This window comes from Cygnus atratus, chromosome 1 (genome assembly GCF_013377495.2).
Source record: "Cygnus atratus isolate AKBS03 ecotype Queensland, Australia chromosome 1, CAtr_DNAZoo_HiC_assembly, whole genome shotgun sequence".
NCBI lineage: Eukaryota > Metazoa > Chordata > Aves > Anseriformes > Anatidae > Cygnus > Cygnus atratus.
The window spans coordinates 37,654,393-37,726,481 of record NC_066362.1 but is presented as its reverse complement, the minus strand read 5'-3'; the positions used below and the strand labels follow the sequence as shown (position 1 = coordinate 37,726,481).

Genomic DNA, 72,089 nt, shown 5'->3' with positions numbered 1-72,089 from the left:
TGTGGCTGTAGCCTTAATGCCTATTAATGCTTGCAAATGATACAATGAGGCCAAACTGCAATTTCCTGAAAGCTGAGTGTAATAGATCTTTAAATACTATTTGTTTCTGTGATATCTGATGAAGCTTTTCCATACAGATATTACATATATCAGCAGAAGCAGGGTCTGAGAAAGGTGGGCTCTTTTTCTCATCCACACAGAATCCATTTTTGGATAGCCCACTTCAGAAGAGGGGGAGAGTAATGGCAAAATTTCATGAGGAAAGCAATGAGAATGATCAAAGCTGAAAAAATAATCACGAGAACACAGACTCTGAGGAAAGGCAGGAGGAACTGAGCTTATTTTGTGTGCAGAAATAGAGAGGAGTGACAAGATGCCAGTCTTCAAACATGTTTTTTTCAGAGACATCAAGGCCTGGCAGAGACAGGAGAGGAAACAGTCTGACCTCCATGTTCATGTTGGATAAGACCAGTAAAAATGTGTTAAGGGGGATAATGCAAATACAACACACGTTTTGGGTATCAGCGAAGATGTTTAATAGTAAGGGTAGTGAAGCACTAGAGTAGTCCTAGGAAGCAGATCTCTAAGTTCTTGAGATCTTTAAGAGGAAACTGGAGAAATGCCTGTGAGAAATGGCATAGGTATGGCCCATCCTATTGCGGGAAGCGGGATGGACTAGAGGACCTCCTTGAGGTCCCTTCCTGGCTGCTGTTTGTGAGTCCAATGCTATATATAAAGATTTCCAGGGTATTTCATATGGAAATATATTTTAAAAATCTGGGACATAACTGAAACTACTCTTAACTCTTTTTTGCACTGAATTTTCTTTCTAGTCCCATCAGACCCAAAACACTTACAAAACCCTGAAAGCTGAATGAGGGACCAAGAAGTACCTTGCCACCCCATTGAAAATGGTGGGAGACCTTTCAAAATGCTGGGAGAAAGAAGAGATTTGTGTCAGCCAAAGCAAGAGCTGTTTTATGAATCTGAATGGTCTACTACTTTCTTTCTGTGCTATATTATGTAAAAATAATAAAAAAAAAAGAAAAAAAAAAGAAAAAAAAAGGAGAAGCACAAATGTAATGGAAAATGCTTTCATCTCCCTAAGGTTTAAATATGTTCAAACTTTTTTCAGAACTGGGGAATAGTTTTCCCCAGGGAAACTGTTTTCACCATTTCCTCACCATTTCCCCCTTGTCTCATTTACTGAAAAAACTCAGTGCTTTGAACTTAAAAGGAATCACACAGAAATGATGATTTTATGAACATAGCAAAGAGAATTGTGTCCGATTTTTTTTTTCCTTTAGAAGTATGGTCACGTTTTCCCTTTTTGAATTTAAGTATGCTATATTCTCCATTTCTCTTTTTTTTTTTTTTAAACCACATACAGAAAACACCACCTTTATATATTACATCTACATAAAATATAAGCCTATTCCTTGTAATACAAGCAGAATGTTTCTGTATGTTAGAGCTTTATGGGAGTTTAACTTCAGGAGAGTGAGATCTCAAAGGTGAATTGAAAACACAGAGAAATTATGCTTTTGTGTCCTGTAGTGAGCTAAATGGGGAATGGTGGGTTGCACAAGATATTCTGGAAGGAATGAAAAAAGCCACAGGGAAATTCTGTAAGTCTTTGTTTCTTCCTCTTTCCTTTATCTTTTTCTCCTCCTTTTCCCCTATGCTTTCTCCCTGCTCTGTAGCCCTCATGAAGGGTGGAACATGAACATCTGAACATTTGAGACAATGAAAACAGTGACAGGAGATGAGCAAAGGGAACAGTTTTGGCTCAGGCTGGGTTTTTCTGTGTGCAATATCTGCATATTTTTTTTTTTTTACCCCCCTAGAGCAGTTCACCTTCAAACAGTTCCTGAAAGTGAGTTTCAAATGGCCTTGGGCATTTGGGCTTGAAATTTAGAGTGCATTTTGAAAAAGTGAGTATTTTAGCTTCATTGCTAAACTCAATTATGCTCTCAAATACACTGGACTTTCCTTCAGAGTTATTTTCATTGTTGTTTGTAATTTACATATCTTTGTCTTCACCTTCTAGATTTGAAGACCAAAAATGTCATGAACATTTAGAATCACAAAGAAACTGAAGATGATATTTGGTACACCACTCACTTTTTTTTCTTTCTTTTCCTTTTTTTTTTTTTTTTTTTTTTTCACCCTAGGTTGATAGCACTACATGAACTTAGTGTCTTGCTTATTATTGCATGAAAAATTCAAATTAAAGAAATCAGACAGTTGTAAATTGCTGGCATATGTAGTAATAAATTAAAGAGAAGACATCAACAGAAATAAAAGCCTGAAATGAATTGGAGTTCTGAAGATGCACTGGGAAACTGAAGAAAGACATCAAAGCCAACAGAAAAAAAAAATTAACAACTTAGCAAGGAAAACTGGCTTTTAAGAAAAGACATTGGATTCAGCAATGTGATTCATGGCCCATAGAGGATAAAAATAATGAAGAAGAACAGCAGGGACTGCAATAGAAATGGTTTGAAATGAATATACCATGAAAAGAAGTAGGTACATTCTTTGCCAACAAAACTGATAGCAATTAAGCAATAATACATTCTCAGGAATTGTCTGAAGATTAGATGATTTGCTATTTCATGTTGTTATAGTGTTGCTTACATATAAGGGAACAACTGGACTTTTAAGCTAGTCAGATCATAAGATTCATGAACCAGTTTTTAGAGCTAAATCACAAAGATTTCTCCAGTAGTTTTTAATACATAGTGTATAGAATCATAGAATCACAGAATGGTTTGGGTTGGAAGGGGTCTTAAAGCCCACCCAGTTCCAACCCCCTGCCATGGGTTTTGGACACCTCCCACCAGACAGGTTGCCCAAAGCCCCATCCAGCCTGGCCTTGAGCACCTCCAGGGATGGGGCATCCACAGCTTCTCTGGGCAGTCTGGGCCAGTGCCTCACCACCTTCTGAGTGAAGAATTTCCTCCTTATATCTAATCTAATTCTACCCTTTTCTTACTTTAAAACCATAACTCCTCATGCTATCACTACACTCCCTGACAAAGATCCCCCACCCAGCTTTCCTGCAGGCCCCCTTTAGGTACAGGAAGGCCACAATGAGGTCTCCCCAGAGCCTTCTCCTCTCTAGGCAGAACAACCCCAACTCCCTCAGCCTGTCTTCATAGGAGAGGTGCTCCAGCCCCTCTGAGAATTTTCATGGCCCTCCTCTGGACTCATTCTAACAGGTCCATGGCCTTCTTGTGCTGGAGGTCCCAGAGCTGAACGCAGGGCTCCAGGTGGGGTCTCACGACAGCAGAGCAGAGGGGGAGAATCCCCTCCCTCGCCCTGCTGGCCACGCTGCTTTTGGTGCAGCCCAGGACACGGTTGGCTTTCTGGGTTTCAAGCACACATTGCTTCTCATTAACCAGCATCCCCAGATCCTTCTCTGTAGGGCTGCTCTCAATCCATTCTCCACTCAACCTGTACATGTGTTTGGGATTGCCCCGGCCCTGATGGAGGACCTTGCACTTGGCCTTGTTGAACCTCAGGAGGTTCACACAGGCCTACCTCTCAGGCCTGCCCAGGTCCCTCTGGATGGCATCCCTTCTCCCCAGCGTGTTGACCACGCCACACAGCTTGGTAGCATCAGCAAACTTGCTGCTGAGGGTGCACTTGATCCCATTGTCCATGTCACCGACAGACGTTAAACAGCACTGGTCCCAGTACTGGCCCCTGAGAAACACCTCTCATTACTGATCTCCACCTGGACTTTGAGCCATTGACTGCAACTCTTTGAGTGTGAACATTCAGCCAACTCCTTACCCACTGAGTGGTCCATCTGTCAAATCCTGTCTCTGCAATTTAGAGACAAGGATTTCATGCAGAACGGTGTCAAAGGCTTTGCACAACTCCAGGTAGTCCAGTTACACAGGTTACATACAAATTGCACACCAATTGCACAAGTTCACGAGTCTAGTTATATGACAGCCTGGTGAGTCAGAAAAAAATGAGTGTAAGGCATTAGTAGAATGATGGCAGGGATTATCTTGTCACCCTTACTTATTATGCTTTTAGCCCCATTAACATTATGGAGTGCAAGTATCAATAGTGTATTTGAATGACTGTCATACATAATACATTAAAACAAAAGCTGTTTCTCAGGTCATACTGCAGTGTGTTCTCCTGTGTGGATTTGGACTCTTGTCCAATTCCAACAACTGTGATTGCCACTGTAGTGATGTATAAGGTGAGGGCTAACTTCAAAATACATGTATCATCAGCAAGAAACCCTGCACAAGTTTGTGAGGCTGATTCTGATCCCACTTAGCCTAGTTTTATTTCATGAATTTCAGCGGAGTTACTCCTGGTTTGCTGCCTTATAAGGGAGATCGAACCCAATATGACCCAGCCCCTAGCATGCCAATCTAAGACTATAATAAAAACTTCCACAAAGAAAGCCTGTTTTCCTAATATGAAAAAAAAATAAAAAAATTAGGAGAAGTGCTTCTTTAGAGACACTTGTTCCACTTTTTCTGGCTTTTGAACTGGATATGTCTACACAGAATATAAACATTTGCTCAAGACAGATTTGAGTATGAGCTACCCGTGTTAATTTTAATAAGATACGACAGCAGAGGCTAGCAACTAGAGTACAAGCAGCCTGAGTACACATAGTAGTCGTTTGCAAATGCCACTACTTCTTGTTACACTTGCTAACTAGCTTAATGTTAGTCTGGATGTGTTTACCCATTCCAAAATTATTTTTCCTGAAGAGTAGCATGGCACACAGAAGCACACATGAAGAGAATGTTCAAGTGTGAGGGCTGCAATTGTCTGTTTCTTTTTCTGAGCCAATAAAAAACAGTTATTTCTGAATGGTCCCCCGATCAGGAGAGAGAATGGCTTCTTGCTTGAGGAAAGCATTCCCAGTACACCATTATCCTCACAATATGGTCCAGAGAAGCATTGGTTTTTTACCCCAAGTTTGACAGCAAATATACATTGTTTGTACTATTTTATTCTTGTAAAAGCTAATCGGAAATACAAGCTATAAAACGACTTCGACAGTGGCTCCTGCTGTGGGGCTACACCCAGAAAATGTCTTAGACATACAACTTTACCTATATGGGACAGGTTTTGCTCAAATGACAGTTCATACTGCATGCATTTCACAGCAGTATGTCCTGTAACTGGAGTGTGCTCTACAAGGTCATGCTATTTGCATTGCACGCTGCTTTTAACACTAAAAGACACTTTGAACGTTAGAAGATGGTCATCTATTCACGTAAGAAGTCATTCTAAAAGTAATACTTTATCCTGCAGAATATTAATCAAGTTAAGTGTACGTATATTTTCTCTTCTAAGAGGATTATTGCAGCTATTGCCTTAAGGAGTCACTAAGGCCACTGCTCCTTTCACTCAAATTCCTCACTGAAATGTACATCTTTTAGAAGGCCTGAAAGAAGCAAGACTATGTCTAATAGGCAAGTAAAGGAGATTTGAGGAATACATAGAGGACCAGCCATCATAAATTTATACTTCTTTGCTTTTCTTCTATTGCCTGCCTTTTTGAGCTGAGGGATGATGAGTAAAACATCAGCTTCACTGAAAAAAGAATTTAAAACAATTTTAAAAAGATACGGGTTCTTTCAATTGGATCTTTTTAGTCAGCCATAGGAAAAATGGCAAATGCACCATGATGATTACTTAAAACTTGGACAAGAACACCATCCACTTCTAGCCCCAGGCTGCCTAAACTGTGAGCCACGGGTCAAACATAGGGTACAGTTTTATAGTGTTGCTTCTAGAGGCCTTATTTCAGCTGTGCTTCTGTGGCTTTTTAATAAGCTTTGTGGACAAGCAAAAATTTCAAAATTATTTCCTCCTCATTCGGCATTTTCAGTCTCTAGTCTGTTTTTGCTTAAGTTCTTCTTTTCTGCACTTCACCACAGTGTCTCGGAGTAAGATCCCTCAGTTGAAATCATAAAAGCTTGTAGCATTGTTAATCCCTTCTCTGGGACTTCTAGGTTCTTCCCTATACAAAATGCAGGAGTAAGAACTTGCCTGGAGTCCCCTGCCCAGTGCCATAGGGTCTTCTGTGTGTAGCTCCACTGGTGGCTGCTCCTCAGAGTGGCACTGGCAGTATCCTCCTGCTGTTGTGGTGCCTCCAGCAGGGATGTGATAAATGGGAGGAAGTGTAGAAAGCAGCAAAAACATGAGGAGTAAGGGTGAAAGATCCTGAAGGTTGAAGATGGGTCCTTATGATTTCTTGGATCACCTCCCCTGACTAGTGGTGAAGTTACTGGGGCCCCTGAGTATGATACAAGGCATGATTAGCCAAGTTCATTGCATAACCATTTCTGGAAAGTGGTAACTGATAGTTCACCGAAACTGTACAGAGGTATGCAGTCGGGTTGGACAGAGTCTTCTCTGGGTCTGGTACTATTTAATGTTCCCGTTAACATCTCGAATGACAAAATGGGTTAATAAATTTGCAGACAGCACCATTTGAGGAGTGACTGCGAGTTCACTGGAAGAGAGGATGAGACTTTAAAAATAATATTGAGATTTTGGAGATACAGGAGAAAAAAGAAAAAAGAAGCTAAATGTCAAGTACTCCAGTGAGACAAGAAGAAATGGGTTTCAACTGAAGCACGAAGGAATTTTTTCTCAATTGGATATTTGAAAACACTTCTAATGATGACATCCTTTCACACATGGTGCAAAAGGGCTCTGCTGGCCAAAGGCTTAAAATGACAGAGAATATATCAGGAATAATATTCAAGTATCTGGCTTAGACCTTTCATTTCTCAGTCTTCCTCTTTCCTCCATACTCCTTTTGAGGATGCAGCCAGGCAGTGTCACAGCCAGTGTTAGTCTTCCCAGAAAGCCTTGTCCCAACTTGGCTCAGATGTACTTCATTGAAACGGGGAGCAAAATTTAAGAACAATGCCTTAGGATTTTGCCCCTTCTTTTCCTGTCCTTTAGTTTAGAAGCTTTGGCAGTGACTGAGCTATTGCTGGTCACGTTCAGCTGAGACATTCCCAGTCTACCAGCTACCATGGGACTGCTGGAGGCTGGGCACAGATTACGGGTCATGGAAAGTGGTTCAGATAACAGTTTCTTTTCCCTCCAGCTTTCCCATTGAAAGTTTGATTGTTGTGTGTTATACTATGTCTGCTGAGTAATCTAAGTAATGTTTTGATTTGGGGGCTTGCCTGAATAGAGGGAGCATTGTGTCTTCTGTGATGAGGCTCAGTAGTTCTAGGGTCTAATGTTCTTGGCTTGGTGGATGAAAAAATATTATTTAGAGGTCCAAGCCTGAAGACAGAAAAATAGGAACAGTAATGTTTTTGGACTCTTCATGGCTATAGCATGTGAGTTATTTGATGACATGGTCGCCTGGCTTACTGCCAGATTCCTCTGGGAATTACCACATGTCTACACACACAGGCAAGAGCACGACAGGTCCCTCATCCTGTCTGGCTTTTGCCATGCCCTTGTGTGCCCTGACCCCATAATTCTTGGTTTATCCCTGAGCACACATGGGGTGGGAAGACAGGAGGGGAGCCCACAGGCCTCGCTAGGGCTAGACCCTAGACCTAGACCTTGAAGAGGAGGACCCTTGGCCCTAGACCTTGGTGAGGAGCAGCATTGCCTCCCAGGTATGGCAAGGACAGCCCTGCACTGGAGGAGGGAGTGGAAGAGGACGAGGACACAGCTGTGCAGATGGCCTACCCCTCCAGTCTTCGGCCACCGAGCTGAAGGGCTGCTGGGAGAGGTGAAGGTCCTGAGGCTGCTCCGTATGGTGCCAGCCCACCTGGGGGTGTAGGGCCTACAGGGTGGATGTGGGGCAGGAGATGACAACAGCAGCCTGCCAGAGCACTGCCCTGTGTGCCCTGTGCATTTGTCTGCAGCTATTCCTGAGCTAAATAAAAATAGCATGTGTGATGTCTAACGTCCCGGTATTTATATTGCACGAGGCAGAGCTTAACATCTTCATTAACCTGAGTAAATAATTAAAATTGTCCCCAGCACTTCAAAGGAAAAAGCATTAAACAATTACCTTAGTGCATGGAAACAAGATTAAGTTAAAAAATATGAATCTACTTATGTGCATCAGTGTTTGTTGCTATTACTATCTTGTCTGTCCCTTGCTAACTGAAGGGAACATTTTTTCCTTCCTCTAAGTCTATATGGTTTTATGTTTATTACATCTTGTCACCTTGTGGCACATACAGCTATATTTGCTAGAATTAGATGTTGATATTAATAATTACTTGTCTGAACTAAATGAAAGTGCTAATGAAGTCAAGGACCCTCTGGGGGTAGGGTCTGGGATTGCATTCCTATGGAGGCATATCTGAATTTTTGGGAAGAAAGCTAACACTATCTCCACAAAAACACTTCTATTGAGTGATAATACACCATATCATCTCCTCTAGCAAATAGTAACACGTGCTACAAAGTAGCAAGCAATTTGTGAAACACTGAAGAAGAAAAATAAAATTGCTGCAAACTACCCAAAGGCTATGGATCTTAACTCAGCATGTGGCTGAACTGAAGGCAGAGCTGTTTTAAATAATTGATAGTGCTGTAAATGTACATGGTGCGGTACAGGAAGAGGTCAGCGCCTAACACACAATAAGCCCTCGCCCTGACGGTTTGATGGTCTGATAGAGCAAATGGAGGAAAGCCTCAGAACCTCATCAGAGGAAAGGGATGCAGACAGCAGCATGGCCTGTGGAGCATAGATGCCTCAGGGAGCGTGGGGGTGCACATTCAGAGAAGAGGCCTGCAGCTAGAAACAAGTGAGCGGGATTGGCAGAAGGTCAGATGCAATTTGGAGGTGGCAACCAGACAATTCAGAGCTGTGCCATTTTAAGCAGGCTGACTAAGACACTTCGGTGATTCAGCGGTGATGCTGGCACGCCAGCAGAGCTTTGGGAACTCGTGTGAAACAAGATGGGTTACTCTGAACCTAAGGTCTGGTGTGAGCTGTGCAGACAGAGAACCCTGCCGCTGAGACTTCCTCCACTCAGATGTAGGGAGGTTACGAAAGTGGGTGGATGGCTCTGAGGATGACACTAGTCATCTGAAGTATTAGGATGTAGGGAATAGTATGATGTGGGAGCAAGTGGGTAGGATATTTCCGACCACATTACCTCCAGATGATGTTCAGTACAACCTGTGCGACCTAGTCCAGAGGGAAATGGCAAGACTCAGAAAGCTCCTGTAAAATCGACATATTCTTCTGGAGCAATGTAGATGTGGCTCCTGTCGTTGCCATCACCCAACACATGGATTGCCCTTGGGCAGCACCACATTTCTGCAGAGCCTTCTACCCTACCCTTGAGGGCAAGAATTTGGTCCAGAGTGTGCTGAATCTGAACTAGAGAGACATTTTTTAATTTTTTTTTTTAACTCTCAATTTTCCCTCCTCCCTCTGATCTCTCTTCTGCTGGCTTTCACAGCATGGGACACCTACTGACTGTATCAAAGCCTCAGGGGGCAGGGAGACTGGTGCCAGTGAGACAGCTGGTTGCTATTACATTATTTACTCCTTACCCTGAAACACAAAAATAATAATGAAATGAATGTTACTTGAAAGATGGAGAAAACTGCAAGCAAAGATTATTTTTTTAGACTTGACAGGTTCATCTCTAATGTATTTGCATCTTAAACATCTGTCTATGTGTAAAGAATTTTCATGCATTTAGTTGCACAGAATCAAATCCTCAATATAATACTCAACAACTGCCACAAACATTTTCTAATACAGCTAGCTCATACTATGTTAAGTAATTTATCAATATTTTAAGAAGAGGTGCTTCTCATAAAAAAACATATCTTATCCTTTCCCCCATTTAGCAGAGATTTTTTTGAGGATAGATCCTAACAGCAATTTTTAAACAGAATTCCCCATTGCTCTCCATAGCATCCCAGTTCTGAAAAGTGGCATGATACCGCCATATGTTAGCTTCTTAAAAATGTTGTATTTAACCAAGCAATAAGAAGTCAATTTTATGATACAGAATAAATGTAAAGACATATGGTGAGTAGACCTGCCTGGGGAACACCAAACTTTCTGGTTTTCAGAACAAAAATGTCTCAGTATTTTCACTGCCTACTCCAGGTTCTGCTTCCAAGAGAGCCTGTAAAATCAAGAAGACATATGGGGCAGGATTCATCTCACCTAGCTTGAGTCATCGGCAATTCAAACATCTACATTTCAGCTAGACACCTGGTCCTCAGACAGAGTATAGTCCTCTGTAGGTTTATCTAATAATCTGTACCTTGCAATTGCAGGCCTCCCTGTTTCAGAAACATTCACATTACTTCTTGAACTTTGCAAGACACCCTAACAACAAGATGAAATATTCGTAGCATGAGCCGACTTTGGAAAAGCCTGGAAAATGTATTTACAAAGTATGTTATATCTTTGCCAGTATAACATTTTATGACATAAATGCAGTTGCTAAATTAGAAACACTCTTTATTCTGTTCAAATGTCACAACAGTTTCTATACTTGATCATCATTCTTTTGAGCGCATGCAGACATGCACATTGTTTTGCTGCTGTTGTTCTTCTTCTGATGGTGACGGAAGTCTAGCATTCTTGGTAAAGAGGAATGAAGGACTTGTCTATCGCCAAAAATAACTAATGAGGAAGCAAGGAGGAGGTTGATAATACTTTCCCCCTGCAGGGAACCATCACAGGCACAACAGTGGCTTAAGCTGATGTCATTTGGTATATAACACTGCTTAGCTCTCCCAATTCCCCTTGGCTTCTCTTCTTTAAGGTCCACCTAGTTTCCAGTTTCTCAGACAATGAGGAAATGCTAGGTGCTGTGTCCTTCCCCCCGAGCCTTCAATGTGTTCTGTGTTTTGAAATCGTATTTCAGCAGATCAGGGAGGAAGAAGCCATAATATTGATTTGGAAAACTGCATTACATTAATCGCAGCTCCTTTCTTTTGGGTTTAATTATAAAAAGCAGTCATGAATGTAGATCTGTTCTTGTGTCTGCTGAAAACTAAAACTTCACTGAAAGCAGAATTAAATCCCTGATTGCTTAGATGGGTGATGGAATATCCATTTAGAACTATACTTCTTGTACCAGGAGTAAGGACTTTTATAAAATAAATGCAAATACAAAATGTTACACTTTCAAATAAACTATATATCAACAAATTTTAATATTTCGATCAAGAAAGTTCAGGGAGGTGAAAGCATCTCCACCTGGGAAAGCATGTGCTGAAGCATGTGCTGAAGGTGCAAAGATAAGGCACACACCTGCTAGGTTTTTCTGCATGTTTCCCACTGCCTCAGTAGGATGTTGGTATGAGGACTGTGGGTGAGGAGTCTAGATTGTGTGTGTGTTCCCTGAACTTCACTTTCTTACAGATAACTTTGTATAAAACCATATAAATGGTTTATGGAGTCATGCGATCACCATCATGAGCATCAAGAAACCCACCACATTAGGAGTGGCTTGTCTAATGATTTTTGCATTTACTTGGAGTCAGAAACATGAAACTCAGTAGTGGTTCAATATCAGTAGATTTATTTTTTCCCATTTAAAGCATCCTTAATATTCCTTTTCAATTCTAGTTGAATCTTCAGGGTTTTGAAGTCAGGAAACAGTCCACAATCTATCTACAAAAACATATACTAACATATAAACTAAACAAGCATAAGGAAATGACTGTACAACAGCCCTGGAACATATGGACAGAATGATTATCGAGCAGGTTATTTTTAAGTTTGAAAAACCTTTATTTGTCCCTAAAGTTCCAAGTTGTTCAGAGGAACATTTTCTGGTGTTGCCGGCTTGATAGTCTGCACTTTTTTCTGGACAATCCATGTGACATTCAGAAATGTGTACTCATGAGTAATGAAATTGCCTGCTGACTACATCTGACACACATGATTCTTCAACATAACAAATTCAGCAATAAAAATACAGCAAAGCAAGTAAAAATTACACAACGAACTCTTTAGCTCCAAATATGAATCATTCAGATTTAGTAAGGAAAAGAAACATTTAATTGTTTCCCAAAGTATCAGCTACAAATAAAACACAAATGTAAATATTTATTTGAAAAACAGTGGCTTTCCTAGCAGCTAAGTCAAGGCACTCCCAAATGCAGGGAAAATTTTGATTTCAGTTTGCAGTGACATTATTGCAGAAGTCACTGGGAATCCTGCAGGGGAAAAAAACAGGACTTTCACTCTGTTAAACAAATGTTGTGTGCAAAGCTGCACTTCTCCAAAGGTGGAGGGTATAACAAAGAATCTAGAAAGTAGTAGTTTCTACAAAGAAAAAAGTCACCAGATCATCTCTTACAGGAAAGGCCTATATAAAATCGATGTGAGGCCTTCTGGCTAACAACTTTGGAAGAAATACATGTGACAGACAGAAGTACCAATAACCCTCTCCTAGCCCAGCAAAAAAAAGGAATAAAAAGGGGGAAAAAAATAAAGGCAAAGCTTGAAAAAGCTGTGAGGAGAGCCTAGCATGAAGATCTGTTCTTGGACTCATGAGCAGTGAAATGGAGGCTGGTTGTTTGGGCATGAAAATAGGTCTTTTTAAGGTCCTGTTTCCATGGACAGGAAACCTGGGGCCCACTACAAGTCATCTTGTCAAGTCAGCAAATAAGACATCTAACCCTGTGTAATGGCTCTGTTCAAAAAGTCATAAGAATAATCAATCAGGTCATTGCTTAATATTTCAGTGAAGATAGCCGCAGACCACATGGGACAGTAATAATGCAATGCATGCTCATAGCTTCTGTCATTCAAGTATCTAAATGACTTTCTTAGAAATTATATAAGCCTCTCAGCAGATTGGCATTATTATTTAAAAGATGAGCACGGCAATGTGCATGTATGTTAGGTGAGTGTTACAACCTCTTATAGAGCCATTTCAAAGACAGAGCCAGAACATGACCCAGCAGTTCTTCCTCCCAGTCCCATGTTGGACCAGCTGGACCATTCTCATTCTCATTTCTGTTCTCATTCCTGTTCTTATTCATGTTCTCATTCTCATTCTCCACAATGAATAATTCAGCTGTTTGTCAATCTTACATAGCAGTGTTTTCCAAATTGTACAGGTAAAATTCTGTGCTGCATTTCCAGATATACAATATATATACCACAAGCCTGGGGGCTCTCTCCTGATTTCATGATAGCGCCTAGGACTTTTCAAGCATATTGAAACTTAAACCCAATTCTTTTATAGACAACATAACCCAGAGACACTCTTGTCCCTGGTGCTTTTCATCTCCTCATCAGTGCCCTTCCTAGCATTTCCTGCTGGCAGTTGTTGGCATAAGTGTCCAGGTTTTTCTACTGTCTTCAGCAGTGCTTGAACGAAAGGAATATTTGCTGCTGTCAATTTTGTAGACCTCTTTCACTTTGATGTCAATCCTGTAATCGGCATAAAGGGACTGAAATATGGTGAAGGATCTTGGTGTCACCTACATTTGAATCTTGAGTTTTCTCCTTTCAGATATTTGTAGGTCCTACATAAAACATAAAGCACAATTAAAAACCATGAAATGGCTAAACCATTTAAAAACACTACTCTTTGAAATGTTCTTTCTCCTGTAGTTAAAGCAATGTTAGCTATATATGAGCACTTAGCTGCAGAACTGTGGAAGTGGACTTCTTTATGAGCCATTGGATGTACACTTCCCCAACAGTTCCTAAAACCCACTATGTGGTGGACTAATGGGATAGAGGTTGCAGTCATGTCACCAATAACTGTGGAACAGGACATTAAAAAAGGGAGCTATGGAACTTTAATCTGCATAGTATGGTTTTTAATAGAGGACAAATACACTGTTGATGTAGGTGATTTATCATGAATATTCACATTGCATGTGGTTGACCCAAATGGTACAATTTCAGATTTCAGATGAAATACAGTAAACTGCATGTTTCTGGCCCATCAGTATAGTTTACAATAGTTAAAAGTATTGGTGCACTGCACAGATGGTAGAGATCAGTCCAAAAGAATCATGAAGGAACAAATTTTAATGATAATTTGGGAAATTTTGATTGCACATTCCAATAGTCTTTTAAGGTGAATATAATAAACAGAAGGATGAAGAGAGAAAAGGGTCAACAATATTTGAGTGTAAGGTAGCAACACCACAGTGGTAGATTTTTTTTTTTGAGATCTATCTGTGTCTGAACTTCAACACATATTTCTTCAGGATAGGATCTTGCCTGAGTCTCACCCTCCTCATTCTGAAGACTGGCTCAGAGCAGTGACAGCCCTTGGCAATGTCAGGTAGAAAATTTGTTTCTGAGAGAGGGGTGGAAATGCTCACTGAACACGGTGTCCCTCGTGTAAAAAGGTAAGGTTGTCTCTTCTTTGCAACTCTAGTTCCCTCCTACTTGCACATCTAATGGTCTGGGCTGTGCAAAGCAAAAACCTGGACACCTTGCAAAGAATGTGATACCCAGGCTGGCACAGTCAAATCCAGGCAAATGTCACGTCTGACATTATGGTTGTTTCTGGAGCAGAGAGAATGCAGAATACTGATGACACTGACACAAGTTTTGCTTTATAAAGGACAATAGAGATAATCATCAGAAGAATTATGCAAAACTCACTAAAACTTCCAGGAATTTACAAGTAGGTACTGGGAAATATTCAAGTAGCAATTGGTGGGATTGCAAGTGCCTGTCCTTCCTTTTAATCTAAACAAAGCAGAGAACAAGCACCAAGAGACCATGAAAAAAGTGGTTACGCTGATATAAAAAATTGCAGCTGAAGCCAGAAGTGGATGTTAGATGTTAGCAAACACAAAGAGTGTGGTAAGGAAGAACTATAAAAATAAGTGCAAACAAGCCAAAGTATAAGTGGAGGAATAAGACTTTACTCTCAAAGTGTAGAAAATTCTTCACTAACTTCAGAAGGTACATCTAATATTTTCATATTGAATCATAAGCAAAGGAAAAGCTGTTTGAAAAACAGTGTGCATGTTTATAATGTTTCTATGATGTCTGTTTCCTCAGCATTTATCCATCCATTTGTTTCCATTTCAGCTTTTTAGTTATATTTAACTCATGGCAGGTCAAAAGACGGGGGGCTTTCTGTTGTCAGGCAGTGTGTGTAATGCTCTAGGGGAGTTCCTCTGTGGGTACCATCCCTCCATGCCGGCTTGGGGATGGTGGGGAAAAGCATAGCCTATCCTCATACCATCTACCATGTCCTCCAGGACTGAGAAGCTGAATCCTGCCTTTCACCAGATCACTACATCAATGCTCATTGCCTCTTGCTAGCTTTTACCTCCACATTCTGTTTTATGCTATCCCCAACACTCGGGAGAAGCTCTCTGTAAATATCAGCAAAGCTGCCTCACAATTTTTTCTTCAGTCCTTCCTTAAGACTCTCCTTTTGCCACAGTGCCTCCATGGGTTCATGTGAGACCTATTAGACTAACAAATATTTGTTTCATTACTTCCTTGGACTTGCTCTCCTCTCTGTTTTTCTGCCTATCTGCCACATATTTTCCTGACCTTAAGCTATAAGTTTTTAGGGCCTGGACTGTATTTGCATTTGGTGTCTAAGCAAGGCCTCGTACAGAGAGTACCATTCCTGGCCTGGCCATCTCTTGGCTTTCCAGAACAATACAAATCATCTGTGGCAGTTGTTCACATATTCAGTTAAGTTTAGGTCTAAGAATTTAGGTTTACCCCTAGAAACATCCTTAAGATCAGGACCAATGTCCTAACAAGGCCTACTGAGGTCCAGGGAGAAGAGATGATAGAACGGCTTGATGTACTTGTAGCCCAGATATATATGTGTGGTGCATTCATGTGCCCAGATGATGCAGGAGGCAGATCTGTCTTGCACAGAATCCTGCTCAGCACCTTCATACCCAGCTTCAGGATTAATGAATTTAGCAGTTTGGTTCTGAGGTGGCAAATCCATACATCCCTGTGGGCAGGCCACTATTTGGTAAGAAACTAAGGACTACACTGTAAATGGCATTTAGGCTCCTAACTCCTATTTAAATGTCCAACACACCCCAAGTCCAATAGGAAGGAAGGCTCTCAGATACGAGTTACCTTTAAAAATTGTGACTCCCTGGTCACTCAGGCAGAGTACAGTCAGACAGTAACTTGAGGATTTGTATCACTTTCATGAATGGATAATATACGGCTTTCCTAAAAGACCATGAAGCTTCGTAGCTACATTTCAGCCCTTGTGCTAAAAGGGTTTACCTGCCCTTCTTCTGAGGGGTGCATGAGAAGATGCCTACAGAAGCAGCCAAAACACTGGCTGTGATTGCTTCATCAGTCCTTCCGTAACCCAGCTTTAGATTTAGATAAGCATTTGAGTCATAGAAGTCAGCAGCTGCAGAAACTGTGGTGCCTTGTGGGCAGAAGACAACAGAAAAACAAAACTGTGGGTGAGTGAGGGTGGGAAGTAGAAGCAGGATATGGTCACCAGGGAAAGGACTCGTTAAGTCCTCACCAAGCACTGCACAGGCTGAGCAGGTTTTGGTGGATGGGCAGAGTTTCTGTCAACACCACAGGCTCTAATGTTATTGTCCACCCTGTTTATCAGACGCTGCACACTAATATAACATAACCATCCTCAGATCAAACACACACAGCTGAGTGGCTTTGCTAAAAGGGAAAAGGTCCAGCTGGAGCAATTTCCTTCTGAATTACGGCTGTGGTGGGAAAGCGTTTCAGACAGGTCTAGTAACAAAAGTTGTGAATCTCCACACTAGCAATTCATCTGCAAACAAGGACATAACCGATCCGTGAAACTACTCAATTAAAATATATCAGCCATATTTATCGACCTGCCTGATCAGGTCACTGAGAGACAGTTTAGAGGTACTGCACACACTGCTTTAGGCTAGCAGCAGCACCTGCAGCCAAGCCCTGACGGCTACGAAACCAGGGGGTCAGATTTCCCAGGTAAAAACAAAGACGTTCCAGATTACCAGACCACTTGCAAAGATAATACTTGTGCTTTTTGTATGCACAAATTCACCATTGAAACCTGACCCTTGAAATGTTGCTGTTTCTTACTATCCGAAGGGCTGGGTGTAAAGCAAATAGAAATAAGACAGTATCTAAGACTGCCTGGTTCTAGCTAATATTTTTTGTGGTTTGGTTTAAGCTTTGTGAGCCTATCAGCTGCTTCCCATTCAGGATGAATATAAAAAAGCCACCAGACGTGCTGCAGGAGTGCTGTCTCCAGCGCTGCCAGGCCATGTCCCCTCGATCCTGGCCTGACTTCCTGGCCCCACCTTGGTCCCAGGCAGAAGCACAGGACTATGACTGCCTTGTCTGATGGCAGCTATGCGCTCAAGGAAGCAGAGCTGGTTGGATCTTTGTAAATAGAGAACTCTTGTAACTACAAATGTCTGGTTTTGTCAGGAATTTCTCCGAAAAGACAATGAATGGGACCCTGAATATTGTCCCATTTAGGGTCAAGAAAGCTATGCAAAGCACGTGACTGATTTCACCGCGGTGCCGAACATGTGTGTCAACAAGAATGCAAGAGGTGCCTGTCTCGATGGGAGCCCTTATTCTTTGTCTCACAAAGCCCTTGTTCCGTACAGGCTCTCGGGCCAAAGGGATTTTCTCTTTTGCAATCTGATCCTTAGCTAGATGCTTGGCATGGAAACCTCCCCATCGCACAGCACAGGACGACTAGGCACCAGAACAATGGAGCTTTGTCACCAGTCTGTCCTCACCAAAGAAACTGAGACCCCCCCCCCCCGCTCTCTGCCTGGCATGGCTAAGAGTTGGTTAAGAGCTCATGCCATAATGAGGTGGATCCTGGGCCTTACAGAATATGAAACGCAGGCAGGGACCAATCTTGAGGTTGGTCCCTCAACATCCCCTTCCCTAATTTGGTTTGATTACCAATAAGTTATACCTCCTTTTCTTTGCATGTTTTCGTATGGAAGTTCATGATGTTTTGCCCAAATCTGGCAATTTTGTGTGTCCCTCTGTAGAAAAAAAAAAGTAATTTTTGACAAATCAGCTTGTATTTTTCTTTTTTTCCCAGTTGGAAGTGACTTTTGTATTTTCATGTATTCACCTTACAAACTCCTATAGTACTGAGGGTCTCCTCAGAGATTTTCTGATGCTGCTCACTGTAGAAGCAATTGCATTAGTTCCTCAAGGCCTTCCGCCATAATTTTACATTTGGTGAACGGACTTCTTTCAAATCATGCTATGGGTGTTTTCAAAAACTTCTGGGAGCTGGGAAAAAGAGTAGGTCAGCAACAAGGAGCAGCAGCGGAGATGACGATGCATGTCTGTTGTATTGGCAGATAATTCTGAGATGCAAACCAGAAGCAGCAGATGCTTAGTTGACAGCTGTCCCCAAGATACTTGGAGCCAAAGAAGTTGAGAGGAGGAGGGACAGGCAGGTAGAGGATGAAAGAGAGGGTCCGAGCTGCTCAGTCAGGCAGTAATAAAAGAGAAAAAGGGGGATGTTACCACTTCATTGCTGCTGCCTACAGCATTTCATATCCCCGACAGGGTGGCTGAAAGTACAAGGGAGCCTGCTGAACTCTGAGCTGCTGCTGAGCAATTCTTAGTAGTTATTTACTGCACAGTGTATTAGCTGGATTAAGGCATTGGACAGAGATTTGTATGGGGCATTGTGTCAGAAGAGTTTTGTTTTTTTTTTTTAATTGGTCTAATTATGTTGATATTAACTCTACAGGAACTCATTTCTGCAATTTTTGTTTGAGGCAAATGGCCATAACTCTAGGTGAGAATTTTGCTTACAGCCTTAGGCCAGATTTGCAAAGGTATTTGGGTGCTGAAAGATAGAGATAGACTGCTACCAGGGTATTCAGATTTTTTTTTCCCCTGCTTCATAAAATCCTTCTTGGCACAAGTCTGATTTGTTTGGCTCTTAAATATCTTGGAAATCTGGCACTGTGTGGGTAATAAGGATGTGAAAATAATGGGAGGTCAGACTTAAAAAAAAAAAGATGCTGTTTTCTACAGTATGAGGTCTGGCACGCTATTAAGCTGTTATTACAACAAAGTCAGAATCTCTCACAAGGTGAGAGCAGAAACAAAAAATCATCATCTAAAAAAAAAAAGAAAGAAAATGAAGAAATGCAGAAAGTCTACTTTTTAACCCCCTTGTCATGCAGATTTAGATGATTTACTTTTGCATTCACTTTTTCTTTTTTTTTTTTTAACCTTTTCTCTAGAGAATTATTAGATGAGTGTAGAATTGTAAATCGAGCACATAGATCTTTCTACACATTTGCAGAAGGAGAGATCTGAAATAACATCACCGACATTCTTAAAGCTGGTAAGGACAGTCACTTGTTCAGGAAGGTTAAATATATCCTGCAACACTGAGCAAATCAAACAGCACAAAGAGGGGTGTCAGGAGATTGTAACATGTCCTAATCATGAGGATGATCCTCCATCTTTCTCTCTCTTTTTTTTTTTTTTCAAGGGTGAGAAATAGAATGGTTCTTGAATATGTAGATCAGTATAATTTAATTAGCTTTTATGACCAGGACTCCTCAGAGATAACCATAAAAGTCAATTAGACTGTATTAAAATGCAGCCATTTCCCTGAAGCTTCTGTGAAACAGCCTTTACTTCTTCAGCAAAAATGGTAGAAATCTTGATATATGTAATCTAATAAAAAGAATAGTCACATAGAAAGAATGCTGTTGTCTTTTTTAATATAAGAGATTTCCTTCTGCATTTTCCCAGTTCCTGAAATGCATTGTAACATGCAGGTCATACCTTGAGTTTATGTATTTATGTGCTGTACCAGTCAGTCAGCATCACAATATGATCTTGCAGTCCATTTAAAATTGGATTTGAAGAAGATGGTTAGCAAAGTGTAGTGCCTCAGGGCACAAGCTGATTATCTGCAGGAATCAGGAAAGGGATGTGTCCCAGCTGTACTCCCCCTCCTAATTCCAGATGTTACACACACAGCTGGCTGAGCACACAGGAAGATGTGCAAATACCTCACCATGCGGCCAGATGATCACATCTCAATTGATGCTTCCCTTCCTCACCCTTGCCTCTCTGTATTGTAATCAAACTGCCTCCATATAGGATGCATTTTAAGAGCAGCTGAGGCGACGCTCACTGACCATACCGTATTTTCCTGCTTGGCCTGCCTGCCTCCAGCTCCCTCCCACATGGCCACCATGAGTCCAGGCATGATGGCCCTCGTCCTCGAGGTGAGGCTGGCTGTCACTGCTGTGGGTTTGGTCTCTAGCCTGCCCTGAACTGCAGGTTGCTGCAGGAGCAGAAGCTTTTTAGGCTGGGAATCACAAACACCCTTTTGGTATCTCTAATGAACGTTGGATACCTTACAAAATATTCAACATTTAATGTTTGGTTTTGCTCTTTTTCCGCTGAACAGCACGGTCCGGCCATTACTAAGAGCAGGATTCTAATTTTAATTGCCCTGATCAAGCACACCCTCTCTTAATCACCAGTCAGGTCTGGTTATGCCAGGCATGGCTCATTTTATTCCTGCAGGTATGGGTCGGCCATAGCAGAGGTGGGGAGCGGTGAGCAGCCTAAAGCCGTGGTGCCTGGCCCACCAGTATCTTGGCGCTCCCACGGCAAGCTTGCAGAGAAGGAGCAGGAGAGCAGCTGGGCATTTTCCCCATCGCAGCCGCAAGCATCCGGCCCAGAGTTCCAGCAGAGCCTTATTTATTTCAATTAGCTCATTAGGCCTTTCAAGCCTCTGTGCTTATCTGAAAAATAAATATTTGCTGTACAGCATGTCACATTGCTCGGTGTTATGTTCTCTGCGTAAAGAAAGGCCTTGCAAAGAATACCACAAAGAGCTTGTTATAAATTTATTGTGAGGACTTTCGTTCTGATTTTTATTTTTATTTTTATTTTTTAGGATTAAAGTCTCAGGGTTGATGCTGCATTAGTTTGACATTTCTGCGGAAAATACTGCATTTCACACTAATGTGCTCAAGTTCCACTGGAGAGAGACAAGTATGCAGCAAACAAAACTCATATCAAACTTGGGGCAGATAAGAACAAGTATTGTTTTGAAATCTCAAGTTCTTCTCCCCTTTGTTATGGCATAAGGAGAAATATTCGAGTGTTAGCAGCTGTGGCACTGAGGTGACGGCCCTTGCATCGATGTAGTTAATCTGTCAGCAATTCCATCAGCAAATCTGTTTTTCAGACCTGTTAGCTGAGGTCTGAAAATCAATTCCAGACTTAATCAGGGACAGAGGGGTGTATTCCGGTGTCCTGGTGATACACATGCATTGCTGGGGAGAAGAGATTCCAAGGTCTCAGACCATGAGAAATTTTATGCTCACAATATTTATGGCAGAATATCACAGCTGTGCTACAGACTGCAGAAAAATAGACAAAATAGGTGATTCAAATGCAAAATAGTTTGATCCTCTGATGGAAATTCTTTGGCCTTTGGGCCTTGTACTACAATCCCAGGCATGTAAAAATTGTGCTGGAGCTTGCCACTTGTCATATCTCACCACTTAATTATTAAACGTGCTTGGTATGGCATGGTTGCTCTATAATACAGTCTGTCATTACTTGAGCAAACAAAATTCCTCATGCTGTTGTCCTCCCAGACAGTCAGTACCTGATAAGGGCCACCGCTGTGGCTCCTGGCTGAGCCAGAACCCCACAGTGTGACACAATTTAGGGGCGATGCCTGGGGTGATGTCTTCTTCTTCATGAAGGAACAAATCCTGCCTCCTTCTCTCCAGTTGGAGGGCAGGACAGGGACCCTTCGACCCTGGCAGATATGACCAAGGACCCCAATACCAGGATCATCAAGGCAGGCACGACAGCAATTCATGCCGAGGTGCCTTCAGCTGCAGGGAGCTGCTGGGCTCAGGGGAGCTGAGCAGCATCGCATCGCTGGGCGACATATTAAATGCAGCCTGGACAGAAAGCTGCAGCTGGGGGCTGCCTTGGGAACACCTGCAGCCTGCTCAGCCTTCACGCTGCTCCTCTGGATGGGACAGGCTCGGTTCTAGGTAATTAACCTAATCATTCGAGGTAATTTCTTTTGAAGTCAGCTAGCCTGGCACTTGCAAACCCAATCCTGTAAGAACAGCTCTGTGCTGAACCTTGGGCCATGGACCCCACAAAGCTTTTTAATGAATTGGAAATGATTTCACTTTAATGTCTTGACCTCAGGGCTCCAAGGGGGATCTGGCAGCAGCCCTGTACAAGAACCTGGGTGGGAAACACATCATTTCCCAAGATGTTGCTCCAATGCTGTACACAAAGAGGAATCGCTTCAGACAGCACAAGGTGAGTTTTATGGATCACAAAACTCTGCCAAAGTAGGGGTAAAATGTAAACAAATAAGGGAGAAAATAAATATGTCTTCTTTTTCCTTTATCAGACAGAAGCTGGCAGGTAGTATGGACACAAACAATGGCCCTGCAGGAAAAAGCTGATGCAAAAGCCTGGAGGAGGAGGTCCTTTAATGTTTAATCACAGAACCTCTTGTCCAAACAGCTGAGCTCTGTGTAAGGCCTGGACGTGTTTGCTGTGTGTAGGAGACCTCTGTTTGCAGGGGGAGGAGAGGCTCTGATCCGTATCGCCCTGGGCAGGAGCGTGTACCCCGCTGCTGTCCGCAGCCTAACGCGCGCTCCTGCCCCGCTGAGCGCTCACATCGCCTCTTGCACTCACGTGTGGCCTCCCCACAACACGCCTGTGCCACTTAGGCTTTCCCTGTCCTTATCTCAGGAGGGAACCAGGAGTTTTCCCATTGTGAAGGAAATTAATGAAAAAAAAAGAATCTGGGGAAATTGGCTATTCTTTTGGCTGATCGCCTTTGGTTTTCCTACTGGCCGTGTCGGGGTTCAGCTTTCCTGAAGGGATGAACAATAATCTAATTAATATGCTTACTCTAGTATAATGGAGCCTAAAGACGCCTTCAGCTTGTCGCAGCATGCACTTTAAAATTTTTTTACTCTGCAGTAACATTAAAACAGCCAGACTTTCAGCCGTGCAAACTGTGGATAATGAATTTCTTTCATCCCAAACAATTTACTCCCCTGTGTATTAAAACACTTAACCAGATCAGTTGTATTTGTACCAATGCGTGCTCTGATGTGCGTAGCAATGGAAAAAAAATGAGCAATCAGTGTGCAGTAATGATTATTTTCTTGGTAAATGCTTTTCTTTTTTTTTTCTAAAAACGATGGAAATAAAGTCACATATTTCTCAGTGAGAAGTGAGTGCTGTTTACACAACCAACATGAGTAATGAAAACAAGTATATTCCCTCCTGCCCTTGTTCTCTTTGGACCCCATCCAGCATTGACTGAAGTCGGTGAGAGCTCTGCTGCTGACTCGTTCGGAGCAAGGCTGGAGCCGCTGTCCGCAGTCAGCATTCCCCTCCAGCAAGCACGGCTCTGGAAATGCTGAAGAGTCACAGGGAGAATGCAGCGATCATCAAGCTCGTGTTGAGAAGCCCTTACAGGAACGTCTAACTGGGGGAGAGGGAAAAAAAAAAAAAGAGATTTAAAATAGCGTTTTGCATGCTTTTTTTCTAACATTCTAGTTTCCGAGGCATTTGGCTATATTTGGTTATATTTTTAGGCTCACTTCCAGGAGCAGACTGAAGAACTAAAGGCTTTGTGAGAGTTCAGATTTCCACATAATCGCCTGACTTCAAAAACTGGCGCTCGGAAAGAAATACCCCACCCTGCATCGCTTGTTAAAGTACCTATATTTTGTAAACACACAACTTGAAGCTAGCCACATGAATAAGGTCTAAGCAATATAATTCTCTCTTTTTTATATTTGATTCAGCAGTGTAGAAATCATGCAGTAAAGGGACCGTCCTTTTTGTTTTGGGGTTAATCTCTGAGTTCTTCTACAAACCAGAGCGGGACTAACGTCAGAGTTACAAAGCACAGGAACCTTTTCTAAAGCAACTCCCAGAAATGCAGTTAATTTTCCCAGTAAAATAGACCTTACACAAAATCATCCTGTGTTCCAGAGAACTGAAAAACTGTGGTTTGGCCTGTGGGGGTAGGATGTCCCCACGCAGGACTTGCCCACCCGCTGCTGTGACGTGGGCTTGAAACTGGTCCCGATTTTCAGCCATCGGCTGCAGGGGGAGATTTGCCCGAGCGAACACAGAGCTAACAGCAACTTTTCACTCCTACATCTGCAAGGGCAGAGATTGTGCTCCACTGGCCGGCCTCTCCAGCCTTTCTTGCTCCCTGGGGTGATTTCTCTTGATTTCAAAGCGTAAGAACAGGGACTCCTCACGCAGTTGCAAAAACAATGCAGATTAATGAGAGGCACTCCCTATTAGGTGACCCTTGCAAAGCCTACTCTGCAGGCACTGGACGGCAAGAATTTTGATTTCATTTTGGTCAGACAGAGATTAAATCATAAGGCTTTTTCCCATCAGCAGCATCCTCAGCGTGGAAACGCTACGGTCAATTTTTACGTCCTTTTGGCAAGGCTGGACTCAGCACCGCACACTTCCTGCTAGGCATCCACGTTGCACGCTTTTAAAATTTATTATAGGTGATCTGCTGCAAAAGAGAGTATCGAGGCCGTGCATTTTGGCCACCCGGATTTATACTCTCCCGTTGTCAGATCTATACACCTCTACCGTAATAAAAGCACTGGCAAGCAAAGCACACGGGAAAGTGTTCCCAAGGAGATCGCCGCATCTTAATCGTTGCCTTACGCCCCGCTCAGCACCATTTCTTCCGAGGCTGGGCACATATCCCTGCAGCTGTATATTTTCAGTGCATGTCACTGCCAAATAAATTATTCAGCATTGTTAGATTACTTATAAATGACACCAATCAATTAACACCACGGCCGCCCGTCTTCGGGGCTTTTGTCAGAGGCTGGGATGGTAAAGCTCTCAACTCCACATTTCCCAGTAAGAAGGCTTATGGTAATGACAGCTTATTTTTATTGAATTTTTAATTGATGAGTAATATCTTTGGGCTCGCTGTGCTAACATTAGGTTTAGGGAGAACTAATCTCTTGAAGGAGAACGTGATCCGAGCAGAGCTGCCCTTCCCCAAACAAAAGCCCCGCTTGAACGTGGCACCGAGCATTGACGTGAGCTTGCTGCTGTCAGCCATCAGTGCACTAAATTCACTAAATATCCATGCCTCTTCCCAGCACAGGGCTGCACAGGCCTTGAGGAGACCCGCATTGACATGCGCTTCATTTATGCCCTGTAATAAGGTGAGAAGAGTGGGGTGGCTCCGGGTCATGTGCAACAAAGCCTGCATGGCAAAACACCTGACCCCCAGGAAGATTTGGCTGGTGTGCACACAGCGCAGGCCAGGCAGGGAGCTGTATCTCAGTACTGGCAGAGGATAACACAGCTGATCCCGTGTCTTCCGTGCTGCTTTAAAGAACAGTAAAGCTTCACGATGACGGATAAATACAATTATCCTGCAATAAACGTGTGCTTTATGGACAAAGAGTAGCACAACAGTTAGTTCTTCAATAAAGACTGAGCATGTCTTTCTAACTGCTTGAGTGTTTTATGACTAAATCTTCCTTGTAGCCCCCTACTGCAACCAGGCTGTTCAGGGTCCAGCCGACCTCACTCCATAATGTCACCACGAACTGTTTAAGAACACACGCATGCTGTGTTGACACGGATTGATTCATTAAGGGTGATGGCAGAGCCTGAACTGGGAGGTGCAGCGAAGACGATGATGAATTTTAATGTGGCCGGTGGCTACTGTTCAGCAGATATGAAATTGGAAATCAATGCTAGCTATTAAATACAAATGGATGCTACCTTTACGGTTGAAGCCGCCTTCCATTCCCGATCTTTCAGCGTGCTAGGGGAACTCTGGCATGAAACAAGAAAGCTCCCAGCAGCAACCCCTGCGCTAGATGTGCTGCTGGCAGCCAAACTTCACACCTGAGCCTTGGTCTCTGTGTCTGGGAGATGTGTGACTGCATCTGAACGTAAGCTACATAAGCTCGTGTGTCTTTCTAGATCTCGTGCTCAGGAGGAAATGCCCTAGGGGTGAGGAGTGTCTGGTGGGTGCGGTGATGCCCGAGCCTCCTGGCACCGGGCAGGCTGGCCCAAAGCATAAAATTAGATCGCAAACCCTAAAATTCAGGAGTGACTGCATCCTAGCAGGGAGGTGTCGCAGGAGGAGTGTGACACACCAGGACACCCCACCCAAGCACGGGGAAATGCTGCCGGACGTCCCCTGGCCTCCAGCGCGGTGCCAGGAGTGGCTACAAGGGAAGTCCCTGCCTCTGCCTGTCAGGGAAGCAAAGTCCCCAGTGATGGAGTGCCCTTTGGGGAGCAGAGGGAGCTTCAGGGGGCTCCATGCTGCGTTTTGCCTAGGAGAGCACTTTGCCATAGTCCAGCTGCGTTCCTGCATAATGCAGACACAAGGTGTGTTAGCCTGCCATGCACCGGTGCCTTGTGTTCTCCCCCTCTATTGTCAGTGCACGATGTGGACAATAACTGTTTTGCTGCTTCATAATGAAATATTGGAGAAACAGAGAATGTAGTATCCCCTCGCCTGAAGCAAAGCAATGAAGAAATGAGTATCCCAACCTCATTTAAATATTTGCTGGCTCTGTTGACACTGGAACATGGAGCTAAGTCCCTAATTAAATGAGAAAACGATAAACACAGCTAGAAAGCTATTGGTTTTCATTAATCCTCATCTAGAATATCCTCAAACAGTGTCTAACAAAATGAGCATCATATTTTAGAAGTTCACTCTCCAGATCTCTCGAGCGTAATCAGAAACGTTTATCATGTCCTTTGTGAAGATGCTGTTGCTCTCTCCCCTTCTCCACTGCAGGAGCAGAGGAAGGCAGGGAAGCTGTTCCTAGGATGTGGGCAAGGTGCAACATGGATTTATAGCACGTGTGCACTGGAAACACGTGGAAGTCAGGAGGGTGGACCCTTGTGCACGGAGTCCACAGACAAACCTCCTCCAGCACAGCTGGTCCTGGCACCAGGAGCAGAGCTCGCTTGGGGCCGCTCATGAGAGACAAGCTCTAGTTAGGAGGGACATTGATACATCAGCTCCGCTGTGTTACGTTTTCCTCTGCGTTAAAACTTGCCTGACTCCTCCCATTATGTATTTTAATTTTACCTTGCACTGGCTCACATATGATAGCAGAGTTTTTTCTCATTTCCATTTTGTCCTCAAGCCTGCATTGGCAACTACCTCTCCTTGGCTAATGTTCATGAATTTAACTCTAAGCTTGAAGTGTTAATGATTCCCAGATGCATTGGCCAATATTTTAACGCTATCAGATGAAGATTCATACTTGAAGTTTATCAGAGCTGGTGACCAAAATGGAAAGGAGTGGTGAAGTATTGCTAAATCATCTCCAGAAAGTATCCATTTTGTGAATGCTTGAGTTTTTTCTTTTTAATTGATATTTGACATTTCAACCAAGTCTGAAAGCTTCAGAACTTAATTGCAGTAAAATCAATGGTGCACCAGAATTAATGAAGTGTGCCTGAATTATTCTGACATAGATTTAATTGCCATATAACTCCCCCAGCAGGTCCCTGTCCCCCCACCACAGTCAGTGTCTCGCTGTTTGCCAAGAGTGAAGATGTCAAGAGCCAGAGGGACAGACTGCAATTAGCCAGGGTGATCTCACTGCCTGCTTCTGTGCTTTTGAATGACACGTAGTGAACAGCATCTGTGAAGAGGAAAGGGTGCTGGAAGAAGAAGATGGCTTGCTGGTGTCCTGAGGATGCTTCACACTCCAGCGGTGGGGAAGATGAGCGCGGAGGTGTGAGGCAGGGGTGGTGCAAGCACTGGTGCAGAGGGCTTTGTTCAGCTGAGAGGTCTGGTTAGAGAAAAATGGTGTTCTCCATTAGAACTGAGTTTTGACTGTCACTGCAGTATGGAAAAATCCCCGCTATAGCCCGGGATGAAATGCTCTGTAAACGATCAGCTGTCACCTATTAGAGCCATGGCATTGTGCAGACCTAGGGGAGAATAAGGCACCGGGCCAGGGGAGTGATAAAAGCCACTGCGACCGGGGAGTCTGTCCTCCTAAGGGACTCTGCGGTGACAGTGTCCCTGCTCAGGCTTTCTGCTGCATTGTCTCTGCTGCCTGGAGAGAAACCTGCCTGAGACGTGGTGACGGCAGGGTGAAAGTCTTCCCTGGCCTGAGGGTGCTTGACTCCACACCTCCTCTGCTGGAGACGAGCAAGGCACCAGGTTTCAACTTATTTCACAGCGTAAGTTTTTTTTTTTTTCAGCCTTTCCTATTGCAGAGACTCCCTTATACACAGAATAATGATGCCTTAATTAAGAGCACTCAGCTGGGGAGGCAGGACGTGAAGGTGGGATGTGGTGTAGGCCTGCCTACTGCTGCAACCACTGAGCTACAGGGGCAGCTGCTGTGGCCCCTCAGTGTTTGGCTACAAAATGGATGAAACACATTTTAGAAAGATAATTTGATAAATTTCTTTTAAGCCTTCCTTTTCTCTCTTGTTTTACAAATAGATCATTTACAAGCCCAGGGAGATGTAATGGGGATACACAGTCATCTGGACTTTTACTAAAAATAATACTGGATAAATTTAGTTAATGAGTTCAGCATGTATATGTTTCAATGGCTTTCCTCTGCTGCAGTCTCATACTGGCTCCTATCGTACATCACTGCTTCTTTCAGCACGTGTAAATAGTACACAGAGCACAATTCAGATTCCCACAGAAAACAACTTGCTTTTAGTCGCAAACAAAAACAAATGCAGAAGCAATCACACAGAACCACTCAGGCAGTACATAAAAAGTCGGGCCAAATTCTGCACGTTTTACTCATGAAAATCCTCGCTGTCTTCCTAACGCCAGTATGTTAAACAGGTCTACATTTTCTGAAGGAACTTTATGTTGCAGTATATTTCATATTAGCTCCCAATGCCAAAGGCACTTTTAAAACCTTGTCTTTTAAAACCTACATCTAGCTAAAACATAGTGGATGAGCTCCCTACATTAATAGAGAACATAACCAATCAATTAGTATAAGGACTCTCTCTACCTAATCACCTCTGACTTGCTCATATGTCATCTAACTACAGTGCTGCTAATGCAAGACTTCTTTTAATAGCCTGCATTTGTCAACGAGATCAACATTTGCAAGCAAGACCCCCGTATCTATCAGGATAAGTTACATGTACAGCTTGTCTAAAGTTCTCAACGTTGGATAAAAACTTGAGATGTACGTTAAATTACCTCCAAGGGGTGAGCTGGGCCCATTCTTTGGACCTGTGTCTGCTTATTAGAGAGGGTCACACCTACTTTGCTCAAAGAACCAGAGCACGGTGTGTTATTCATGGCCATGTGCAATGGTTGTTCCCTGCAGGGACCATCCTAATTCACAAGAGTTACTGGGCACTGCCAGGTAACAACAGTCTCCACTCCACTAGAGTTATCGCCAATTTAAACCTAAACTTACTCTGTGGTCATGTTCTTGCTTGCACTTGCAAGTTGTGCTTGTAAGAATGTGTGAAGAAAATAACTTTCAGGCAGGCCTTCTTGAATATTGGTGGTTAGGCTCCTGAGAGTATCAGTGATAGTGTAACCCTTTGCTTCTACCTTTGGATCTAAGTGATTGGGCTGTGAGATGTGTTTGCTTTCTTTCCACAGGGCCATTATTTTGTTTCGCTGTGTTTTCTGTTTCTATGATGATGCCTCACTTTTTAATCTGGGAATCAGCTGAGAATGAGCTGGTAGGGGTAAAGGGTGAAGCACAGAAATTTGCTGTCCAATGTTTTGCAACAGCATGGCTTCTTCCAAAGCGTTTTCCCCTGGACAAAGCACTTTGTTGTAAATTTGCTAGTGGAGAGGGGCTTTCAACGTGAAGCTGTGAAGCTGAAGTTGTTTATGTCTCTCTCCTTCACCTTGATCTTAATCTACTTCTTCAAAGTTTGATCTTGTCCACATGAAGATGGCTGCTGTTGACTTCAGCAGGATTAGGTATTAGAAACGTTTTACAGCCAGTCTGCACAGGAAAAACTGAAAATGCCAGGTGCAAGTTCAGGAAGAAGATGCTGATGTTGCATTTGCTGTGTTTAGAAATACATGGCCAAAAATCAATATTCTTTATACATAGCTCTGAAATATGCTGCCTAAGGTGACTTGGGCTCTACCATGATGTGTGTCCTAGAAGTCTGATCAATACAACATCTGCTCCAAAGGTCTGCCTTGGTGAAAACAGGTGTAACTCCTGACCCTCAGAACGTGGGCAACTCCTGCAGAAAGTAAGCACAGATGCACTCTCTAATCAAATGTGATTATCGGGAACAACGTTTCAGGTACAATTCGCCAGATAACCCACTTATCACAGTAAGTTCTGCAAAGACCGGATTTGTATGGGAGATATTTTGTAAAATGTAGAAAATACTCAGTGCAGCAAACCTGGCTGATAAACGTATTGCTTCATTCAAGGGTATATGTTTGTTCCTTTTCTCCTCCAAACCTAGGCTCATTGTACAGGTATATGTAATAAATATACCAGTTTAATGTGGCATCTTTCCTAGTACTTCTTGTCTTCTACTATGACCTTAGAAGTCTTTCAAATTGAAATATGGTGGGAAGCAATGAGGCAGAGATTACAGATGATGAGCTCAGTGGGCAATGGAAAATCCCTCAGGCATTCCCAAAATATTTCCACGTTCAAAGGAATTCCTTTTATCTTGAGGCTGATATTGTACCGGAACATTTTCCATTTTATGCCATTTTTATTTGAGTTCATCCAGTCACCAGCTTTCCTAGGAAACCCACATGTAAAACCTGGGGCTAGATTTGCCAGAACTGCAGAAACCATGGAGACTGAATGTGTAGGAGGACTCTAGTGTGTAAGGCTTTTCTGGCCCCTTGCGTATTGGGTGAGGTCCACTAAGATAAATATTCTCATCTTCCTACTTCATAGAAAATAAAATATGCTAGATTTCCCATCCTTAACACAATCATCAGAGAGGAGTAGAATAACAATTCAGAAATTCACCATTGCTCCCCAATGGCAGTGCACAAAACCCAATCTTTTCTATATACTACTGCTTCGTTCCTAAAAAATATTTGCAATGCAACTCTCCGAACTCAATTAAAAACAAATCTGATAGGAACAATGAGTTCAAAGGCAGAATTCCCTTATCATCAGATGCATTTATGGGCACTGGTTAGAAATGTTCTGTGCATGTTGGGGGGTCTTCTTTCAGATAAATACCTGCTTTCTTTAGCTCAGATGAAAGGTCTTGGCACTACAAGCACACTGCCTAGTGGCAGCCCTAGCCAGCAAATGTCAAACCTTGGTACTGGAGTGGATGAGTGAAAGAAAGAAAGCCATTTCCATTCAAAAAGATTTTTTAAGTGATTTTGATTTGGTGGGGATGGAGAGAGAGCCTGTCCAGATGCACCACCCAAACAAAGCGCAGTGCTACCTAGCCCACTTACTTAATACATTGGCAAGATGGTGCAGTTTCAAAGGGGTATTAGAAAAAATGAGAATATGCCACTTGAAAGAGCCACTCTGCTCTCAGGAGCTGAGGCAAATGCATTTTTTTTTAATGAGGTTGTGGGGAAACACTTTCTGAGAGGGGCATATTTGAGTGCAGCACTATTATTCCTAACAAATTAGTCATATTGTACCACCAAAATGCATAACAATGAAACTAAGGAGCCAGGGCTCCTTAATTTGCTTTCATGCCTGCTGGTGTAACTCCATGGGGCCTGATTTTCTGGCACGCCTGAGCTGGGACGAGCTGTATCAGAACAGCCACTTGTAGCCTGGAGGCTCCTCCATCCTCCCAAGGCTGGGAGGACCATGAGCAGTCACCTTCCTCCTGCTTCTCCCCTCTCTGTGGGGGGACATGGAAGTTCCTCAGGGGAGGGCAGCGAGCCCAGGAGGCCACCTTCCACCTCCCTGTGTGCCAGCGGGGTGATGCAAGTCAGGGAGGCAAATGGGCACTGTTGAATCAGGCAGAATCACTCCCCTTCCTGGAGCTGCAGAAGCCCGTCCTTTCTTATGCCTGCTGAAAAGTAAGAAAGAAATCAGTATGTTATGGTAGAGTTAGTTGAAAGATACTCTTTTGCTCTGTTCACGTAATATAATGGTCTGTGTCCTGATTGACCTTTGTGGTATTAACATCTTTAACACGCATGTTTTAATTAAAATGGGCTGGAACCAATTTCCATTCTCGGTCCCAGATTGCGCCAGAGTTCATGAGCGGGTCTCTGTTGCAACCTGAATCAATATACTGAAGACCAAAGCCACACACTTGGACTGGAACCTGAGTGAGATTTCCAACAAAACAGTACATTTGACAAAGCGTGGCATCACTTCAGAGAAGTAAGCTTAAAATCTGCCCTTGACATCTGAGCCTGCCTCCAGTTTAGACCAGGAGTTTTGAGTCTGCCAGATTCAAGACCAGCATTTCATTCTATTTCTGCTGTCAAAAACCCCTCCTCTAAGCTCTTTTTTATCGTCTTTGCAGTGTCATGCCTGTGTATAAACTATATAGTAAAAAGTAAAGCTAGTAACTAAATTAGCAGGGACATGATTTACTAAGCATCGTCATCATCTGAGCAGTTCTTCTCCCTTCCCCCACTTGCCTGCTTGTTGCAAAGTATTAAATCACTCCCAGAGCACTGCCCTACAAAAAGCTCCCCAGGAAAGCAGCTGTAGTAAGCTAGGGCTGGCTTCTTCTTTCCGTGTGTATTTGTAACCATGGTGGATGAGGGTGAGAGAGCTACGTGGGCAGGGAAATAATTGGAAGCAATCACAAAACAGACTTACATAAGTGAAATGATGCACACAAGTAGTCTTTGGAGATTAAAGATATTTGGGTTGGGAAAGGAGCTTTAATTGGAACTGACCTTGTAAAACATGCTCCCTTATGCTCAGCCTTATAATCATGGGTGGGCTGGATGATCTATTTTAAAAATGCCTGGTTCACATTAACCACCCAGTTTTTAGAGAGTTTTTAGATGCTTGTCGCTATCGTGGAGAACAAGTGACCCTGTTTGAATATCGATCTGGCACGCGAGCAGTTAATGGGAACATGTACAGATGTTTTGTGTAGCACCTCAGACAGCACTCCCATGCAATGTTTTGACATAAGAAAACACTTTCCTTCAGGAAAATAATATATTAATAATAGAAGGGCTGCTACTAGGACAGCAGATTTCCAGTTACTGATCTGCATTTATTTTTAGAAGGAACAGAAATCAGAGAAAAAGAAGATCTAATAAGCAGGGAGATTCTCCCAGGAAGATTTGGTAGAAATTAGTTCCTTTGATTATAGCACACACCTGAATCTGATCAGCCCATCAATAACAAACAGGCTGTTTTGCTCAGGAAAGTTGTGCAGCAAAGAAATGCTGTGTCGTTTCGAACTTTGGGTGGAGGCAAAGGGTTGGGCTGGAAAGGGGCAAAGCACACTTTACGAGGAAGTCCAGGGCTGTGCTTTTTGGGCTCTGGCTGCAACAGCGAGTGCCTCTCCCTGGATTTCTTTTGGTGCTCTGAAATAGCACACGCGGATTGCGTGTGGAATAGCCCAGATTCCAGCCTCTCTTTGTAAAGGAAGAGCATGAATAGGAGATATTTTGAATTTGTTGGGTTTTGGTTAGGCATCCCTGATGTGAGCACTTACGCTTTTTTTTTTTTTTTGGCAACTACTGACTCCCAGCAGTCACTCTGTGCCTTTGCTCCAGGCATGAGCTGTGCAGGTGTACAGTTCTGCTTCCTGCAGATGAGCTGGACTGTGAGCCCGAGCTCGGATTCAGGACCATACCCTACAGCCCAGCCTTTTAAACCACAGTGGTCCTTCTCAGGCAAGGCACTTGCAGTGTGACAATTCATATACTTGTTTTAGAAATGTCTGAATGTTGCTGAATGAAACTCACGCTGACAAAAAAATCAGTTTTGGGCAAAATGAAAATTTTCTCAAAAATAGTTTGGTTTCCTCTGTGATTCACAAAACAAGAATATTTTACCCTGCCCTGCCCCGCTCCCCCCCCCCCCTTTTTTTGGGGGGGGGGGGAAAACTCTTTGACCAAAATGAGAACATGGTGAGTTTTCTGGCAAAAATCAAGTTTCCTGTAAGGAAACTCTTACCCCTGCACGCAACTTCTGACTGTGTTCATGTATATAACCTTCGTCACCGTAGTGTCTGAATGTAGCATCACACTTCCAGGAAACCAAACCAAATTCACATTTGACACAAATGACTCAGGAACTTACATAAGAGCAATGTATTAAAATACGCTGTCTCTATAAGAAATAGGTATTGTCAAAAGTGTTTCCAGAGGACTAGTCTCTGATCTCTTGCTTCCTGCAACCTCAGACTCCCTTAAAATCCTTTGCTGTGACTCAGTTTTTTTCAGCCACTCTTCTATTGCTAACCTCTACACAGGCTTTCAAAGTGGATGCTGTCCAGAAATCCTATTACAATAAATTTACTGTATTAAAAAAAAAAAAACTAAAGAGGAAATAAGATATGGTCATATTATTAAGTCTGACTGTTTCCCATTGCCAGCCTTTCATCTAGCCCTTTGTTTATTGTATTTTATCCTGCGCTTAATCTCATTTAAAGTATAGGTGCTTTGGTACAAGGACCTTCCATTTGCTTTCTTTCAAGTGCCTTCTGCATATATGATACCACATTTAAAGCACAGTTATTTTAGAAAAAGGGCCTGCCATATTTTCTCTTGAAAGTGCTCTCCACATCTGCGATGCTGAAGAAATAAAATTTTGTTACAAAAGCTTAACCAACAGTTGTAAGCCTAACGAGAACTTATTTCTGTAGCTCTCAGTCTCCCGCATCGTAAGCAGCGCGGCCAGCCTTCCTGTGTTTTAGGGGAGACTGATCATCATAATCACTTACAAATGCTGTGTGAAGTAATGGATTAGGTATTAGCGAATCTGAATAAAAGATGAGTTGTGTAAGATATGAAGAGTGCATATCCCTGAAGAAATGTTGGGGATTGCTTGCGTTAACTGGAAGCACTGAGAGATCTGTCCGGCCTAAAAGCGGTGCTGTGAGGCTGGCATGTACAACCTCGAGGCCTGAAAGCAAGCTTGGACCCAACGAGAGGTGTGGCTGTGGATGGGGGGAATGGGACAGCAGTGTCAGTCAGCTGAACGAGGTTTTATCACTCCACATCGCTCTAACTCCAAGCCCGAAAAAGAAAAAAGTGCGCACTTTAAAGGCCTGGCTGCGGCAATACAGAGAAAATTTAAGTCACAGCAATGACTTTTCATGTAGTCCTGTCGCGAAAACGCTCCTCCTTCCCCTTTTATGTAGAAAACCGCTTAGCAAATCGGAATAAACCGGGTTTTCCACAGGAGCCCGGCACGGCCGGTGTGGCGGTGACGGGCTCCCCCCGGCTGGACGCCCGCTGCATGGCGCCCCGCGGCCTTCCCGCCGCATCGGCTTCGTGCCACCTAGCGGCGGCGGCGCCATTTTGCCGCGTCCCGGCCGTGGCGCAGAGCCGGGATTTCAAATCTATTGAAAAATAATCACGCTCTGAATGCGCTTTCAGTTGCTAAAGCACAATGTCCGAGGTTACTAGTCCGTACCCTGTATGCCCAAGTTAAGTTTTGGCTTTTGCTTTCAAACTGCACGTTAGCCCGCAGACAACTGCAGATAATAACCTCTTTGAAAGAAAATGCCGGAGGCAAGTGTTAACATCTGTAAATTTGCCTGCCCACTACAGCTGGCCTCTGCCTGGGTCTCAAAGCCAGAGGCGATGTGGTAATAAAAAAGCAAAATACAGACTCATGCTGTCCTCCCTCATTGCCACTTCTCCAGCTTTCTTCTTTTGCCCAAGTCATAATACAGCTGTCAACAGTCCATATATTGCCTGAGAATCCTGGAAGGTATAGCTTAAAAATAAATGTTTCTAAACGTCTTTATTTAACAGATCTTGTATTTCACTTTGATTTATGATTATTTTCTAAACTTCACTCTGAAGAGATCTGCTTAACAACCAGTTGTCAGCAAATCTTCAGCAAATTTTAAATTAAAATCTTTCCATTTGTCTTTGTTCAGTGACATTTCCAGCAGAACACTTTTGAAGGTTTGTCATCTTTTTGGTTGTACAGTTTTACTCAGGGAGTGAGAAAAAAACATTGCAGCATTGGAGTTACACCAGGAATGAATCCGGACCAGGATATTTATTGACCAAAATGCAATAGAAGAAATTGTTGACTTCAATCTCTCTGCACTGAACAAGCCAGAAAACAGACTGTAGTTATAATGAATTGGCTGCAGTGGAAAATTTCTGGTATTGTACATTCATGCACAGTTTAGTGGATTCAGGCCAATACTGAAAAGAAAGTCAGCACTCAAGTCTTCAGAGAAACTGTTGTGCCATAAAATGTGCATTGTCCCCACACAGAGATTAAAGATTCGATTTGCCCTGGTGAGGAGGTAGGAGCCATCCAAAACCCCAGGCTGCTTTAGAAGTCAGGCCGCAGGTGGACAGGAAAACATGGTGCTGCTTCCATTCTTTTCTGGAAACTGCTAGGAGATTAGCTTTAAATTAAAACTAGGATCTCCTATGACTTTCTCTGAGAGAAACTGCTGATAAAAGGTCTCGTTGGACCTAACCCTTACTCCATCACCTCAGTTCCTGCACCCTGTGGGATGTGTGGGCTCTCGTTTCCTTCTTCCAGCAAGCCTTTATGCCGTTGGGATTAGCCAAAGTTCCCATGAAAAACGATTAGCCGAAGTGTCCGGGAAAAACAAGTATGACTTCTTTGTCTGTTAGAAGTGATATCATACCAATAAAGGTTTTCAGGCATTTTCTCAGTACTTCTTAAATAATCCAATTCAAAACACAGTCAGAAGTATGTCTGAGAGATGAGCAATGGCTCTCAATAAATGTAAAAAAATAGATTAGAAAAGCATCGTTTATTGACGATTAAACATTGTGTACACAGAAGAAATGTGAGAAATATGCCTTCCTTAAGCTGTCTTAATACCATGCTTTCAGTGTTCAGTGAGTATCGGGGTGGAGTAAGTGCAGATGTAGAAAGAGTAGGAGGAAAGTCACTTGGAAGAGCTGCTGCATTACAGTTACATTTTAAAGTTATAGTAAGGAGGACAGATGCAGCATGTTATGACAGGAACTAATGTAACATCTTCAACAGCAAATTGTTGATTTGAGGTTGACTGTGTCTGGGAGGGAGATAAGGCTGCAAGTTGAAAAAAAAAATCAAACATTAACTCCCAAATAATTCTTCTAAGCTTGAAAAGGCAACAATTTCACAGAGACTGCCAGCCCGACCCATGCGTAAAGGAGAGATCCAAATGGAGAGGAAAGCAAAAATACCCATTTTCTCAAGCAAGACCAAAACACCAGCTGTGATAATGGAATCAGTCTGTATTGCCTTCTTGGATCCTGTTGCTATTGTTCAATTAACACGTCAAATGATTTTCAAACTTTTTTCCTGATACTGTTTCTACTAAGTCTAATTTCTGATAAGAACAGAGCAGCTGGAGACTTTCCGATTTCTTTCTTTTGCTTTCTTTTTCTTTCTTTCTTTCTTTCTTTATTTCTTTTTCTTTCTTTTTCTTTCTTTCTTTCTTTCTTTCTTTCTTTCTTTCTTTCTTTCTTTCTTTCTTTCTTTCTTTCTTTTTCTTCTTCCTCAACACAAATTAAAGTTTTTGGAAAATTTGAAGCTTTTTATATTGGAAAATTATGATTTTTCTTTTTTCATCAGGTGATTGCACATGAAATACTTAACTTCCAATTATTTCTACATAGCATTATATCCACCAGACAAAATACTCTGAGGGAGGTTAATGTCACACTGGAGGCTATGTGTGGACAGATAGATAGCTAAGTATTTTACTACTGTTCAGCAGTGCTTTACCCTGAACACTTTCCTCCAAATATAAGGTGGGATATAGGTTTCCACTTGGCCTGGTGGTCCCAACAGTTTCACAAATGGGTGTTAATTAGTCACAATTAGCCTGTCTTTACCATGCTGCTACACTAGAGACTGTGCAGGCTGGGAGATGGAAAAAAAAAAGAGGGGGTATTCTGAAAAAGTTGACCCTATTTTTTTGGATGTGTAAATCCGAAACCAAATGGAAACTTCCATCATAAGTCAACTAAGAGAATGAGTTTTTCCCATGCATCTGTATTTTAAAACTGGCATTAAAAAATCTACCTAATGTTCACATGGCTTCTTTCCTGCAACGTTTACATCCCTGTTGGGATGAAAAACCTATTTCAACTTGTTTATGCTACCAGGAGTGGTGGAACATCTGCCTGAACTACCCTTTAAAAACAGTAAGTATCACCATTGCTAGTTTTAAATTACTATGATATTGCTCCTCACATGAATGCTGTCATCATCCCTGTCTTCAGGATATCTCCAGGGATAGGGCATCTAGAGCTTCTCTGGGTAACCTGTTCTAGTGCCTCACCAACCTCTGAGGGAAGAATTTCTTCCTTATATCTAATCTAAAGCTACCTTCTTTCAGTTTAAAGCCATTACTCCTCATCTTATCACTACATGCCCTTGTACAAAGTCCCTCCCCAGCTTTCCTGTAGGCCCCCTTTAGGCACTGGAGGGCCACTATAAGGTCCCCCTGGAGCCTTCTCTTCTCCAGTCTGAACAACCCCAACTCCCTCAGCCTGTCTTCATAGGAGAGGTGCTCCAGCCCTCTGAGCATCTTTGTGGCCCTCCTCTGGACTCTTGCCAACAGGTACATGTCCTCTTTGTGCTGGGGATTTTGTGCCAAATTTTACCTAGGACAGCCAATTTACTTGAGGAAAAGTTTTACTAGAATTTACAACTGCAGAGTGATCCCGTAAATGACATCAAGCCGTTGCTCACACAGACCAAGTTCAAGACAGTGACAGGAGGATAAAAGGTTATCATACATAATCCTTTTCATAATCCTTTTAAAATCTCATAGCAAGATGATGAGCCAGTGATGCTATGGCTAGACCTGGCCTGCAAAGCAGCTAATCAGGTCTGTGGAAAGAAGAGATACCTTCAGTAGACTGTGCCACTGAGGTCACTCCATTGATTTTAGCAGGAGCTATGCAAGAGAAGAAAATTGCAGAATTTTTTTCAAGGTACTGTTATGGAAAGAAAAACCGAAATGAAATTATCTTTGGAACTGTACTGCTGCAAGTCAGATATGTTGAAATGAATCTAATGTATCATATTTAATGGCATATATTTTCTCAAAAGTACTGAAAGCTCTGGTATGTCTGAAATTGAAAAGGCATGCAGGATTAAGTTGACTGAAACTTGACTTTTGGACACTGAGACTGAACAGGTGCGATAAGGACCAGACTGCTGGTTGGGTGGCATTTTCCTTTCCAACAGCAAATGGGAGCTTTAGATTTTACTACAAATACAAAGAAAATACTAGAAAGCATCGTGTTTGTGCAGATCAGCTGCAAACAAGGCCAGGCCCACTGTACCTGTTTTGTGAAGGCCCTGAGAGCTTCCCTCCACCGGGAGATGTGGCTGTCAGGGCTTGGGGACAATGCACAGCCATGGATGAGGCCCTCCGGGAACACCCTCATCTTGCTCAATTTCTCCGGTGGGCATTATCTTGAGGAAATAATTTTCTCAAGAAATTCGAGATAACGTGTCACAGTGATGTCATATTTGCCTTTGAAGGGACTTTAGGATTTTTGCCAACTGCTGTTTACACAGAACTCTATTAGGATGGTGTCCCGGGGGGCTACAGGCGCGGAAGGAGGTAGGAAACAGCTGCTCTGGTAAATATTAGATTTCTTTGTGTTCATATGTGTGCCAGACAGAAGAGAGACCGAGACAATTAAGAAACCCCAGTTTCAGTAAGGACATACTGACAGGACCATTAAGGTTTTATTTGTGTGGTACTGGATCACCTAGCAGTCCAAATGGATTGGGCAGGAGCACACAATTGCACTGCTGCTGAATTATCCAGAGTACACAATATGGTATTTGTACTGGCTTTACGTTGTCTGTGGGGGACCGGCAATATCTAGTCTGACATAAAACTGGAGTGGTATGGACAGAATATACTCAAACGAATACAAAAGTGAACTTTTTTTTAGCACATACAAATCACACGCCTGTGGCACTTCGCACCTGCAGTGTTTTAGTGCAGCATTAAGTGCCCTAAAACATTCTTGTTTATTAGCTAACGTAATCCCAACTGAAACGCTGAGCTGCGGTAACCAGAAGCTTACATAGTGTTCAAAAGCTCTTGACCTTGTGAAAAGCCCATCAGAAACAGGTACACAGTAAAACAGATTCCTTGCAATAGCTAAATGAGGCTGAGACATGTTTACCTGACCTGCTGTGTGTACCTAGCGCAGACAAGCACCAGGAGAACAAAGGCTTGTGGTTGGTAGTCCAGGACTACGAGATCCTCGTTAGTTGCAGGTTTGAGCTGGCCTAGCTAAAGGTTGCTAAAGCTCATTCAGATGCCCTGGTTACCCTCTTTGAGGGGAAACAAGTTTCTGAATGTGGCTTTCACAAACTTTTAAAGCCAGGTATCACCACTGGCGGTTACACCAGTGGCAGGGACCACTACCAGCAGCAGTGGTGGTGGCCACAGGTAATGAAAGCAGCTCCTATACTGTCCTGCAAACCATGCGTGCTTGGGGAGAATGCATGAACAGTTTGGGAACCCCTCTTCTAAGCTACTAAAATCAGTGTCTTCAGATAACTTGATTAGATTACACTGGAACTAATTGAGTAATTGTGCACAGCAAATCTAGTTTTGCTAGACATGTTGTAGCTGGCACAGCAATATTTATCAATTTGTGTAGTTTATGGATAGATGTAGGTTTGTATATCTAACTGCTGGAGCATTATTCTTAATCCTTTGGGCTGGTGGGAGTCAGAAAGAGGCACCCATTGAAAAAGGCTGAAGAATCAAAGTCTGGCCTGCGTTCAGTACAGGTAAATTGTTGAGCTGTACCAGTGAAGGCTGGCCAGATGCTGATGCTTTGTTTAACAAAAAGTGAAAGCAAGAATAAGGACATTTGCACTACAGTTACTGCAGGGTTAATGAATAAAATGGTAGGTAAATAAAAAAGTTGATCTGACTTCAGGATCTTACCACAAAATAATTCTGTGCATCTCTGCCACAGAAAACCATCACCATAAACTGGTGTGGTGACCTAAGAAATTGGCACAGGCCAGATGCATACTACAGAAGAATATGCAGCTTCTCCAGATCCCATCGGTAAGGGAGAAAGTGGGTAATGAGCCGTCTGTCTGGAGGCAGGTGCCCTTGGTACCTAGAGAGAATCAGTTCATGATAATGAAGGGAAATATATGATCTACATAAATGCCACTAATGGCTTTTCCTGCAGCTGGGTGCCCAAGTTGTTTCCCCTTTGATAATATTGTCCCCTTCCCAATCTGGGGAAATCATGCTCCCAAACACCATTACAGCTACTGGTACAGTGTATTTCAAGATATTAATGCCATCTCTTTCAATATTTACTCTTATAAAAAAGAGTTTTACATAGATTTTATTCAGAACATTACCTCTGTTCCTTATAATCTTTTTTTTATAGATAACAGGTAAGATACAGATATTAGCACAGATAACAGGCACTAGCAAATTGCACTGATAGATCATTACTAACAGAGCAAGAACAATTTTGCAGTAGTGTTACAGCGGATTATTGTTACAGACAGCATACACGACAGAGTGAGACACGACTGAAGTTTAATTCCACAGAAAGTTCAGCAGGTCTCTTACAAAACCTTTTCTTGATATAGCATGGAGAGTTTGGGTCATCTAGCAGATGGCCCTCTACAGTGACCACTAGCCACTTCTTCCGTTTTGGTGTTGAGCTGCATTGCCTTGCCAGCACAGCTGAGCCCGCCAAGCCAAGCCATGCGACACCCGAGGCCACGCTCACGTTTCCATTGGTACCGTGCCGTTACCAGTGCAGCAGGCCATCCAGGGATTACACACACACTGCCAACAGGAGTTGCTCCCTGAGGGGTTGTCATAACACGTTATTCATGCCAGCATTGCACAATTTTGCTACTGTGGTGTGTAAATCTCATGCACTTTTAAAAACAGAAAGGAGATTATTATTGCACTATGAACAGCCATGGAGACTGGCAATGACTGAGCGTGTGCAGCCACACAAATACAACAAAGTGATGCCCTGTGCTTCCTACAGGAACAGATCACTATTGCTTATAGCCACAAGTTGGGTATATGCATCTTCACTAGAGGATGAGCAGCTGTGGTTGCGTTGTGCTCTCAAGGCAAACATTAGATCAAAATTAGATCAAAATTACACATGCTTTCCTACTTTGCACTTTCTTCTGATGCAAGAACTGAAGTTAGTCACCGTCACCCTTTCATCAACTACACACATTTGAGATTGTTCTGCTTCTGAACTTGAATTCTATGTATATTTTTTTTTAATCTTGTGTTTCTATAATCAAAATAAGATCATGATTAGCAGATATCAAACTATATCTAGGAATTTCATATTATTCTCATTTTAGCGAGGGGAGAATTACAGTAAGGCTAAGGATGCTGATTTCAAGAGTGGTCTGATCTGAGACACTTTGGAGTTTCAAGATCACCCAGGGCTGCCATGGAGGCTGGTGGCTCCTGGCTATGGAAAGCTCTGCAGTATGTGCCTGCCCTTGGGTGGCTAAAGAATTAAGTTCTCAAAGGCAGCACTCACTTTTGACAGTGTTTTGCCCTGAGAGAGCTCACAGCGTACAAAAAAGTGGATGGTGGGCCAGGAGTTGAACCTGCTTTCCATGTTTTATATTCACTTTATGACCTCTTTTGCTGCTAGAAAGATGAACTGCATAGGCTTCTCTGCAATTCAGAATGAAATTGTGTCAGACTGACAGACTAGTTTAAGGTAACAGTTAACGCATTTGCCAGAGCTCAAGAACCATTACTGAGGCACAAATCCAGGATATCTTTGAATCCAGATCTCTGTAAGCAACAAAATGCTGCCCTTTAATGACTGCTGGATCAGCTCTATAACTTGAAAAGTGGATTGAAATGGGTAGTGAAGCTAAAGTAGTTTTAACACTGCAGTTTCTAAATGAGTTGTAAAATAAGCTGGAACAAGTTTGCACTAGAAACATTTGCTATTAAGAGTAAAACTATGGGACTGGAGCCAGGCCAGCTGTGCTACTCCTCCTCCTTTGCTTATGTACCAGTAGGTGCTAGAGGCTACAGACACTGGAGGTAGAAGGCACGTTTCATTGCTCTCATTTGATTCCCTCAGGCTGACACATGGAGTTGACAGGCTCCACGGCAAGCTGCGTCTAGCCTTCTTTGGCTGGAGGGAGGATTGCTGACACATCGTGCATTTTGGCAGGAGAGACCATCAACACTAAAGTAAAAGAAAGGAAAAAGACTTTAGGTTACCGATTCTTTAAGGCAGAGTTGCTTGTAGTATATGAGTTTACAAGCAGCGTGAGCAACAGGTCATAAAGAGGTCCTCATTTGCTTAGATGTAATAGACAAGCTTTTCACAGGCTGATGTTCAAGTGACAGGTTCTCAGGGAAAATCTAATCAAACACTTGAAGTCAGGACTCCAAAGAGCTTGGGTCAAGAGACAGAGAAGGTCAAAGATAAGGATCACAATATGCAGCAAGAGGCAGTTAAGCTAACTGGCAAGCAATCTGAAAAGAAAAATATATGGGTCACAAATTTATCCATTTGAAATTACACATGTAAGAAATAAAGAGAATTTTCATGTGTGATTTAGCAAATTACATCTGTTAATTCATTTGAAGAACAGCAACAACAAGATCTAGAATAAGTGTCAGTAAAGCAAAATAAAATACTTGCGTGTTTTATAGGAAACAAAGGAGGAAAACAGTCACCCTCCCAAGTGTTGAGGAAATCTGAAATGACTTGAATTGCACTTAAAACTGTTTAAATGTGTTATGTAGAAACACAAGCCTTAAATGCTCCTTTTTTTTTAAACAATGGGATCCAATAAATAATACAGACCAATTACCAACGGATGTACATTACATCAGTCCCAGCTAACTTATTTTCCAGAAAACTCTCTAGGCTTTGGGACAAAATATTTTCCTTCTTTTCAGTGCAATGACTTTGTGAACATGCTGTAACTTTTTCTGCACATGGATTCATTTTTATGATTGCATTATTTATTCAGCACTGACATGAAAATATTCTTAGCAGCCTAAGCATTTTAGCATTCTTACATCATATTATCTTGAATAACTGTGTGTTCAGTAATGCATATACATTGAACTTGAAGTAGCTAATATGCATCAGCAGTGATAAAGGGCATCAGGTAGGTCAGCGGTTGACATATTTCCTGAAATACTTCCTCCACATCAGCTAAAGCTATCTCTTAGCTATAAGGAGGAGATAAAAAACACAATTTAAAGGAATCAATGCATGTAGATGAATATGTATTCCATCATTTCAGGATAATTTATTTTGCTTTATCTTAAAAAAAATAGGGAAGACATCGTTAAGAAATATAATACCCAGCATTTCAGGGTGGAGTGGTGTCATGTTATGTTTTTGGATTAAAGATTCAAACCCACCTTTGAATCCAGACAGCCCCAAACCATCTATAAATATATTATTACAGCTTGGCTAATTGGAAAACACCCTATAAATATACTGAAATTATGTTTGGCTTGGTTTCCATACCTATCAAAGAAGAGGGATTCCTGGCAAACCTGGAATCTATGTTGAACAACAAGTTTGCCAGCTGGATTTTCATATTCTATAACAAGTTTATGCATTATTTTAGAAAATGTACTGAACTAGACCTGACTGTAAACAAACCATTGTAATAACAAAACAAACTAGTTCATTTGGTGGACCTAATGGTTTCGAGTGTAATCAGTCAATAAATTCTAACAAAATTATTGTCTTGACATTCATTAACAAAGAGGTGCGGAACTTGGAGATGCTAGCAGGGTAGCACATCCCTCACGGTTTGGCTGTTTATGTTGCAGAAGAACATTTTGTCTTGCTGACAGGCTTTCTGACCGACGCTCTCCTCTCATGCCTCAACAGTGAAACTTGTTGCTCGCCTTTTATGCGGGCTCTGATCGGATCTAAACTGCAGTTCAGTCACTGCACTTGGCTTGGGATCACTCTTCCAACGTCTAACAGGCTGCTTTGGAGAGACAGAGATGGCAAAGCCCTTGCTCAAGCAGCTTACGCTGTGCTGGAGAACAGCAACAGGCTGCACCAAGCAGTCAGACAGAGAGAGTCAGCAGCAAAGGGCAGAGGGAGTACAGACCGCCTAAGCCATTTTGCTTAATATTTCTGATTTTTTTTTTATTTTTTTTAAACCCTCTCTTGTTAATTCAACGTAGCTAAAGAGAGGGTGTCGAAAGGAAATCAGCCGCAGAAGCGAACCCCGCAGGAGGATATGGCCCAGAAGATGGATTAGGATCTCCTGACGGCAGGCGGTGCGCCGGGAGGGCGGCTGAGGCGAAGGCACGGCAGCCCGCACACCGCCGCTCGGCCTCCGGCAAGGCAAGGGAACTTATTTTTCCGCCAGCAGAACCCCTTGGCATCTTCGGCCAGACCTCCCGGGGCCGCCACAGCAGCAGCGAAACCACGCCGTGCCGCTTTTGGGCCGAGGGGCTCGATGGGCAGCGGGCAGGAGCTCAGCAACTCGCGGGACCAAAATGGCCCCCGCGCACAGCGCCCTGAGGGGAGGCGGTGGCCGCCCGACCCCGGGCCATGGCGCTCCCCGCCCCCGTTGTGCAGCCGCCGCGCAGGCGCCCGGTGAAGGGGGCCGGCGGCTCTGCTGGGGCAGCGGCGGCGTTGGAAGCCGAGGGCCGGCACCCAGCGCTCCGCCATGCCCGTGCGCTTCAGGGTGAGGCGGCGAGGGGGTGCCGGGGGCGGCTGGGGGCGGCAGGCAGACAGACAGACAGGCAGGCAGGCAGGCAGGCAGGCAGGCGGCGGGGGGTGGGAGTCTTGTGCTACGGGGAACCGGCCCCAAAAGGCAGAAAGACCGCCGTTGTGGGCGTGGAAGAGGTCATTTAAAGCGTGATTTTGCATGCTTTTTGTATGTGTGAAGCTGTTCCACGCTTGTGTTTTTTTTCCTCCTGCTGTTCAGAGTAGTTTCGGTCTCTGGGGGGTTTGGTTTGGGAGGTGAAGAGCAGCCTCCTACTTTAAGTGTTTCCTGCAGACGTCTTTTGAGGTGTTTCCTCTCAGATTACATACCCACAGGTGCTAGAAGCATGGCAGGCATCACTCGTGACAGATACCTCTCTGTTTGCTGCAGGGCTTGAGCGAATATAAGAGAAACTTCAGATGGAAAACCCCAGAGTTGTGTAGCCCAGCCCAAGAGCAGAAGTCCGGGTGGGCAGGACTTCGGTCGGATCAGTTAGGTAAGCGTCCCCAAAACTGCCCCTCGAGTGCAAAACCCAGCACCACCCAAGTCAGCCCTGACGAAGATCAGCCTTAGGTGCCGTGGGTCTCGAGAGGTTTGCTGTGGTAGGGTGTGCGACCACAGCAAACCGGTAACATTGGCAGTTTGGACTCTTTACACAACTGAAATTATATTCCTAGTTGCCGTTTGTAGGAATGCATGTTTGAATGTCATCTTGCTTCAGGGTACACTGAAACTTTGTTTTAATGTTAGTGCTATTTATACAAAACCTGAAAAACGTGGTTTCTGACGTGCAGCATAAACTAAATCCCAAACATGAAGCACAGGTGCGGTGTTAACCCATACAGAGCACGTAGAAGGATGCATTGGTTTACCTATGGTGCATAGAACCACTAAGTAAATTTTTTTATTAAGAAAAGACTAATTTGATCAAAGTCTAATATAAAGTAAAATTGTTAGGAAGACTTACCCATGGCAGCTGACTAGGACAAACAGAAAAGATGGACATTAAACAGCAAAGCTTGTGATGCTGTAGTCTGGGATTTAGTGTTCTAGATGTTATCCTGGCAGGGAAATGTGAAATTGAAAAGTAGGAGAGAAAGGAAATAGCATCTGGATTGGAAGACCCATTGAGAGTTGAGGGATAGGAGTAAGCTGTAGAGTGATGACAACTGGCAGTGCATTGAAAAGGAGCATTAAAACAATACGAATTATTGTAGTGGCACAAAGCAGATTAACAAAGTTGTGCAATTCAGTGCAATCACACTATGCAGTCTGTGTAATTGGAGTCCAATATATTCATTAGATGATACAATAAGTGATCTCTATTATGGCCTAGTAATTAAGAACCAACTGCTGGAAGTATGGTTTGTTTTCGACCAAAATTCTAGACATTTCAGTAAATAATTTAATTTTGCCAAAGATTTTACTTGTATATTACTGCTTTCTTCATTACAGCAAGATACGTCTTTCTTTAACCTTGCTTTCCTTGCACATGCCTGTAGGTGCGGGTACCTGTATTTAAGAGAGTAACTTCCACAAATTCTGAAATGCAGGCATATCCACACATATTAACCTGTTTTGAAAATTGTAAGCTATGCATCATCTCCAGTCACGTGAAGGATGGTGAAACTTCGTACAGCAAATATTACAAGACTTGCAATAAAGTCATGAGTTAGCAATACAGCAGTTTCTCCTTTTCACATTGTAGCTGTGATTTTGTGTGTGCTTGGTGTAGTTTTCCTACATTTTTGGATTCATTTGCACTCACACCTATCTTCTGGCCATTTAACAGTGTGCATCTTTGAATGTCACTCTTGACACCTTGTAGGACTTTGTCATCGGTGCAGATTGCTGTTGTTAATACGCTTACTGTTCTTCCTGTTGAAATGCATAATTGATAGTTTTAAGAATGGCTTGGAATACTGGCAGAAAGAGTTAAGAGGTGCTCTGAGTTCTTTCCTGTTACTTTTCCAGTGTTTCTCTATTGGAATTATTTCCTACTACCTGTATATATAGTTGGGCATACAGACATTATGTATAGATCTTTCACTGCAGTTTATCTCTTTCTACATTTTTTTTTTCATGAGACGGGAGTTTCTTTCTCCTAGAAATTGTTTCTTTCAGCCAGTTATAGGCCTTCAATTATTTTTCCATCACATATGCACACTTCATATTTGAATTGTCATTTTCCATTTTAAATGTGTTTAGCCATTCAGTCCTTGTCTTAAAATGGTAGGGTAATTCTACTTTCATCTGCATGTGTCAGCAAGTCTTTAAAATAACTTTATACCTTGTTTTGTTATGAGGTCTCTTTAGAATTTTGGAATTTGTTTCATGTTTGCACTATAAAGTGTTACCAGCTATCTGAGGTGATAGTTTTAAATAGACTCTTCAAGACACTCAAAAATGGAAGTCAGTTCAAGTATCTCTTCTTTAATGGCCCACAATTGTATTAGGGGTCTGTCACGGTCCATGCACAGTAAATGAGAACCTGTCTAGCAAGGTATATAGTGCACGTGTAATTAGAAGTGCTCATGACATTCTTTATCACTATAGGCTGGTTATTCGTTAGCTGTGTTAACAGCGTTCTCTTCACTGGCTCTGTTAATTTTTGTTGTTGTTTTCCTGTACCCAGAATCAAACTTGCAAAAGATTGTTCTGTGGCCATGTTTTCTTTACACGGTTTTATCCAGCATGGTCCTGGAGCACGGTGTTGCTGTCCCTCTTGAGTGGAAAGGAAGGCCATTCACAGATGTGAAAGAAGTCATAATTTCACGATTGTGGCCACAATTCATAGGCTGTCATTGCTCAAAGATACTAGAATATTTTTTCTCTAATAATCTGTTGTATGAAAAGCTTTCTGTTTCTTCTTTAAACAGAGTGATACTATGTATTCAAGATAACATTTTAGTTAAACCTAGTATGTCCTTTTTTTTAGGAATCACAAGAGAACCAAACTTCATTTCCAAGAGAAGGGTACCATACCATAATCCACAAATTTCAAAGTCCTTTGAATGGACAGCAGATTGTGATTTGGATGACCCACTTGAAACTGAGGTTCTGAAGACTGCAGAGTTGCACACAGACCATAATAATGATGTGAATCAGGAAAAAATTGAAACACCGGAAGGACCAAGGCTCCCCCCAAAAGTTCGGTCACATTCTGCAGATTCTAGAGTTGAAACTGCTCTTGCCCTTGCAGAAAACAATATGAAGAGATCACCAACTGTAGCTCCACCAAATAAAAATGAAGCATTTGTATCTTCAAAAAAGGAACCAGAAAAAATGGATAATGGGGTAAGGGAAGATTATTTTTTTTAAATTGACTGGTATAAAAATTACTAATCTGATATTTACAGCAAGTTAGCACGCCACCTCTGTTGTCTAACTTTCCTTAGTTCTGTATTTTGATGTTGTTCTACATTGTAGCTTCTCTGGTGGGAGAACCATACTTCTGAGACCAGCCTTTGGTTCCATGTAGGTCAATACAAATTTTCCCCTTCACATGCCATCTCTACTGATTTCACTTAAATGACCATTTAGCCAATGATTTATAGACTTCTTGGGGTTGTTGGCTATTATGAGAAAATGCACTTTGCTTTCATATAATTCCTATAACAAAACAAAATTGTTTTGAAGATGTGCATTGAAAGATTTCTGACTTGCAAAACATTGTAGGAAAGGGAACAATTGGTGTTTTTTTTTTTTTTTTATGTTGTCAGCTTCACAGAGTCCTTCAGAGGAAAGCAGGCATGAATATTCCACGTTTAAATACTTTCCCCAGAAATTCTGAATATCAAAGCCAATTTATTTGGAAGAGTCCTCATGAAAAGTCACCAATACTAGCAGCTGAAGAGGTAACTTTCAAAAACTAAATGAATAATTTCTTTTATGTCTAAGGAAAGGTGTTTAATTTCCAAGATTTCCTTTTTTTTTTTTTTTTTTTCATAAACTGGCATGCTATTACATACATTTTTTTATTCTATTATGAAGAAGTGCAGGATAATCAGATGTGTTTCCTTGTGATTCTTCATTGTAGCCAAATGTAATTACTTGATCTCCTCCGCCCTGATTTTATTCAGTTTCTTTCTAACAGGACCATTTTCTTTAATTTGCATTAATTTTACCTGAGGAGCTCAAAGGTCCTACTCAGTATTACCCTTTATTTTCATAATTTTTATGTTGTCTTGTATATAGGTAATCAACATAGGGATGTTCAGATGTTCTTTATTGTAATAACATGTCTTGCCACTGAAATCAAGCAGGTTTCAGTATTTATTTTCAGGGTCTTTTATGGGCTACCATGTTTTCTTACTCTCAGTCTCCATCTCTGTGCACATATAATTCTAGGCCCTAAAGTGCATCTCTGTAGTTAGTCAGCTGTGTTTTTTCTTTCATGAGAACTGCTTATATATGAGTGGAATTTCCTGATGATCCCACTCCTGTGGGATTTTGATGCATCTTAGGAGTTTTTGGACTTCATAGGATTGGGAACATTGCTAATCGGATCATGAAGAATAATTCTGCTTGTGAGACTGCTTCGTGTTTTGAATATATTGTTACTGAGGTTGGGACAAAGGAGACCCACTCTATCTTTTGGTCCTTTTACAGTATAGGCCTTTCTGCAGAATCTGGAATTTTAAACTTTGCTGTAAAAGAAAGCTTTTGTTTAGTCTTGTTTTTTCACTAGGGGCATACGCGTTAATGGGATTACCACAGATGATGCTCTCTCTCTTTTGCTATCTGCAGGTAGCAGATTTGTTCCCTAATGGCTTTCAAAGGTGATAGATGTTGATAACTAGGGTCAATCACTATAAACCTGTTCCTGTATTTTTCTTGTTGCAATGCCAAGCAGGTGGACGTACTTTGAGATACCTGTTTCCCAGCAGTCCCTTATGCAAGGAGAACTCACTGAAAAGTGTGACAGTAGCATAGAAACCAAAGGGCCAAAGGAAGAGGCCAGTCCCAGAATGTCACCCTACGGAAAATTTCATATGGAATTCCATTTGATTTTATTAGAAATCAGTTTGGTTTGACCAAGTTATCCAAGTTAGGTTGTAAGTCTCACCTAAACTCACATAGCAAAGCTCAGGAAAATGTATGCCACATGTGACATATGGCCTGGTCTTTCGACGTTCAACACCCCATGAGGAAATGATATCAGATCACGTATTAGGTAAATTCTGTACCTTGGCTTATAATGCAGTAGCGAGTGGAAAACAGTGGTTAGATCAAATTACCAAGCCCTAAGCATCCAGTTCAAAACCAGAGAACAGTCATCTGTTGTTTCTTACGGACAGGACTCCTAGGGAAGATTTACGGCATATGTTTTAAAAATAAATAAATCCTACATGTAAGCCTGAAGCTGAGCCGCAGCATTCCCCACTGTCTTCTCAAATAAAGAAAACCTTTGCTAGTGAACTTCGGTAAGAACAGCGTTTGAGCACAGGTTTAACTGTGCGTGAATCGCTCTCCTTCAAATGTATTTTTTTGAAAGCAAGTTTCTTTTCAGTTTGTCCTAGATGTTAATTAGCCTGCACATACTGTATTTTTATGCATGGCTGGCTCTCTGTTGGTATGTTGAATTGGTTAACTGATTTTGAAAATTTAGCCTTAAGGTAAGCAAATCACCATACTATTTTTTTTCATCTTTTTTCCTTACCTAAAGGTTATTTGCAATACGAGTAAATCCATACCTCCGTTCAAGTCTCCTGCAATTACTTCTGAAACAGAACATGAGAGAAATTTCAAAGGTTCTCCTCCTGCTAAGAGCCCACAAGAGAGATGCTGTTCAGAAGAGAAAGAATTTCTGGTTTGTGAGCAAGTAAATGTTTCCCTAAAAGAAAGGCATTAAGTATGCTTTAATAGTTTTGATTGTTCTTTTCAATAACGTGGGTGTGAGGATTTTTAAAAATTGTTTCAGTTACATTTTGTAGCTGTTATTAATGACACTGGACTGGACTCAGTAGTTGTTTTGCTGTAAAAGACTGAGAACAGCACTGTACAGCTTTATTTGCTCTTAGCAGTTTCTGCAGTGCATTTGTTCGGTTTACAAAGTCATTCCAAGTGTTTTTTTCCTGAACTGTCACCTTAATTTGATAATGAGTTTTCAAGTTCTTTTTTGAGTTCTTAGTTTGAGTTCATTCTTTCTTTCTTCTTTTTTTTTTTTTTTCATGCAAACATTTTTAGTGATTGGCATAGTTTCTGAAATCTAACTCCAGTTTATGCTCTCGTTGCTACCAGTGTAGTTTCTTAGGGTGCAGGAGGATGGATGGGAGGGCTTACGCTTTTACTACTGTTTAGGCCTGGAGTTTGTTAGGTAAGTCAGATAGTGTGTGTATTAAAAACAAAGAAATCATGATGTCACAGTTGGAACTGATTTTCAGACAATATTTTTTTTTAAAGAAATATGGAGGAAGGGTTATCGTTGATTTGCCTTTACCTTCATAAGTTGAAAGGTAGACACAGGACGTTGTATAGCCTATGTAAGTTCTGTTGATCAGAGCAAAACGTCTTTTACAAAAGTCATTTAGCTGTCTGAGGCCTTGCATTTCCTTGTCTTGCTGTTGGCTTGAACAAACACTGGTGGAATTTTAGTAAACGTGGTTGTAGTTTTTTTACCAAGTGCATTTAATAACAAGGAATTGCTTCAGACTAAGACCTTCTGAAAGTAGGAAAGAGCAGTTTAGATTGCATGACATTTTGCAAGGTGGAAAGATGAATGTCTCTTTTTGTAGCAAGATGCTGAAAGTAGCGTTGTCTAGATTTCTGCAGGTTAGCTAACCTTCGTTCAGGTGGAAGGACCACGTGAGAGTCTCTTCAATGCCCACCTCTGTTTCTTGGTAAACAGGAACAGCCATTGTAAGGCAGCATGTTCCGTAGGACTGTTACTGAGCCAAATGCATCCTTAACATGGAGTGCCTGTGGCTTGGTTTAAGCTGTTGGTACTTTTGAGGTTCCTAAAGACGTTTGTTGACTTGGAGGCTTTATGATTTAGAACCTAGACCTGCCTGTTGTTTTAAGTCCCATTTGAGACTGACAAACATTATGCCCCTTCCTGCCTCTTCTAGCAGATGTGAAGAAAGCCTAAAAGTCACGAGGCTTTCAGGAAGCATTTCTTTGTTTCTTATATCAGAAATTCATGTTATGTTTTCCCATGAGAGTTAATAAGGAAAGGAAAAGAAGGCATGAGAAGGGAATTTTTGGTGAAAGCGTTCAAAATGCTTTTTGTCTATACCCACATACCTTCTCTGATGAATTTCTTGAAAGAAAAATTTGGGAGTTCGTGTGTGCTATTTTTCTTGCTTTACGTTCTTGTTTTCTTGAATTTGAACAATTCCTGTAAAGATCTCCAGCAGAAAAAGAAATAATGTTTGAGATTTCCAAGAAGATGAAAGAAACAGGAAAAAAATGTTTGATGTGAAAGCTGAACAAATCAATCTGACCCTTTCAAAACCAGAAGGACAGCAAATTAAAAAATCACATTTTGGTTTATTATAAATCGGTTTATATTGCTTTACTATAAGGCTAACAGTATTTATTTATTTTAATTATAAATTCCAGAAATATACATGTTGAGTCTGGTTAGAATGCACAGGTATGGTACTCTTTTTTATTTATTTTTTGTGTTAAATTCATTTTGCGAAGTGTACAGAATAGATCATCTAACTAAGTGAATGCTGCACTTGGAATTATAGCTTTGGCATTTTGCTGCTTGATTTTTGCATTAACAAAATGTAATATGCTATCTTGTATTAAGTATGCCAAACAGCTAACATGTTAAAATTAACTTTTTGCAAAAGTTTGACGTCAAAAGGAACATGAGGGTTTTCAGTTTGTTAGCTAATGCAGTATTTTTAAAATTATCTTTGCCTTAGAGTAAGAGGGAAGAACCGTTTCACAAGCCAGCAGAAGATGCATCAAAACAAGGGAAATCAGAGCAGAAACATCCTAAACAAAAAAATAAGCAGCATATCAGTCAAAAGCCCCTCTCTTTACGTACAAATCGTGGGTATGTATAAAATGGGAAAACCTAGCCTAGCACATAGGTGTACAGCTGACTGTTTAGAATGGTTTATGATGGCCTTTATCTATATGATCCTGTAGTCACAAGAGCAACTGTGGTGTCTATACCCTGCAGCACTCAGTCTGAGCTTCCTGTGGGTACATCTAAACCTGATGTTAATTTGTATCCCTTTCTCCAGGCAGTGGAAGCTTTGTAAACACACTGGTTCAGATGAACCTCCTGATGCAATAATGTTATTAATAATAAATTAAAATCAAATGAAATTAAATCGATGCAGTGCTGCTTCTAAACTCTCAGAGAGTGCTTTGGAAGTTGTAGTCACCTTTCAAACTGCTTTCCTATGCTTGCTGTACGTGTCTTAAAACTGTGTCGATTGTACTTGAGGTCTTCTTTTTCTAGACTATACAAGACTGAAGGGAAATAAAGAAATTTATTATAGGGTAATATAGGGTAATCTGACAAACATTGAAATAAAATGACACTGTATGTTACTGAGAGATACCCAAATATCTTTCTCCTGCCACATACCTACATTGTAGAAACTGAACTCATGTTTCCTTTTTCCACACATCTGAGGTAAGTCAGAGAAATAAAAACTCAGAATGGAAGGAAGGTTAAAAATGCATAAATCTATTCCATCTCTGCTGTCTTCACGCTTCGTATATCTCCCAGTGATTGCTTTCCTTCACACGGCTTTCTGTCAGTGTTAAGGTATTAGATTGAAGATGGGAGAGGAGACTTACCAAGGTCTGAATGCTTTTAGGTATTGGCAGATAATGACAAAATCATCTCCCCAAATACTATGAAATAAAATCGCTTTATGAACAAGTTGGCGGATATAAGGTAGTTGAAGCCTTTAAATCTTTAGATTTCATAGTTCCTCGATGTCATAGATTGTAGTCAATTTTTCAGTGTAAAATTCTGTATAAATTTCTTGAGCATTTTCTACCAGTTGAAAGACAGATTTCTGCCTCTTATGCCTTCAGTGTGGTAGCACAAACAAAAGTTTCCAAAACAGTCACTGTGCAAATAATTGTGAAAATGTGCAGAGGAAAAGTTGTCAGTATGCAGACAGGACTTGCACTTTGTATGCAACCGGCATTGCATGGCCTGCTTTTGCAACAGAATGACAGACAGAGGCACAGTAGTGATGTGTTTTTGAACTAGTCCTTTAGTTTTGCAAGTAAAACTGAAAAAAATCTGAGTCTTAAAAAAGGAACAATATGGAAAGAAGTTCTGAATGTAAAGTTTTTTTTTTCCTTGATACTTTTTGTTTTAAAAGGTGCATTTTATTCTCTGACTTCAGACTTCTATGATTTACTTCTGAAGGACTGAAAAAGTATATTTACTTTAATATATTAAATATCAGGTGAAAAAAGTTAGCAATGCTCTAAAGCAAAAACAACTCTTTAGATTTAAGGTAATACAGCCACAGTTCAGTGTTTAAAGGGCTTGTAGTATTGCTTAGTGCCTGTTTTAGGTTGGATTATGCTCATTTTTCTGTTTACACGTGTGTGGCTGAAGGGAAAATGAATCTGTCTTTAAGAGTACCGAGTGCTTTTGAAGATCAAAGACAGTAGGCCATAGTTAGATGAATTATTACTGAACATTGTTCTGGTAGTCAGATGTTTCTGCCCCCAAGAACCCACCCCAGCCATATGCAGAGCATATTGCCTTTACAGCAGAGTTCATAGAAGGAAACATCTTGGGCGCCTTAGTGCCAGACCAGGCAATTTTACTTAAATGCACCTTCATCGGTGACTTAAACCAAGATGTTCCATTTTGTATTGAAGTAATTGAGGCTTGTGTGTGTACTGTGTTCTGCTGATTTGGCTGAGAGGGGAGAAGTTTCTGGCAGAAGTGTTGTGAGGAAAACAACAGGAGTAACTACTTGAAGATTTGAGAACTACCAAATGAAAGAGCTCTTATGTCTGTCCTATTTGTGTTGATGGTGGTCAGCTGTGTTTCAAAGTGTGCATTTTCATATCTTAGCCCTGGAATTTAAGTGCAAGAATACCTTTTATTGTTAATATGAATTTTAAAATGTTCTTAAAGAGTCTTCTGGGTATCAAGCTTTATTCTTTCTGTCTTTTCCCCCCATCCTCATTCTTGGTATCCTAGGAAGATGAACACTGAATATAGGTCAAAATTTTTGTCTCCAGCCCAGTATTTCTACAAAGATGGAGCTTGGTCTCGTATTAGGAGTAAAGTTCCCAATCAGGTGAGTATTCTTAAAAAAAAAAAAATAAGTCTGAAACCTGAGTATGCTTTGTATTATCATTTTTTATATGCAAAAAACTTTGAATTGCAATCTTCATAAAATGGTTTTGAGATTGCAGTGCTAACAAAGGTGACTACAAAGAAGTCTAAGTTCTGACAAGTCAGATTAATATGTAGTAAGAAAAAGTAAGAGGCAATGTGATTTTAAAAATGAATTAATTAATGTGACATGGAAAGTAAGGGAGGAACTTTGTTTCCCTTACAAATCAGAATTGTCCAGAACAGCGTCTTTTTGACCAGATAATTCAGTGTTGGATGTTCAGCTCAGTTTTAACGTGTTTTTAAAATGTAGAATTAGATGGTAGGAGTTTCAAGGGAATAAAAGGAAAAGGCCAACACATGTACGAGCCTAGGTCAGTCTGACAGTCCGGCTCAGTTTGTTAGCCTGCCAAGATAAATCCATTCAAAGCAGTCAGCTGCGTTCAGTCGAACGCACCATAAAATTTAGAATTTCTCTGTCCAATTTTAGCAAACCTAAGTATTTTCTTGTAATTTATTTAGCAACCACAATCAGTGTTATACCCCATAGGAACTCATTTGAGAACTCTAAAAATACTCAACAGCTTCAGGAGCATAGTATTTCATAGCTATTATTTAGTAAGGTTCCCTGAATTACCCAAGTACATCAAAACCTTCAGCAATGTGCTAAAAAACTGCCAGAGCTAGTTCTGCAGCAGGCAGATTTCACTGAAGTGGCCTAGGCTTCTCTCATGTGATGGAGGGAGCATTCCTGACACACTGTGTGCCGCTAAATACATGGTAGGTACTTGGCAAATGGGAGCTGTCTCATCGGTCAAGACCAAGCTGATGTGGAAGGCAGAACTGGGGGGGATGGCTCTAGGGCACTGGGCTTTGAGCTTCAGCAAATAGCATAGCATTCGCTGGAGAAGGCACGAGTATCGTGGTAGCTTTCAGTTCTATGTTTTCTTACTGGATCTAAAAAGTCATTCTATTCTTCTTCTTAGGTAAAAAGAAATTTATATTGAATGTAGGTAATAATGAGAAATACGTCTCGAAGTTTCAATTATATTGTAGTTTGTGGTGACTCAAATTATTGTATCCATCATCAGATAATCCGTACTGCAAAAACAGTCTGGTGAGGAGGTTAGAGGACTAAAATAGAGCAGTATTTTCTGTTTGTTAAATACCGTTGTATGTATTAGATTTACACTAACCATTCCTAAGGCTGTAGAATAATCTAAGCTACTCATGCAGCCTGGCTGTAAGCAGTGTACACGATGTTTCTGTGGAATATCACCTCATTTGTCTGGCATCTAAGGCTTTTGTCTGGAGACTGGGTGTTGTGTCAGAAACATCCAAAACTGGAGCAGGCGGCAGTCCAGAGCAGCGTCTGCTTCAAGAGTGGCTGCCTGGTAGGCAAGTAGAGAGAAAGGGACGCATTGCCATGGAGTGTATTTTGTTTGCTACACGGCCAGCTGGGAGGAGTCTCTGCAGTACGATCAAGGGAAGGAATGAGGAGACTGCAGGTGGAGGGTGGGCGTTAGGCCTTACAAGGCAGGATCTTTTTTAGGGTGTGTTTGAGAGAAGTTGGAAGTAAATATATCTGGTGTTTAATTAGAGTGCACAAGAAACTCCCACGCTGTAGATAGGTGGTTTGGATGGGTCTGACTCTCCTGTGGAGGTTTTGTTGCTGACAAGGGACTTGCAGAGGAACCCTGAAAAAAAGTCACTTCACGAAGAATTCAAAAAAGAATTAGTAGGAATTTTTAGGGCCTTCGAAGTGAAGGACTTGTGCCAGCTAGCTAGAAGAGCCAAATTTTAAGACAATAATCACAAATGTTTTATTGACTATAAATATACTTATATGACATACACACTTCTAAATATACATACCTACGTTAGATCTTAGTGTGACTTCATATAGGAGAGGCTTTTGGAATTGGAATTGCCTGAATTTCTCCTCTGTTAGACTTGGAATCACATGTCTGTGAGCATATTGAGCTAGTTTGTCTAATAGACAAAGAAAACCATTTAGCTTGTGCAAATGTGTTAGTGTGATTTTCTGTGTATTTTTTTTTTTTAATTGTTAGTGTCTTATTAGTATTTCCTTATAAATCTTACAGGATTATGACTCAAAATGAAGTTTTTTGTGGGTGTAGTGCAAGTTTAAAGCTTGGATTTTTTCCAGTCTTCTGGATAGATTGGAAGGAAACCAAGATTAATTAAATTAATTCTTAAAACCTCTCTTAGTATATGAATAAAAAAACCTGATAGACCTCATCTTTTGCTGGGCTTTATTTTTTTTCTGAGTTCAGTAATATTTTTGTTCTAAGGGCTAGGAATCCCGTACGTCTGAATTAACAGAAATGAATAAAATATTTCATTCACAGTTGAGACCTAAGAAAGAATTTAGCCATTTGAGAAATACATTACTGCAGATTAATAAAAGGATGTAAGGCTTGGAAGAAGCATCAAGCAGTTTTGTTTGTGAAGCAACAAAGCCATTCGCGATACAGGCTTCCTTACCCGTTTCTCAGCGGTCCTTTTGGTTTGTAAACGATTCCCTACCTGTTCCCGTGCTAATGCACTGACACGACTGCTCTGCAGAGCTGTGTCACTGCTGCCTCTGGTTGCTCTTTGAGACTCCCCCCTGCTGAGGGTGCCTACAGAACATCTCTCTGTAGTGTAAGTGATTAGATGATAAGCTTTGACTGCTCCAGTCGGGTTTCCCCCTTAGTTGAGACCATACGTAGATAGCTTTGGGTCCAAAATGGACTTTCTGAAGTTCTGAGCCCAACAGCGAAGATTGTAATAGAGCCCTGGTATGACCTTAGCTGTAGTGATTATTGCTAGATTGCTACCTAAAATACACATCATTAAGGTTTTCTTTTGAGCAGTAGAATGAAAAGACCTCTTTGAATTTATGCTTTTGAAAAATTAATGCGGACGATTCATAATCACAGCAGGACTCTCTGGGGCTTGTGTCCTGCTGAGATAATGCTGCCTGCTGAGTCACTGAAGGAGACGCTTGTCCTTTGTACTTCTTCACAATTCACTGGAGACATAGTATTCTTCCTTCCCCCGCAGCGTCCTGTTGCTCTGGATTTATATTCCTTCTGTTGTGGCTATCATAATTAATTTTTCATTCTTCTGCTTAAAGTGAATAATCCAGTAAATCGCTTGCACCTCAAACTTTAAACGCTCCTCTTAAAATGACAAGTATATATTTTTAATGGGCTATTCTTTGGAAGTTTAGTGGGTCAACTTGTGGGGTATTAGCTGGTGTAGTCTAAGTGGATTTCTATCTGCTGTATCCGTGGCTTTTAGTGGGATTTGTGGAATTTGGCCCACTTACCCTGTTCCTTGCAGGAAGAACTATGTTAAGCCTATCGTGAAATAAATAACAATAATAATAATAAAGTAAAAATGTTCTAAGGGTAGTGTCAGTATTGCTTTTCTGCTCTTTGATAAAGTGCTTATTTCCTCTGAACCATTTTTTAGTGAGACAGGATAACAGGATACATACAACCATATCAAGAAGTTATTTTTAATCATTTGAAAATAAAAGTTTTGTTGTTGCTTTTTATTCACGTGCTTTAAATTGTGTTTGTGTGAAAGACACAAGGCGGAGAGTATTGCAACAGTTTTAGTCATAAAAATGGCAGTGTTAAATCAGCAGCATAATATCTACAGAGAGGGTTTGCAATGCTTATTTTTGAAACAAAAACTGACATTTTAGCAGTTTTGCATCTCATTCTTACAGTTAGTGATAGCCTAGAAGGAATGATTTTGATATTATGACTTACACAAAATAGCGCTAAGAGATCTCATGTAGTCATCAGCTCCTTGCTGAGATAAAATCAGTGTAGCAATAAACAGTAGCAGTGTTCACAACCTATTAACTCAGTAGTACACTTGCATACAGATTTGCTGACTGGAAATACTCGGAAATTAATATGTGGTGATTGAATTTTTGAGTGTTAAGGCTTAGAAATCTAAATTAATTTCCTTAACCTTGACAAAAATTGTCAAAATACCAGTGCTGATGTGTTTGTTTTACAACTTGTTACTGAATCTCAGGGAGGCAGCATAGAGCTGTATTGACAGGTTCTCAGTCTTTAGTTACTTACTTAGACTGTAATAAAGTTAGAACAGTGATACAGTGTTGAGAGGAAAGTAAGAGATTTTAAAATAATTCTGTATTCCTCTTCTTAGGCATCTCAAAACCCCCTAAATTCCATGTGGTATATGGAGGTTGGTTGCATCTAAGTTCTTATTTGAATGTTTTAATGGGGCATTGTGCTGTGCCTAAATCCTGATGGAAAAACTAGAATCCAACACTAAACTTACTCGTAGCTGCTGCATAACTTTTTGTGCTCACTGAATAAGTAATTGATAATTTTGCTTTGGCTTAATGGCTGAAACATGCTTACTAAACGTAAACTTCTGTTATTTTTGCTTTCCTTTTTTTGCACTTACTGTAGCATGCAATGTTCGTGCTGTGGGTGGCCCTGTGTTATGAGTAACTTGCCTTTCTCTTTTAGCAGCCATTAGCAAATGCAAGTACTTTGTAGTAATATATAAGTGAACTTGAAAGAGATGTACAGCTTAATGAAACTTTGATGTGCAGGTGAGAGAACTTCGAGCAAGAGCAAAGGCTTACAGACAGCGAATAGAGGGAACACACTTCTCCCGATACCATCTCAACCAGATCCTGTCTGATAATAACAGTCTTTGGGATGTGTCCTCGAGTTCCAGTTCAGAAGAAGGCATCAGCAATGACATTAGAGCACTAGATCTTGCCGGGTAAGACATGCATTCCTGCATGTTATTCTGCAGCTCTGAAACAGAGCAAAATGCTGAATGTTGGCTTGGCATAGGTTTAAGATCTTTGATGTTTGACTATAAATTCTCTGGAACACGTGGACGTTTACCATTTCACAGATGTATCAGTTGATTTGTTCTCCGATTTAAAATGAGGCATGCTCAAATCTTATGAAAGAAGAGAAATGCTTCTCCTTTATAATTATCCACAAATGTATATTTAGTGTGACAACCTTAATTTCATCAAGTATGGGAGAATTTATCACTGAGTCATACTGAAGTAATATTCATCTTTCTATTGGAATGATGAGAAATACGTTTTGCCTGCTTGGAATTCATCCATGTTCTTGTCAGGATTAATAACCCAGTGGTTGAGTCTTACGACACTGCTTACTTCTGAGATGAAGATTTAGGATCTGGAATGGTGTGCATCCATTTTTTCCTTTCTTAGAGTTCCATCAGAATTGGCAGATGCTAAATATTTTGCTAGGAAAATTCAGAAATAGTGTTTTAGTGACATGCACAGAGATATTTTTCAAACAAAGAGGGAAGAAAAGTCGTTTGTGTATTTGCTGAGATCTGAGGTTTGAAAACAATGTCTTGGATGATTCAGTGTATGGTCCACTTAGACTGCTGCTTCTGTGGTGTGAGGAGATCTATGCATTTGCATGACTGTCGCTGTTGTAAGGGTTGAGGGATGACTCATAAAACTGTATTTATTACACTGATGTCAAGTACGGGGTGGTAATTTTTAGGATTTGTTAGCTTATTTTTTTTGCCCGTGAAATGCAGACCCTTTTACTGATCTTATTTCTATGCACTGTGTTGATTTCTGTGAGCAACTTTGAAAAGTTGTGCCAAGAAAGTAGTTTTCTAAGCTGCTTGGCTTTCAAAATTGTGCCACCAGAAAGTTCCTACACATGGAATTAGTTACATTTTGAGCACTTCTGATAAGCCAAATTGTTGTTTTATATTTCAAAATACAGAGCTTGTTGTTTTATATTTCAAAACACAGAGCTAATTTTACAGTCCATTTCTGGAAATAGTAGTTCAAAAAGAGTTTTCACAGAACCCAGTTTGAAAATGGGTTGTGCTTAAACATCAGTTAAAATTTCAATGGGAGTTTAATCGTACATCACGTTAACTGTACCACTTCTTAATATCTGAACTGTACTTTTGATGAAGGACTGAAGTTAATGAATATGCTCTATATAGGCATATGTATTTCATGCAAATCAATGGTATGAGATGCTGCTTTCTTTGTTGCCTAGGGTTTCTGAAAAAGAGACTGCACCAAGGCCAAAAATGCTGCAGCAACCTGAAGCCAGAGAAGAGTCACATGAGAATGACCCTGAGAAAAAAGACATGTCAGATGCTTCAACTGTTCCAGTCAAAAGGCGTTTAGTTTGGGGTGAACAAGAAGCTACTGAAGAAAAGGAGAATCAGCAGTCAACAGGAGAGGAAGAAAAAGAAAACGAAAAAGCTGCAGTTGTAGTGCAGAATTTAGAAGAAAACAATAAGGACACCAATGAAGATAACAAAGTTGAAGGGTAAAACTGAACATGTTTGTCATATATTTAATTTTTTCCTCTAACATCTCAGAAATTTGTAGGTTAACTAGTTTTTGTTCTTAAAGCAGATTTACATACGAGAGTATAATTTAGTGTGACTACTTTTGTTTTTAATTGTACAACAAGGAATAAGAAATTTCAAGACATCGAGCTGGTTGATAGAAGAATACTGGCTTTCTAGCTTGTCAGGCTGAAGTTGTAATATCAATAGAAGTGTGACAAATTACAATGCGTTTTTCCCAAAGCTTTACAATTTGTGGTCTAGGCCTATCAGAACAGGCTGTTTGTTGCACAGCAGCAAAGCATAGTGAAAATTAAAGCTCACAATTTGCTTCAGGTTGATAGTGTAGGATTCATAGGATTCGAAGGACAGAATCCATGCCAATCTTGTTCTTAAGTGCCTGTTTTTCTGAATAAAACTCACGGGCAAAGATAGAGGACTTTGGAGAAAAAAAAATAGCATCCAGTAATCACAAGTGATTACATTACTGAGGCCAGGTAGGAAAAAGGTGTAGGGATATTTAGAACCATGTGGATTGTACAGTGCATAGTACTGTGTTTGGCAGTTGAAAGATCTATATTATATCTACTTACAGAAGTCTCTGGCTTTTTACTGTGCAACTTTTGCAGACTTTTTTGGTAGAACGGTATTTTAGTTTGATATATATTTAAAGCTGAATAACTCTGGCCCTTGTTACTGTACTATCTAAGCATTTTGTATTCCCTATTGTGTTTTATCTTTGGTGTTGCACCACAAATCTAAGGTAAGGAAATGTAATTATCTCCTTTGGGGATTATATCCTGTATGCAAAGCCAGGCAAAGAAGGGTTGAGATGCTAGACCCAGATAGAAATGAAACGCAGGCCTCAGCATTCACAACTGTCACCTGAAAACTTTAAGTTTCTGATTCTAGAGATGATGCAGTTCATTGATGTTTCTGGATTGACATGGAAGATTCTCTGTTATCTTGAAATGTGGTTGTGTGTGCGCTGAGATCTGCTCTAGGTGTGGCCATGCAGCTTAACAACAGCATGCTATCCAAGCCTGCTTAAGAGCTAGAAGTGAGACACTCCTTGCCTAGAGGTCCTCAGAGTGTGTCTAGCATGCACTGGTAGGATCAGGTTCCTCACACAGTGTGGGCATGCTGCCACCTTACTTTGCAATGCGTCTGGAGGAGGAAGACAGAAGTGGTAGTGCTGATTTATATAATAACCTGGGGGCTAGAGTGGTTGCATAAATGTGGGATACTTGGTTTCGGTTCCACCACATTGACTGAAAAGAGACAAAACCCACATTCCCACCTCTGAGGTGACTATTGGCAACTTCAGGTTCAAAGTTATGCTGGGCAAGGACTCTTTCCAGCCCAGCTGAGTCTGTGCTACTGTGCAGCAAAGCATTCAAGGTTTATTGGGACGGAGGGAGCCTGAATTTGTAGCTTGAGACTATTTATGAATTTTATCCAGTTACCTTACAAAAAAATAATTACAGAAACTGAGGCCTGGGGCTAGAGTTCAGGATTTGTCATTGCAAACAGGTGTTTTAGCTACAGGCTGTTGGTGTTTTATGGCCCTAACTGACTTACCTTCATCATAGGAATGTGTTAGAAGTCAAAAGTTTGAATGCAAGATGCCTGAGTCCTTAGCTAACCTTGTAATCATTTCTCATTTTTGCAGTGAGAATGCCTTACTGCTGAATTCTGCAGCTGTGTCAGATTCTTCTTCTGTATCCTCGGAGCCAGGCGGCAGACTTCCTACTCCAAAGCTGAGAGCACTTGGTAGAGCACAGAGGACCCATCATGATCTCACTACCCCTGCTGTCGGTAAAAAGACTTTTAAATGCAAAACTATATTTCAAGAACTAAAGAAAAAAAGACATACATGAATTAATTCAGTAAGTTTTTTTTTTTTAAGGTAATAATTTATTTTTCATTTTCTCCACTACAATAGGAGGTGCGGTTCTAGTGTCTCCTCCTAAATTCAGGTCTTCATCTTCACAGCCGCGAGTGCGAGGTTTAGGAACAGACCCTTCCTCAGCTACGCAAGGTATAAGAGAAGCTACAAAAAGAAGGTCCTTCCGGGTGAGTAAGGAAGGGAACTTAGCATTTTGCATTTCAGGAAAATGCTTTTAAAGTAATTTGAGTAATTTACTCAGTAACTCTTTTTCTTGTGTTATATTTTATTCTAAAGTTATCAGCATCTGTGACTAAAAGGGATGATGTCTGAATAAATATGTATTTTTTTTTTAATCAAATAAAGGAGTGAGATTAGATGAGCTCCATTTTGGATTTTTCTGCTAAAAGTATGGGGTCTGTTTGTTTTTTTTTTTTTTTTTTTTTTTTTAAACAAGCAGAACTAAAAGTTGCCATCCGGAGCCCTTGATTTTTTTTTCCTTTTAAAAACATTTATTGTATACATGAGGGTCTGTACTTGAAGGCTGGTGTGAATATACTTAAAACAGTATATATGAGCTGCTTTTTTTGTTGTTGTTGCTTTTGTCCCTCCCCACCCTCCACCTTCTGTTTTAGCCTGATGTGGAAATGAAAGCTGTTTCACTCCTTACCTCTCCACCTGCTGGGCTGGGAACTTTGGATCCTCTGCCACTTAGGCAGGATCAGTGGCCTTCTAACGGTGTTTCTGATGAGCGAGTTTCTCATAATTCAGCACATCAAGAGCATTCCTCTGTACCTCCTCTGCTGAAATCAACCAGAAGCTGCCCTGTGTCTTGCTGGAGTCCCTCTCCTCGTATTCAGGGAACTCTCAAGGATCCTGAATTCCAGCATAATGGTGGGTTTTGTTTATTAACTGGCCGTGTTAGTGTCAGGGGATGGAAATGGTCACCTTGCAGTATTCTGACCTTAATGACCATAAATAATGTGTCGTATGCAAATGGAAGCTTTTCTAGCACATATTGCTGAGAAGGTGTGCACAGCTGTCCACCCTGGTTTCAGATTCCACTAACATCATTGTATTCTAGTGGTCTGTTGTCTAATTTTTCTGTATTAATTTCAATAAGTACTTGCTCATTGTGAGAATAATTTGGTTTAGCATGAACAGTTGTAATGGTTAATCTTTAGGCCACAACTGATACGTATATGTGGGGCGATGTGTAACTGGACCTCTAAAACATGGTATTATTTTGCAGAAGTTGTGGATTTCTGAGAAATAAGCTCCTTAAATAGTTCTGCAGAACATGGAAACAAACAAATAAAAAAAATCTATAAAAGGTTTATTGGATATTTAGAAAAGACACTTAAATTTGTTTTTTTTTTCTTTCTTTTTCTTTAATTCTCTGTGAAAATTCTACTTTGAGGAGGAATTTGTGCTGGAGCATTTCAGAGATTTTTGACAACTGTTGAGGGCACAGAGGGCATAAATCTGATAATGAAGAGTCCTTCACCCCTTAGTCAAAATAAAGTTTATACACTTGCATTGCCATTCCAGAAAGGCTTCCGATAGCTGCCCAAAATAGTCCCACAATTTTTGGTTCTTGTGTTGTAATTACTAGTTAATAATAAGGTAATAATTTAATTCTAGAAAGGAGCAAGCACTGGACAGGTTAAGTGGATTAGTGAAATCCAGAGAATCTCCTTGGAAAGAGGTTAGAATTGGTGCTGCATTCTAGCTCAGCACCTGGAGTGCAGTTCACTGCATTGCTGTTGTAGCATTTACCAAAGATAGGGGAGAAGAATGCCATGGAATAACTTCTACATCAGCTTAGGGTAAAGGAGTCTCATGGAGTTTTTGGCATGTTTGCTGTTTGAAAGACTCGCGTTGATGGAGATAATGCAACATTTTCAAATGCTGTACAATTAAATATTATCCTTTGTCTCTTTTGAAATGATTCAAAAATATGCTTTGACTTTTTTCTCTTAGGAAATATTGGGAATCCAAAAATGAGATCTTTCCAGTTACCCCTTCAGGAAAGAAACTATAATGATGAAGGTATTTCTCATCACAAAGTATTACTGTATATCATATGTGTGTTACCTAGATTAATTTTAACTTTTGCAGTCACTTGGAAGGTCTCTGAATACAGTAACTAATACTGGTTTACATGTTTGCATGAATAACTGCCCCATTGTTTGTTTTATCAAAAGTAATTAAAAATGTTCACCCCAGTAATGTGAAGCAGGAATATGAAGGTATATTCCAGCATAAATAAACCATTAAATGCAGCTGAAAATTAAGCAGCCCATTGTGGTTCAATATGTTTAATATAGCTTACTCAACTCCATACCTAAAATCATTTCCTCCCCACAATTTTTTTAAGCCTTTGTGTTGGTAGCAACAGAAGCAAACTGCAAAATGATCACAGCTCAGGTTGCAGCTTCAGTAATTATGGATGCAACTTAAAAGGTACCACGTATCTTCAGATAAAGATTTTGCTTGAGTGTTTGCCACCAGATACGTAGCATAAAATGGTTCCTCTGACTTCAATTTTCAAACCTGCTCCTCTGCTACGTGTGTTAGGGAGCAGAGGCATCCTGTTATTCTGACTGCTGTTTTGGCTTTTTCTTCCATTTACTGTAAATATACTCGGGGGGAGCAGCCAGTGCGTGCATGGGCCACCAGTGTGTCTTCTTGGCCCTTTTGTGGGCAGCCACAAAAAAACTCTTCTGGTCGTGTGAGTCAACCAAAGGCACTGTGTAGCCTCATTAGGTTTGGGCTGATACACATCATTTCTTAGCTTGACGTATAGGGTTGACCTTGGTGTGGTGCTATGCAACTCACAATCACTTGTGTTTGGTTCAGATTAGAGTATGGGCAGAGTGAGGTTGTATCTGACTGCAGTTTATTTATAGATATACCCCAGAGTAACCAAAGCCCTTTCTGGTACCCCTTATGCTTGTTGGCTCCTTGGTTTTAACCAAGGTTCAGACTGATTCTCTATTTCACTCATTGCAGTTGGCTGGAAAATGTGTGGGTTGTGCAGATGGCTCAGCCAAGCATCTGTGTATCTACATAAACCATGCAAAATCCTATAGTACTCTGCAGCTTCCCACAAGCTTGCAGCTCACAGATCAAGTGCAGTAATTGCTGTTTCTTTTTTTTTCTTTTTACTATGAGCTGAGTGATGGTATATGAGCTTTCAGAAACAGGTGCAATGTGCCAGCTCACGGATATTTCGTATGCCCATAGTTGTTAATGTGCATACAAAACTGGGAGTTATTCCAAGGACACGTCTGATTGCACAAGTGTAGTTAGCAGCTTTCTCATACGTGGGAACACAGTTGTTATGCACAGCGTGTGAGTCTGTTGTGAGCTGTTTGGATGACTGCATTTCGAGGATTTAGAAATGCTCCTGAACAGTTAATTGAAACACTGACAAAGTACAGGTCTGGTAGAACTTAGATGCAGAATCTTTGTTGTTGCTTTGGTGGTAGGGGGCCTGGAAAGCAGGGATATATATATATATATGTATGTATGTATGTATGTATATTTTAATCCATTGCAGGAGAATGGGTGTAATTTTTCATAGAGAGCATCTTGACGGGGCTGTAGCAACAAGTTAATAATGATGTTGCAGAAGTAAAGCGTTGTGCTTTGCCACAGAAGCAGCATCCAGCCTGTTTAATTTTCAAAGTTCTGTTGGGTGTGAAGTGGATCTTGTGTTCAAAAAGAAGACCTTTCAGAAGTGCATTTATAAAGCTTGCTTGTTGTCGTTGTGTTAAACTTCCTGTTTTCTTCAGAAGATACATTTCTTTTAACAGCTTGTGGCACACTAACTGCTTTTGGCACAAAAGAGCTCTTTTGGCAACATAGGTTGTGATATTTTAGTTGTGGCATTCTAAGGTTGTCCTGTTTGCTTGAAGTGGTTTGCTTTCATGAATATGTTTTTGTCAGAGTCTAGTCTATGCAGAGGAGCAACGTCTGAGGTCCCTGACAGGAGAGTAAAGGTAAAGATGACCTGGAGAATCAGGCAGTACTTTCAAAATTCCCCAGGTGACATTGGGGATCTCATTCTTGAGTTTAAGTGCTGGGCATGTAGCTCTCTTAAGCTTACGTGGCCTCCTAGTAGCTTTCTAGTGAAATTCTTCTCCTGTATGTCAGTTACCGAGTAATAGAATCAAAGTATATTGTGATACTGCTTTATTATCTACTGTTACAGGGGGTATAAAAATACCTGTACTTCCCAAGTCTGCCATGAATGCAGCTGTGTTTTAAATGCATATTTAATCTTTGTGTTTATTTTTTCCCTTGTTGCTTTCCCCAACAGATGACAGGCTGTCTCAGATTTCTGCTCGCTCGGCAGCTTCTAGCTCACTTGCATCTCAGATACTGGAACGAGCTCAGAAGAGGAAGGAGGATTTCTGGGGCAAGACATAGGCTCTCCCACCTGTTTTATAGAAACTGTAAAAATATTTATTTTTATAGGTTGTAGTGTAAATTTTTAAAAATGATGATTGTAGGTGCCATGTAGCATCCTTTCACTTGTCACTACTGTGGCTCAACCTTAGGACTTGCCATCCCAATTTAAAATTTCAACGTTTAAACCAGTGTTGAAAATATAGGTCCTTTATATTTGAGAATTATGTTACACAGCCATGTTTTTTTTGTTGCTGTTTGTTTTGTTTTTAATAGCACCTCTTGAAACTCAGACAATTACTATACCCAGTAACCTGTGTATTACTTTTCAAGGTATTCTACTGCAGTCTGGCAGTATGATGTGGGACAGTATTCAGGGGCAACGCTATCATTCACCAAACATCTCAGTTGCTTGATTTTAACCAGATACCTTAAAGGCAACTGTGGTGTATTTGATTCTTTACTGTATGAAGTGTGAGTACAACACAGCTGTATAGCAAAATTTGTTGCTTTTGCTACTTAATACTTTTAGCCTGTTAGCAAAAAGCCCTTATTACTTTTTAAGGAAGCTAATACGGAACATACAAGAGTTTTAGAAAAGGACATTAAGCTTCAGGGTTTGTTGATTGCCCACAGTTTTTTGGCCAGGATGACTGTTAAAGATCAATGTGTACAGTTCTGCAGCTTGTCAGATGTAGTGAAATGTTTTGTGGGCGAGACCCATATTTAGTGTTAATGTCAACTTCTCTAGAAAAAGCAACCTTAGCCACTTTAAACAGTGGTCTTTCCCAGCCCCTCTTCAACCTCAGGTACTTAGGGGTAGTGGATATCTTAAAATAAAGGAAGAATGTTTTCTTGACTTTGACATTTAAATTACCTCTTTCTAGTTGCCTGTTTATGGGAGACTGGACTACTGTTACAGTTGTCACAGCAAAAAAATATTTGTGATTTATGCTGACAGCCTGTTTTCTCTTTGCAACTGATGCAAACAAATTAACATGAAATCGAAGAAGTAGATGGCTAGCAGCCAACTCTTACAGTGGTTTGTTTCTTCTTGCGTGGCTTCAAGTTTTAATAATATTTAATTTGGAAATTTTGCACTAGAACAATTTGAATTTTGTACACATTTGTATGCATTCTGATTTTGTACACAATTACGTCTATGTAATACTTAAAATAAAAAAGGGTTAAGTTGGATTTGTTTCTATTCAAATTATTCCAGATAAACACCAGTCTATTATGTTGACACTTCTCTGTTTAGTGGAACAGCTGTTCAGCTGGAACATCGATGGACTTTTGAAAGACAAGACCTCAGAACAAGTCTTTAGAAAGAATAACTTACTAAAGCTATGTGGATATGTTGATATTTGGAGTCCTGAGCAGATGGGTGCTACACAAGCTGAAAGACTGCAATGCCCAAAGGGACAGTCCCCAACAAATGAGGTGTTGATATACAAAACGAACGGTATCCAGCACTGATCATGATGAAAATCAGTTTCCATTTCCAGAATTTCTGCATTGCAATAGCTTCCTACCAGTAGAGTTTGAAACAAATCAAGGCGTTTTATTTTTTCTCTAAGACTTCTGGGCTTATTCTTTGGGATACTTAAGTTGTAATTGGTCAGAAAGTTTCTACTGAAAAAGAAACCCTATTTTTGTGTAAAACATCTGATATGAAAACTGACAGTCGCCACTGTTTTACAGTGGGAGACTTAATGGCTAAAGCTGGAAATGTTTTTGTTAAGATGGAAATGTTAATTTGGTTGTCTTCTGTCCACGTTCTTCATATTGTTTAACGTTTGTCATAGCCAAGAGCTCTCATCTTCCATTATATTCCTGTGGTAAACCCATATGAGTTTTATGCAATGTGTTCTCTTCTTAAAAAAACAAAGAACAAAAACAAAAAACAGCAACAACACAAAACACTTTTATTTTTTTCTTTTCTAGCATTGCCTGGGATTTCTGGTTATCTGGCAGCTCAATCAGAGTTTTTGTGCAGGCCCAATTTTGAGGCCTGGAAGTAAAAAAAAAAAAAAAATTTCATAGCATATGTGTCAATTTTGATTACAGTATTGCACTGTGAGTCGGGTGATTTCTAGCAGGGAGACAACAGAAGTGGTAGAGGAGGGAGATGTTTTTGTTGCACAGGGGTACAGACCAATTTAGAGATGAAAATGGAAGCCCATGGCATGCCACACTTCATCGTGATATTTCCCCTGTGAACACTTCAGCTTTTGCCTGAAGTGCTCTACTTGAAGTTACTTTTGCACAGAAATATTTAGGGGAAATGTAGATAAAATACCCCTTTTTGAATAACGTTAGTGCAAAGCTTCTGAAGGATGCTCTTCCGTAGTCTTTGAGGCAGAAAAAAATTCTTTATGCCTGCTTTCTGCTATTGTTGTTTATCTAGTTCTTCAAGAAAGTTTTTTTATTTTTTATTTTATTTTTTTTCTGACTCAGTCCAGCCTTCAGACATGTTTCCTGTTGTGTTTTCCAGTAATCTGACCATGGAAAAAGTTCAAAAGTGCACCCTTTATTAATAATTACAAATGCGTGCTGTACAGTGAATGTGTATTGTTTTCAGTCAAGGAAATCTTAAAAACCTTGAAGTGGAGAGACAAAAAAGTTAAACAAGGAGGAAGTCAGTTGCCAGTAGGAGATGCATCTGTAAGGAAGAAACAGCTTTGGGAGCTTGTCAAGGACAAGATTAAAAAAACCAGCACATTAACAATAGACCCAGTCAATAGTTGTTGAGTTGCAGGTCTTCTACTCCAGTACTGGGTGAATCTCACTGTTGTGGGTTCACAGCTCTCAACCACCTGTAGAAGTCAGTCAGTTTCTCCTCGCAGACCGCTGCCACTGGGGAAAAGTCCTTCCCATACCTCACACTTCTACTGAATCTTCTATGTTTTGCATACTAGGAACTGAAACAAAGCTGTGTTCACTATTCCCAAAGCTGTGCTCGCTTCTAGTATCCTCCTCCTCCTGGCCGAATTGCTCACAGTGGCTTGACTTCAGTGGGAGGGATGAAACAACTTTATAAGCGCTAAGGCAATTTCTCCAGGAAAGTTTGGATGCCCCTTGAGAATGAGGAGAGTTTTAAGGATTCACCTTATGCTTACAGTAGCAGCAAGGTAGTATTTAGGCATTTGCATCATTTTATGGCACTGGGCTTTCGTTTCTTTTCAGTGTCTCAATTTCCTTTCGTGGTGCGTCAGCCTTCTCTACTTAAAATGCTGAGCTTATCCCTGAAACCCTGGACTGAACAGTTTGGGAAGG

At 41.1% G+C, this 72,089-nt stretch overlaps 1 protein-coding gene across 7 annotated transcripts; it reads left to right on the top strand.

Moving 5' to 3' along the window:
* The first annotated feature begins 45,113 nt into the window (after window positions 1–45,113).
* Window positions 45,114–70,007, top strand: MDM1 (Mdm1 nuclear protein). Of its 7 annotated transcripts, none has more exons than XM_035544161.2 (15): window positions 45,114–45,822; window positions 46,234–46,339; window positions 48,782–49,140; window positions 49,566–49,700; window positions 51,512–51,667; window positions 53,721–53,854; window positions 55,991–56,090; window positions 60,326–60,364; window positions 60,741–60,916; window positions 62,206–62,484; window positions 64,179–64,324; window positions 64,452–64,582; window positions 65,030–65,288; window positions 66,378–66,446; window positions 68,722–70,007. In XM_035544161.2, the coding sequence occupies exons 1-15, from the start codon at window positions 45,805–45,807 to the stop codon at window positions 68,829–68,831; spliced, it is 2,217 nt and encodes a 738-aa protein (XP_035400054.1). In that variant the 5' UTR covers window positions 45,114–45,804; the 3' UTR covers window positions 68,832–70,007. The 7 variants fall into 7 exon arrangements, with proteins under 7 accessions (XP_035400054.1, XP_035400060.1, XP_035400055.1 ...); XM_035544162.1 differs by having other exon boundaries at window positions 45,716–45,822; window positions 51,512–51,655; XM_035544167.1 differs by lacking the exon at window positions 46,234–46,339 and having other exon boundaries at window positions 45,715–45,822.
* Window positions 70,008–72,089: the final 2,082 nt, after the last annotated feature.

What these genes read in the sequence shown, in the direction of transcription:
- MDM1 (XM_035544161.2), top strand. An exon ending in CAATACTAGCAGCTGAAGAG is followed by an intron (nt 49,701 to 51,511) that starts GTAACTTTCAAA and finishes CCTTACCTAAAG; the next exon opens with GTTATTTGCAATACGAGTAA. An exon ending in CAAAAAGAAGGTCCTTCCGG is followed by an intron (nt 64,583 to 65,029) that starts GTGAGTAAGGAA and finishes CTTCTGTTTTAG; the next exon opens with CCTGATGTGGAAATGAAAGC.